At 34.9% G+C, this 72,089-nt stretch overlaps 1 pseudogene; it reads left to right on the top strand.

Moving 5' to 3' along the window:
• Window positions 1–38,305: 38,305 nt before the first annotated feature.
• LOC136306461 (large ribosomal subunit protein uL4-like) lies at window positions 38,306–42,563 on the top strand (annotated as a pseudogene).
• The last annotated feature ends 29,526 nt before the right edge of the window (window positions 42,564–72,089 follow it).

Genomic DNA, 72,089 nt, shown 5'->3' with positions numbered 1-72,089 from the left:
GGGCGATGCTCCGCCCATCTGGGTTGTTGCCCTGTTGAACCAGAGCCATTCTAGTGCCAGAGGCAGAGGCCACAGAGCCATCCTCAGTGCCTGGACCAACTTTGCTCCAATGGAGCCTTGGCTGCTGGAGAGGAAAAGAGAGACAGAGAGGAAGGAGAGGGGGAGGGGTGGAGAAGCAGATGGGCACTTCTCCTGTGTGCCCTGGCTGGGAATTGAACCTGGGACTCCTGCATGCCAGGCTGATGCTCTACCACTGAGCCAACCTCATGAATTTGAAGGTACTAATATAATGAAGCCCATAATAGAAAAAGCAATTAATATTCTTATTAATTAGCTACTGATACAATAAAATTCTAAAAGAAAACATAATTAAATTAAATGATGTTATTTTTAAGTATTTTAAAAATAATTATAAAATAACTTAAATATCAGAATAAACAAATGCTTTCTTACATTCAGCTCAAGATTCAACCCAATTAATTTCCATTTAGCAATTTTACAGTATCACTTTAAAAGTAGCTACAATTATTATTCTGTATCTTCAGCACCTGAAACACTGATGAGCACATCATCGATGGTACTCAACAAATTCTGTTGGAAAAAAAAAATGAATCAAGAACCTGAAAATCAAACAACTCCATTTCCCCCTCAAATCCTTGGTTTGATAGTGCTATCTTATACCACATATTTCTTTCTTTCTCAAAATAATTCCTCCTATTTACTATTAATTCATTTTCTGAAGAATCATTCTTACAGATCCTGTTTTAAATTTCCAGTCTAAAATAACAGTTTCTACCGTGTTTTTATTTCAGTCACTTCTCACATCTGAAGAATCTGATCAGCTCACCTTAGGTGGCTCATTGTCATTCAAGAGACCAAGATTGAGCAAGTCAATTTACTTTTCTCTACTTGATCTTTTCCACTGGTAAATTTGAAATATACTAGTTCAATCTATGTTGCTGTGTTTCTAGAATCCATAACCAGTAATTATTATAATTCACCAAAATAAAACAATAAAAACCATGAAAGTTTAAAATTATTTAAAAAAAAAAGAATTCAATATGTTAATTTAGAAGGTTTTACTACTGGGGTAGTAAACTCAGATATGCTTCTAAATCATAATAATTACTAATATACATGTATTTCTATATATTTTCTTCAGTTTATCGATTTTGATGCCCTTCTAGTTTTGTAAATACGCTTGCTTATTCTTCCACACCTTTTCTTTTCCTTTTTCATATTTTTCCTGAATAGAATTAAGTTTGTGAAGCTTAGAGATTCTCACCATGACTTTTTATTTAAAATCTTTCACATGTTTATCCTTAACTTTTCTCATACTCCCTGGTTAAAAAATGTGCTAACATCTTTAGAAAGACTTAATGAGTATAAACATACTGGTAAGTTTTGTCAGTATCTGGCAACCCTGTCATGACTGATAAGAAATGAATCATAGCTTACATCAACATGAGGGCAAAGCTCTGCCACAGAATAAAATTTATTTTGCTGTGCATATTGAGTTTCTGAATAACAAAACTAAATTACATCAGAAGATGTTTCAGAGGAGCAGTGTGTTTGGACTGGTGTGTGAGAGACATATCTACCACTTCAGAAAAGGCTTAATAAGTCATATGATGATAAAGAAATATTTTTAAAAGGAAACAATTTTTTTTTCTTTTTCATTTGGACTGAAATGGTATGTAGCTGAGCCACAGTGAAGTATAGTAGAAAGGACTGAGCATAAAAACTGCTTACCAATCTTTATAGTAAATTTCAACTCCTCAGTAGATTGTCACGTCAGTCACAGGGGAAAGCACGTGCACCCCCAGCCTGAAACCTGCAGGTGCCCTTCCCTTGCCCCGCCCCTTCTTCTTCCCCCAGGCACTTACCTTTACCTTTCACTCTTTCAAGCTCCAAGCACCGGATTTTTGCCTCTGTAACTTGTTTCTTAAAGCCCATTTCTTCTACCTCTGTGACTTTCTAAATAAACTTTCTCTTATTTAAAGAAAAGGGAGGGGAGTGTATAGAACGTCTTTGAGTTAACTGGGGCCTCATGCCCTTGAACTGTGGACACTTGTGTCTCATCTCGAGTGAACCTTCCTGCTCACTGCACTGCAGAGGAGTAACTCTCATCATCAGACCCTTTCTCAGTTTTGTGCCTCAACAACAGCAGGGTCTCTTTGGACTACATCTCTTTATTATTCTATGTTTTCTCATTAAGAGACTTTACCTCCAATGATTTTCCTGTTAAACTTTCAGTAATAGAATCTCTCACTTGCATGACAACCATTTCATTATAAAAAAAATATGGTCTCAATAGTGGCTAATAAGGCAAAGAAGTTGACTAAAGCCTAATTTTAATATCAACTAAAAGGACTGTGTGTGTGTATATATATATACATATCTGTGTATGTGTGTTTAGATTCCTTTATGTTTTATTTCACAAAGCTGAAAGAGAAAGAATGCAAATACAGCATACTAAAGACTTTAAAGTAACGATAGGGACTTTTAGCATGGCCTTCTGTCACATAGGGGCAACTTAAATACAGTATAAATAATGCTGTTAGTTTCAAGATATATTTGGTTTTTACTTCATGTCATCTTGCCCCCAAAAAGCCTTGTGAAGATCAGAAGCAAATAGCTCTAAAGGAGCTAGCTCACTAAACAACATTGCAGGTTACCATTTTACTCTCTGCCCACAAAGGTTCAAACATTTCAAATGTTAAGCAAAATAAATGTATTTGTTTATTCATTAGTCTGTGTTATTTGAGTGTGTGTGCATGCAGAGGGGTGTTTCCTTTTTTTCAATTTGCTTATGTTTAGTCACAAGTCAATTCCCAAGAAAAGACTTAATTTGGTTTGGTTTCAAATGTATTAATCTACTCATTCATTATGACCAATTTAGACTTCTATTGCTAAACAATGTCTTCAAAATTAAACTTTTTATTCCAAATATTTGTGTCTGTGATTTAGGGGGTTTGTTATAAAAAAACAGGACTTTCTTTTTTGAGAACTTAAATTATATAATTGAAACAGACTGGCAGTTAGCAGTATTGCAGCACATAAAACCATGAAAGCAGAATCCCATTGAATGTTAACATAACTATTAGTTTATAGAAGTAAATAAGTATAATTTAAAAGAAAACAATATTGAAAGTACTAGTTCAACTGGTTTTTGCAACTTTCTGTGAATCTATAATTATTTTAAAAAATACCAAGTAAAATTATTAGTTCCACTATTTGCATTATGATAATTTGTCATTTAATTCAATCTAATATTTAGTTATTTTATCTTGTTTTTTAATCTCTTGAAGTCTGAAATATAACCTTAGCAGTCATTAAATTGATACCATTTATTTTTGCTAATATTTGCTTTATTTCAAACAGAAATAATAAGTAATTATTATTTATTTAGAGCCTTGACTGGTTACATTGCTTCGATATACATTTTTTTCTTATATAATTATTTTAACAAATTTCTGATCCATTTCACTGATGATAAAACTGAGACTCAAGGTGAAAAAGTGTCATTTGCAAGGTTACATAATTGGTTAAATGAAGCAGCTAAGATTAAAATTTCTGTTTTTAAAATGTATCTCTTGAGTTGTTTTTTTTCTGCATAAATGTTGAAAAGATGCTAGTGATGGCCAAGGCTAAATATCTCATTATAATCTAGAAGAATATATCTCATTATAATCTAGGTTCCAAGAGGTCAAGTGGCTGGGCCCCAGGAGGATTGAGGCATAGCTTGAATATCAGCTAATTGCCTCCAAGTCATTAATTGTAAAATGACTGCACTTATGGCTTCAGCTGCTGTGTCCACGCTTTTTCCTTGTTCCTTTTATCTGAAAATAAACATAAATTAGTATAACGACAGTATAGCTCATTTTATTTTTCTTCTCAAGCTAGTGTTCATCAGTCAGTCTCATCTTTTATATAACTTGAATACTCTCCTTTTTGGTAGACAGCAAACCCTTTTTTGGGGTTTACGGACAGCATAAAGTCTCCTGAGATATCTGTGTGACGGAAAAATCCAAACAGTAAAGAACAAGAAACTGTTTTAAAAAATTAAGTCCAGAAAGGTTAAGAGAAGTACAAAGGATGAGGGTTGTGAATTTGGTAGCATTACAATGAGATTTTATCTTTAGGCCTATGATTCTATCAGGAAGTACAGCATTACATAACTGAAATGAGTCAAGTGTATAGCAGCTTCCCTGAATGTGGGGGATACATTCTAAGACCCCCAGTGGATACCTGAAACCATCAATAGTAATGAACCCTACATAACTATGTTTCTTTTTCTATACATTCATACCTATGATAAAATTTAATCCTTACCCATCTTTAAGCATTATCACACACTTACACTGTGGTCATAACTTTTGTAGTTTGATATGCAAGAATAAAATTAACATAATTACTTGTTTCTTCTTCACAATTTCACAGATAGATTCATTCTTACCATAGATCTCAGCAAAGTCTACCTACAATTTTTCTTTCCTTGTTAAATTGAGAACTTTCTTTGCACTTAAAAAGCACTTTGTGCCCTGGCCGGTTGGCTCAGCGGTAGAGCGTCGGCCTAGCGTGTGGAGGACCCGGGTTCGATTCCCGGCCAGGGCACACAGGAGAAGCACCCATTTGCTTCTCCACCCCTCCGCCGCGCTTTCCTCTCTGTCTCTCTCTTCCCCTCCCGCAGCCAAGGCTCCATTGGAGCAAAGATGGCCCGGGCGCTGGGGATGGCTCTGTGGCCTCTGCCTCAGGCGCTAGAGTGGCTCTGGTCGCAACATGGCGACGCCCAGGATGGGCAGAGCATCGCCCCCTGGTGGGCAGAGCTTCGCCCCTGGTGGGCGTGCCGGGTGGATCCCGGTCGGGCGCATGCGGGAGTCTGTCTGACTGTCTCTCCCTGTTTCCAGCTTCAGAAAAATGAAAAAAAAAAAAAGCACTTTGTGGCTTCTCTTAGGCAAATCTGAATTGACAGCATCACTACTCTGGCACTTTGGGTCCATTATTAAGTAAAATAAGGGTTACTTGAATACAAGCAGTGCAATAATGGGAGAGTTGACCAACTTGATAAGCAAGACCACTACTAAGTAACTAATGGACAGGTCGAGTATCCAGTGTGGATACACTGGACAAAAGGATGATACACATCCCAGGTTGGAGGGAGCAGGTTGGGGCAGGATTTCATCATATTACTCAGAAGAGCATACAGTGTAAAATTTATTGTCTCTGGGATTTTCCATTTAATATTTGCTGGCCTCAGTTGACCATGAGTAACTGAAATCACAGAAAATGAAACCAGGGATAATGGGGAACTACTGCACTAGCTTTTTTCCTACCATCAAGGGTGGATGATTATCCCAATTAGTATATCAAAATAAGGAAAACTATTACTCTATAGAAATAAAGATGTTAGACCAGAGTTGCAAGCCTCATAGGTCCAAATTTAAAGAGGATTTTAGTTGAATGCTTGAAAGGCATTTACAAAAAGAATATATATTTGCACTTAACTGTGCTCAATGAAACCAAACAAAGCAGTGAAAAGTTGAAGTAATATCTGCAACTTGAACAAGAAAATGAGCAGTAACTCAGCAGCATTTTTTTAAGTAAATACTAAGTCTACTCTGCATGCTACCCTGTAGCTCATTATCTCACTTTCACAACAAATTATTTTTATGGTAGAGTACTTTTCCAATTTCCCCGTAACCTGAGTTATTTTATTTTTTTTACCATTTATTTAAATAAATTTCATGCATATGAATATTTTCATTGAACAAATATGAATTAATAAGAGATTGATTAAAGAGAAATAAAAGTAAACAGTACAGTTTGTATATTAATTATCTATTACCACATAATATTATATAATGAATTACTCTAAAATCAATAGTTTAAAACAGTAACATTTAGGTAGCATGCAGGGCATTAGGTCAATCATTTAGAGTGGATTTAGTGGGGCAATTGTTCTGATCTCAGTTGGGCTTCCTTGGAATTCTAGTATAGGGGTCTGTTGGCTGCCTGTTAACTAGTTGTTAGCGAGATTTTTCAGGTGACAAAGCCAAGCTGAACATGTTCTCATGTTAGCAGAGGAGCATGTGCAAGCAAGTTTAAACATGCAAAGCCTCTGAGACCTAGGTCCAGAACTAGAGGCTGGCCACTTTCAACGCACTCGAGAAGCCAATGCAAGTTATAAGGTCAGGACAGATCCAAAGGAAGGAAAACAGACTATGCCTGTTTTGTGATATGTGGTGCAAGTCATGTGGCAAAGGTAAAGATTTTTACTGTAATGTATTATATTATATATATGAACATATATATGTATATAATATATTCCATGGTAATATTTCAGTAAAATTTGTTTTGTCTTAGTAAAATATTTTATGACTTTAATATTTTAATAGGTAAGAAAGTTTAATTTAGCTTAAAATTGTTCTACTGAACGTAAAATTTCTTAGAATAAAAGATGAAAGGAAACCTTTTTCATGGTAATTTTTATTCTAAAGTCATTTAATGGATATTTATTAAAATGCTTATATGCCCATTGTGCTAGGTTTTGGAGGAAAATAATTTCTAACACAATCATGGTGGTTTTTACAAGAATTATAATTTTATATGTCAAGTTAGTATACCACCTGCATATAACTTTTAATATAGTGAGCCCAATAACATCATTCAAAATTTTCAAAACACTAGTTAATATTTTTATAAAATAAAAAAATAGTATATTATAAATTAATATCCATTGTTAAAATTAAGAATATGTTACAAATAGAAGATCAAGATACGGTCATACTATTATGGTGAACATCATTAGATGAATGACACACAAAATTTTAAATTATGTTGATGGAAAAGATGTGGTTCCTTAATATGAATTTCCAGCATAATTATAGTTAAAAATATTTAAATTTAGATATCTGTTAAATTATATATTGATACATTTTATCCTCACACTATGTTTCAACCAATAACAAGTATATATTCTGGAACATCCATTACGTACTAACTTAGAATGTACAAATCATCTTTTCACATTTTCTTTTATAATCTGTTGTTACAGTCTGGCCACTATGAGTCTATTACAAGGTCTTTGAAAAGGAAAAGGTATGGAATTGAAATAAATAATAGACAGGGATTTAAAGATATATATATATTAATATAATATATAATATATATAAACACACACACACACACAGATGGGTTCAGGAGGACACCACGGCAAACAGTCTCTACTATTCCTTAGCCATAACGTCCATGCTCCCAGAAACACATCCACTTTTATTCACAGAAAAAAATGTGGTCTATCAGCAATTCAATTAAGTTTCCAAGGCAACTCAAAGACAACCCCCCACCATACCATCCAAATCTACTTTACACTAATAAGAAACTAGCTTCCAGCCTCCTCCGGAGAACATAAGTGAGACAAACGAGAATCAGGTGTAGCTCTTTGTTAAATCGGCAAATCAGGTGGGGTTTGGGCCTAGCACCTCTGTCTAGATTGCAAAGATACCCTGTTTATTTATTCGATCCGCAACAATCTGTGACACAAACCGCTAATATGATATAATCAAAACAGTAATTTTTAGACATGTTTTGTAGATAAACTTAATGTAGAGTAACTATTTGATTTGCCCTTGTTTTTCAACTAGTGCATTTTGGTATTAAGATGTAATCTAGACATCTGATAGCTAGTCTAATATTCTGTCTTAATAATAGTCTGGGTTAAGTTTTAGTCTAAAACAAATGGGATTCTTATTCACATCTGGTTGTCCACCATGCCACTGTGAAAATGTATTAGAATTCTTGTCATTAATAATAGGTCACTTATGTTTTCTCTGGCATTCATTTGAATTATGAATATATTTATGGTTCAGGTCCTAGCTGAAAATTTTCAAAAAACCTAACTTTCCTCAAAATGCAATGGATTTAGGAAATATACAATGATTTGCAAGAAGTAGTTCAAAGTTTTATTACTTCTGCAAATCACACAGTTCTTTGAGATTTCAACCTCATACTGCTTTGTCCTCATGAGTACCATGAAACAACCCTGAAAACCATTCTTGTTGAAAATTATATTGAGCTAGTAAACTGTAGTGCAGAATTCATGCATGAAGGTTTTAGAAACAGTTACTTGACTCTGCCATCTCAGCTAGGTCAAGGAAATAAAACCATACATAAAATGGATCACTGTGCAGAGGTGGGAGGACTCCATAACAGAGCTTTTTTGGCGGAAGCTGTGCTTTCCATGTCCAGAAAGGCAGAGTATGGAGATGTCTGCCCCTTGAATTAAGTCCAGTGGAGGGAAGAAAGACTGCAACTGGATCACCTGGAGAGCCTATGGTGTGTTTTTTGCATTTGGAGGACAGTCAGGACCTTAGAAAGTTAAAGCAGCTAATGGTGGGTCAAAAAGACAGACTAGGATTATCTTTTTAAAAAGTTAACTGGATCCTTACCATTGAAGAAGGCAAGGACCTTGATAACATTATACTAAGTGAAGTAAGTAAATCAGAAAAAACTAAGAACTATATGATTCCATACATAGGCGGGACATAAAAATGAGACTCAAAGACATGAAGAAGAGTGTGGTAGTTAAGGGGTGGGGGTGGGGGGCACAAAGAAAACCAGATAAAAGGTGCCGGAAGACAATTTGACTTTGGATGATGGGAATGCAACATAATCAAATGTCAAAATAACCTGGAGATGTTCTCTCTGAACATATGTACCCTGATTTATCAATGTCACCCCATTAAAATTAGTAATAAAAATAAAAAATAAAGAAGGCAAGGAATATGAGCTTTGTACCAGCGATATTTGGGAGCTATTTTAAATACTGCTCAATAATACAGACCGAGGCCCTGGCCGGTTGGCTCAGCGGTAGAGCGTGTCGGCCTAGCGCGCGGAGGACCCAGGTTCGATTCCCGGCCAGGGCACACAGGAGAAGCACCCATTTGCTTCTCCACCCCTCCGCCGCGCTTTCCTCTCTGTCTCTCTCTTCCCCTCCCGCAGCCAGGGCTCCATTGGAGCAAAGATGGCCCCGGCGCTGGGGATGGCTCTGTGGCCTCTGCCTCAGGCGCTAGAGTGGCTCTGGTCGCAACATGGCGAAGCCCAGGATGGGCAGAGCATCGCCCCCTGGTGGGCAGAGCATCGCCCCTGGTGGGCGTGCCGGGTGGATCCCGGTCGGGCGCATGCGGGAGTCTGTCTGACTGTCTCTCCCTGTTTCCAAGCTTCAGAAAAATGAAAAGAAAAAAAAAAAAGAAAAAAAAAAATACAGACCGAAAAGAAAAGAAAAGCTGAATATTGAGGGGCAGGTAGAGTTCCAAATGTATGTATATTTTTGTTACATTCCATATGACATGTTTTTTGACACACTAGTTAAATTACTTATACCAATTCAAATCATAGCATAGTTCCCTTTGCTTCCTACTTTAAGAAAAAAATCCAATTTTTTCAGCCGCCAAGTTTTATATATAGTATTTCAAATGGCAGCATAATAATAAATGTGATTCCTTTCCTGTTTCTGGAAATTTAAATTGACGTTTATTGTTTTAGCTTGCTGCTTTTTATTTATTTGTTTATTTTTGAACTGCTCTATATAATTTTAAAACTACCATATTTGTTCATTTAGCTATTGCCTACTTTTGAGTGTTTTGTTCCAAAAATTTATGTCATATTTTTAAATAAGAACTAGTTTATATGACTTAATGTTTTAAAATATATACTTTGCTTATGTTGCAAAGAATATTTTTTTGCTCCTTAAAAAATGTGTAGACTGACTGGCAGTGGTACAAGGGATAGAGCATTGGCCTGGGAAACTGAGGTCCTAGGTTCAAAATTCTGAGTTTGCCATCTAAAGCATGGATTTACCACCTTAAATGTGAGGTTGCTGGCTTGACTATGGGATCATCACATGATCTCATGGCTGCTGGCTGAATTCAAAGGTCATTGGCTTGAAGCTCAAGGTCATTGGCTTAAGCAAGAGGTCACTGGCTCAGCTGGAACCCCCCCCCCCCCAGTCAAGGCGACTATGAGAAGCAATCAATGAACAACTAAGGTGACACAACTACAAGTTGATGCTTCTCATCTCTATCCTTTCCTGTCTCTCTCTCTTTCTCTCTCACAAAAAAAAAAAAAAAAAAAAAAAAAAAGGAATGTGAGTGCTTCATGGTGGCACCAGATCTTGTAGCATTTTTTTTATTCTAAATACAATTAATTCTTTTTCTTTTAATGGTTTATATGCAGATATAATTGTTGTTGTACAGCTTGGTATTATATGTAGCCAGACAAAATGCTTCACTGTAGAGTCACATTTTAAATACAAAATATAGTAGATATAGTTCAGATACCATGTAGATTTAAAAAATGTAGAAAATGTATTAATTCAAACAATATATGTATAATTAGGAACAGAAGAAATGGTGTCATGCTTTCTTTATGACCATATGTTTTATTTTACTTGTATCTTTAATATTGTCTATAATTCATAAAAATTAATAAATATTCACATATCAATATACATATATTTAGTTATATATGTATATACTCTATTCTTAACATGCTATTTTTACATTAAAATTTTTTCTATCTAATTTTTTTCACACATTACAAACTGAATTATTTAAAAGAGATTGTGTATGGGAAGAATAAACAACAAATTTACAGCAGTATATGTTGAAATTCTTACTATCAAAACCGTTTTTATATAAATACATTCTTATCAAGCAGCAATTAACTGATAGAGCCCAAGAATGATAAACTATATTCCTTATGAATTTTTTAATTTTTGTGATGTTCTATAACAGATGGATTTTTATGTCATGGTACATTAGTATACTGTTAAACTTTAATTTCAATTAATAATTGTTATACTTGAAATATGCACAAGGGATATTTTAAGCATTTGCTTCCTTTTACTTAACTTTTATTGCTAGATTCATTCAGAATAAGAAAGTCATTAGATCCTTAAATATTCATTGCTGAATTTGCTTATGGCTTAATAAAGTTAATTAGACCTTTAAACAAACTAGTATAAAATTTTTATTTTGACCAATATAGTGTTAAATTGAAAATGTAGTTACAGATCTATATCTAGCAATAGATAGATAGATGATAGATAGATAGATGATAAATAGATAGATAGATGATAATAGATAAACACACAATATCCCTTAAACAAAAATGGTGTTATATTGTCTGACACGAGTAGAAAGTTCCATAGAAATAGTTGGAAACTCACTGGATACCGTTGACATGGGTTGTATGTACTGAGAAACCTTATTCCCTGAATATGTAATGTATTTTCATATCTTTGAGCTTTTGCTTTCAAGTAGAAAAGTATTTCACTTTTTTCCTTTATAAAACTGTTAACAACTCAAAACCCAGTTCTAAAACTCTTTAGATGTGAAAGTTTCATATAAAAACACAAAATCAGTAAATTACATATTCAAAGATACAAATCTCTTAAAATTCTAAAATTTATTTATAGAAAGTGAAGTATAGATAAAATATATTAAAATCAAGTTAGTTTAAAAATTACTTATGAAACAGTTTAGATAAAGTAGCATTTTTAAAATAAAATAATTACTTCAACTTCACTAATAAAATTTTCATATGTAGTGTCTTAGGTTGTTTTCCCAAAAGATAAGTCCATTATTGAAAACCAATAAAAGTATTAAAAATCATTTTTTTGTTTTATTTCAAAATTCAGTGTTTTGGCCCCACAACTTGATATTTGAACCCAATGTCCTAAGAATCTGTACTTCACAACACTTTTTTTGTAATTCTAATCCCTAGCCATATTTAGAAACAAGTTTTTCTGAACATTTTTAATGAATATGTAATGAATATATATATGTTATCCACTTATAGATTTCCAAAAAATACTTTTATACATTTTAGATTACTTGAAGAGATTTCATTATCTTAATCTTTCTAAACATTGATCTAAATTATTATATATTTCACTTTCTTTTTTTTAAGTATTCATTAAATATTTACATTTCTAGGACCTTAAGATACCAAACATGAAAAGTATCCCCACAATTGTCTCTGAAACTGCATATTCTGGAAAAAGTGTGTAGAAAGCAAAGACATAATATATATATACACACACACACACACACACACACACACACATACACACACCAATTTGTGATGAGTCAAATCATTAATTTAATGTAATTCAACAGATATTTCTTTAATTTCTTCTAAGTTTTCTGTCCATACTCAGCATCATGTGTAGATAGCAGACTTGGGCAAGTCACAATGCTTCTATTCCCAGCATTCCACAGAGTTATGGCAATTTTAATGACATGATGTTAAAGTTTTGATAAGAAAAAGTATAAAGTCATCTTTTTCAGTCAAAATAAAGGGCAGAAATAAAACTTAGAAGAGAGCTGTGGCTCTAAAGCTTGGCTGCATATAGAATAACTCACTGATTTTTCAATAATTTTAATGCTCAGGCTGAAACCTAAATCAATTAAATCAGAATCTTTTAGGCATCAGTGTGTGTATATACACACACACACATACACACACAAAAATTTAATTTCAAGTACTTCTAATGTACAGCAAAATGTGAAATGTACTGGTTATGGACAACATTCTCGAAGATAGCGTTTTTTAGACTGATTTTGTTAATATTGAGTGGTCGTCCGCCAAACAAAGGAAAAAGATGAAAGTGGATATAGGGGGAGAGGATCGGGATATTTTCCAGGAGGCAGAAAAAGCATTGCCCCTTATATGAATTTTAAAATGGAAAGATATCAATAAAGTTGTATGCAATAGAGATGAGTCTGTTGTGGAATGTAGAGAAAAAATATACAAGGTATAGTAAGTTGCACTTAAGTGTTTAAATTTGTCTCAAAATCGTAATTCTTGAATATTTGTGTGCTTAAGAATCTCTTTTTTTAATTATTATTATTTTTTTGTATTTTTCTGAAGCTGGAAACGGGGAGAGACAGTCAGACAGACTCCCGCATGCGCCCGACCGGGATCCACCCGGCATGCCCACCAGGGGCGACGCTCTGCCCAACAGGGGGCGATGCTCTGCCCCTCCGGGGCGTCGCTCTGCCGCGACCAGAGCCACTCTAGCGCCTGGGGCAGAGGCCAAGGAGCCATCCCCAGCGCCCGGGCCATCTTTGCTCCAATGGAGCCTTGGCTGCGGGAGAGGAAGAGAGAGACAGAGAGGAAGGAGGGGGGGGTGGAGAAGCAAATGGGCGCTTCTCCTATGTGCCCTGGCCGGGAACCGAACCCGGGTCCCCCGCACGCCAGGCCGACGCTCTACCGCTGAGCCAACCGGCCAGGGCCAAGAATCTCTTTTGAGAAGATTTTTAAGAATTCACATTTTTGGACAAGTGCCATATGATTTCACTGATATGTGAAATCTAATAAACAAAATAAACTAGCAAACTAGAAAATGACCCATAAATATGGAGAACAGACTGACAGCTGTCAGAAGGGTAAGAGTGGGGGGTTGGATGAAAAACAGAAAGGGATTAAGCAAAGAAAAAAAATAATAGACAAAGATAATAGTGTGGAAATGCAAGAGGGAAAACGGGTAGGGGAGGGGGACAAGTGTAGAGGGGAGATACAGATGGTGATGAAGGAAGACTTGACCTGGAGTAGTGAACACACATAAAAACACACAAAAGCAGATTTTTGGATTTCTGTCTCCTTAGATTGTGATTCTTTAGGTATAGAATGCAAACCAGGAGTGTTAACTTAAAATAAATATTCTTACATTATTTTGATGTATGTAGAGTGACAATAAATTTAGAGAAAAAAAAGAGAAAGGATATATTTTACATTTGTGATTTAGGAAAACTTAGGAGGAAAAAATGGATTTTAGAAATCAACACTAGTCTCAATGGGGAAGAGGTGACTGAAGCTTGGAATTGACTAGTGACAATGGAGATAAAGCATATTACATTTTTAGTTGTTATATAAAATCTCTAAGTTGTTTTTTTTTAATATTTCCAAAGTGAGAAGTAGGGAGGCAGTCAGACATACTCCCTCTTCCACTTGACCAGGATCCACCCACCATGCCCACCAGGGGGCAATGCTCTGCCCATCTGAGGTGTTGCTCCATTGCCCCAGAGTCATTCTAGCGCCTAAGGTGGAGGGCTTGAAACCATCCTCAGCACCTGGGCCAACTTTTCTTCAATGGAACCTTGGCTGCAGAAGAGAAGAGTGAGACAGAGAGAAAGGAGAGGGGGAAGGGGAAAGAAACAGATGGGCACTTCTCCTGTGTGCCCTGACCAGAAATTGAACTGGGACTTCCACTAAGTTTACTTATTTATTTATTTTTAAATTGTTGTTTTTTTATTTATTTTTTACAGAAACAGAGAGTGAGTCAGAGAGAGGGATAGACAGGTACAGACAGACAGGAATGAAGAGAGATGAGAAGCATCAATCATTAGTTTTTCATTGCGTGTTGCAACACCTTAGTTGTCCATTGATTGCTCTCTCATATGTGCCTTGACCGCGGGTCTTCAGCAGACCAAGTAACCCCTTGCTGGGGTCCAAGCTGTTGAGCTTTTTGCTCAAACCAGATGAGCCCGCGCTCAAGCTGGCGACCTCGGGGTCTCGAACCTGGGTCCTCCACATACCAGTCCAACGCTCTATCCACTGTGCCACTGCCTGGTCAGGCTAAATTTATTTTTTAATGATAAAAATTGACCTTTTAAATGAAAGCAATTTAAGTAGTAAAAACTATCTTTGTTGTCATATATTATTTGGTTTTGGTTTTCCTTTACTGTGAAGATGCTCAGTCCTTTATTTTTCTTTTAAGGTCAACTCTTAATTATCCAGGGGTTAATTGCCTTGTTAACAGATTACCAGGCTCTATGCTGCTTGTATGTCAATAGTCCTTAGAATTTCTGAATTTAGCTAGACAAGAAAAAAAAAGTTATAAATTGCACATTAACAAATGACATTTTTGCTCTTCTTATAACTTTACACAATAAAGATATCATTAAATATCTCTCTTGTTTTGTTTTAATTAGAACTAAAATTTTCACATACAACAGTTCTAAGAAATAAACTTTAATTAGATATCAATTTTATTCTGTTTATCCCTGCTTCCACCTTAGATCTTCATCAACCATTTCATGTTCTAAAACCTAGTGCTTACATACACAATAATATAATATATAATATTAACACTCAATTTTTTGTAGAGCTTAAATGATAATAAATATGTTATTAAATACTTCCTTGGTTAGATTTAATTTTCTTGTGTTGATCCTACATATCATAAGATTTTAATAAGGAAGAAGAGTAAAACTTAATAAAATGAAACTTTAAATTATTTATTCTATAACTGCAGTTTTTTCCTATAGCCAAATATAATTACCTATTTCTCCATGCCTAATTTAACTTTTGTTATATTTCTTTTTACTTTTAGGAATCTCTGCTGGAAGCAATTTATTTTGACTTTGCTTCTCCAATGCTGTCCACAAATTCTTGTACTACATTGACATAGTTATCCTTGTGATTTCTCCTTATCTAATCCTCTTAGAAAAGTTCAGACCTTATTCAAATCATCTACTAGGTCACTCTTTCATATTGTATTTTTATGGATATAGTTCATTTTTTTGCCCTTATTATTACATCTTAGGAACTGCCAGCTTCCAATTTTGCTATAGACTTTCTGTCAATGTGTTCTTCTGTACTAGTTGTCTGAGCTTGCTGATACATACATTTTTAAAGTCGATTTTCTTGGTTCTTTCATTGCCTTCCAATTCATGATTATTATCTCCTAAATTGCTTCCACTATTACATTTTCAGCATATAAAATATAGGTAATGAAAAACGTTGCTAGCATTTAGTCATCTATTTTGAAATTTAGTGTCTTTCGAAAAGTTTGAAAAACTAAGTGTTTTTTCCTTTTGTAATTTGTCAATTTATTTTAAAATGAAGTGATTGGTGGTTCAAAATATGTTAAAATAGTTTAAAGGTGATCCATTTACTTGATTGCATTTCTCTTTGAGTGTCTGCTTATTAATCAATTGTAGCATTTTTAAGTATTTAAATCCAATGATTATTAACTATGATTTATTTACAATGTATTAGATAACACTCTTGTACAAAAATGATATTCATCTCTGGCTATGAATAATGACAAATTAACAGATAGCAGAAGGTATTCATTTACTATATTTTGACAAGTAACCCAACTTTTTATTAAACTTTGGATTTCAGACCACAAAAGTCTTTCAGAAATCACTTATTGGAATACTACAACAACAAAAACATTTGTTCAATAAGAATTTTATATTTTTCTCATGTCTAAAATAGACCTGTACATTAACATACATTTATACATTTAGTGACCTTATTTTAACTGTATTTTTAAATACTGCATGTATTTGTCAAAGCATTATGATGGTATTAATAAGAATACTGAAGTATGTGTTTAATTATACTTTAAATTAAAAATAATATTTCCTAAGAAAAATATTAATTTGAGTAATTTTAATATAATTATTTAGGTATTATTTAGTTCAAACAAATTCTTGGAAACAGAGCTTAAAATGACAATGCTAAACTTAACATGAGTTCTGTGTTTCTGGAAAATTACAATAGTTAAGAAATCTCCTCACACCATTTGTCTTCCAGGAAAAAGTTGTTAAACAAAATCATTCCTCCTCAATGACAGTTAACACTCACTGATGCCCCTTTGTTTACTTCCCACACAATTGAGCACAGATCTGCAAATTCTGATTCTTTGCCTCATAAATGATTAGCTGAACTATTTGTACCCATTAACAACTCTGGACCAAATAACATAAGTTGACCAAACTTTATGTTTATGCTTCTTAAAGTAACCATTAGGATGATTTTTGTTACATTTATTGAAATTTTATTTTTTAGTTACAACTTACATTTCAGGTATATGGCACAGCAGTTAGAGAATCATATATTTCACAAAATGATCCCTTGATATTTTCAGTAACCACCTGGCCCCACACATAGTTATTGTAATATTATTCACTATGTTCTCTATGCTATAGTTTACATCCCCATTGTAACTATCAATCTGCGCGTCTCCATCCCTTCACTTTTTTTACCCTGCCCCCCAACCCTTCTCCCTTCTGGCAACCATCTTCTGCAACTGAGTCTGTTTGTATTTTGTTTGTTCATTTTGTTCTTTAGAATTCACATATAAGTGGATTCATATGGTATTTGTTTTTCTCTTTCTTACTTATTTCATTAGCAGAATACCCTCTAGTTAACACCCATGTTGTCGCAAATGTAAGATTTTATTCTTTTTTTGTGTGGCCTTTATTGCTACATTTGTTAATATAATACCTTTTAGTCATTTCAGAAGACTTTAAAGCTCAATAAATTCACCATGTCACTAAATACAGAGTCTCAGAGTCACAGACACATTTACAGAAACAAAGTCAATCAGTTTGACTTTCTTTATTGCTGCTTGAATCTTGAACACATAGGAAGCAGTAGTGTTGCAGGGTCAACTGAATTGTTTCTTGTTTCCAATTGCTTATGTCTGAGATATCTCTTCCAGTGTGATTTAAAGAATGACTAAAGCTTATGTTGAGAAAAGTCTGTGGTAGTGGTTTTCATTTGCTAAGCATGTTTCTTTGGATCCTTTGTTGTGTGAGGTATAGCATAGAGCATATGCTCTAAAGAATCTACTGAATTTGCTGCCTAGAAAGAATTAGATATTGCCTAACAGTTAAGGTAAATAAGCAGCTGTTTCTCACTCTATTTTGCTAATGCTGTTTCAGAATTGTAAATTGCTGATGGGAGATCAGAATGAGAAGGAAACAATATCATTTCACATTTCTATAAGAGTTCACTTTATGCTCATCATAAGAAGCAAGTGTTGTTGCAGTTGGTAGTGACTAGAAATAAAATATGACAATCCAGGAAAGCTCTGTAAACTGAGTAAAAAATAAAAGAATTAGAATAAGTCAGACTCATTGAATGTTCATGTGGAGCTACTGCAAAAGTTAATTGATGTCAACATTGGGTACATCACCTTTCCATCTAAAACTGAAGAATAAGATGGAAAATACATTGAATTTTTTAATATCTTAGAGAGTAATGAGTAGTCCAAAAAATTAAAAAGCAGGCCTGCAGAACCCAAATTTGAGTATTTAAAATGCAATATTGAATATTTTAATAAAAAAGAAAGGGAATAGCATGTGTTTGATTGGTACAGTTATTTTGTTATTATTTAATTCAGTCAAATATCTGGTTTTCTGTTATTTCAGTGCCTTAAATTAATTTATAAAATGTGTAAAAGTTTAGAAGTTAAGGTAAGAAACTTTTGGGAAATCAAGTAAGTTTTCCCATTACTGATCTACCTCAAATAATTCCTTTATCTCTGACTCATGCAATTTGTTTTTCTTTTATTCTGCATTTTTATAGACCCTTGAATTAACAAGAAAAAGAAAAACCACTCTCTTTCTTTACATGTCTAAACACAATGAATGAAATTCCATGTTCAAACAAATGTAAAGAGCTCACTGAAATATTTTCCTGTTTTATTAAAAACTAATTATACCTCACTGTGTAAGTTTAAGATGTACAGCATATGGTTTAATTTATATATGTTATATTGTGAAATGATTAGCACAGTAGGTTTAATGAACATCCACCATCTCATATAGATACAACAACAAAAAAAGAAAAGAAGATTTCTATTTGTAAAAAGAACTCATAGGAGCTATTCTCTAAACAGATTTCCTATATATCACACAATTGTTTTAACTAGAGTCATCATGTTGTCTATTATATCTCTACTACTTCTTTATTTTATAACTGGAAGTTTCTATTTTTTTAAATTAAATTTATTGTGGTGACATTGGTTAATAAAGTTGGACAGGTTTCCAGTGACAATTCTATGATATGCCATTTGTATATTGCATTGTGTACCAACCACCCAAAGTTGGATTTCCTCCCAACACCACATATTTGACCCCTTTATCCTTTACTACCCCTTCACCCACTTCCCTCTGGTAATCACTGTACTGTTGTCTGTTTCTATGAGATTGTGCTTGTTTTACTTGCTTTTCATATGTTGCTTTCAGTTAATATCCCACATGTGAATGAAATTATGTAGTTCTTGTTCCGACTTATTTTGTTTACATGATATTCTCAAGATACTTTTAAAACATCTTCCTCTATTCTCTCTCTCCCCACCCTTAAGTAAAATATTTTACCTTTGTTTTATATAATAATTAAAATTTATTTTATAAAAGAAATATCTTATGTATATTTATTTATATAGCATGGACTATTAATAAATGATAATAAAAACAGTGGCAAAACTCATTCCCTAAATTCATTCTGGTCCATTTTAGAAACACATTTTTAGAACTTGCCAAGTATTCAAAAGTATTGGTTTACTTTCACTCCTCTCGTTTGCTAAAGTTTTTAAATGATATTATTTTGGGTGATTATATTCTATTGTTTGTTACTCACCTTCATTCTTTGAAAGAATTTCAGTGGTATTAAGGTTTCTGTGCAGTGGTTGATGCATTCCCTTGGCAAAGTAATATAATGAAGTGTAAAGAGAATAGAAAATTATTTTTCTTTAGGTTGTATGGTAACCCAGGGACAGAACTCAATATAAATTCTCAATACTTTGACTCTTTTTTTTATGCTAGCCTGCATTCCTAATATTTCTATGTTTATGGTGGTTATTTTATTGTATTTCCTTGCCATTTGTCAAGTACCTCCCAATCTTTTAGTCTTTTTTATTCTTTACAATACCCTTCTGGTTTTACAGTAATGGGTAAGGAAATTGTATCTTAAATTGTCAGATTAATTGAATTTACCAGACTGAATTTCAACTCATTCATCTTTCTTTCTTTCTTTCTTTCTTTTTTTTTTTTTTTTTTTACAGAGACAGAGTCAGAGAGAGGGATAGACAGGGACAGACAGACAGGAACGGAGAGAGATGAGAAGCATCAATCATCAGTTTTTCGTTGTGACACCTTAGTTGTTCACTGATTGCTTTCTCATATGTGCCTTGACCGTGGGGCTACAGCAGACCAAGTAACTGTTTGCTCAAGCCAGTGACCCTGGGTCCAAGCTGGTGAGCTTTGCTCAAACCAGATGAGCCCGCACTAAAGCTGGTGACCTCAGGGTCTCGAACCTGGGTCCTCCGCATCCCAGTCCAATGCTCTATCCACTGCGCCACCGCCTGGTCAGGCTCAACTCATTCATTTTCTTAAGTTTCTTCACAATATAAGTCAAAATTTAACTTCTTGGCTTACCATTAAGGATTGCAAAATCATTAAGGAATGATATTATTGAGAGATTTTCAGATAGATTTCATTAACACAACAGTGGTTGTTTAACTTAATTGGAATAGATTTTTAGAGTGTAAAAAAACTTTTAAAGTATTTTTAAATTTTTCCTAATAGAGTGACATGAGTAGCATCAAGAAATATATATATGCCTAGAAACAGATTAGTGAAATCAGAAATTGTAAGAATGATTTTATCATTTTTCCAAGGTAAAATATGTAGTCTCTTGTTTATCAGGAGAGCACAATAAGTCTTAGTTTTTCAGTATGTGTAGTATATATTGGAGCATAAAATGCTGTACATACACACCTTCTTTATTTTCACACAAGACACAAACCTAAAGGCCACTTAATTGAGAGATGGTGAGATTAAAACTATTGGAGAGTTTCTTTGCTGATCTAAGAAGGATCAGGAATAAAAAGGGAAAATAGAAGTCAGGAAACAGCTGATAAATATTAGTTGGCAAAGAAAAAGGGATAGTTGGAAGACTTCAAGAGGAACTGTATCTGCTCTCTTTTAAAATACATTATTACTATTTTTCTTTTATTATTATTATTAAGTGAGAGATGAAGAGACAGAGGCAGACTCCTGCATTCTCCCCAACCAAAATTTGCCCTACAAGCCCCCTTCTAGCAATGCTCTGCCCATCTGGGATGGCTGCTCTGTTGTTCAGCAACTGAGCTATTTTAGCTCCTGAGGTGAGACCATGGAGCCATCCTCAGCACCTGGGTCCAACTTGCTCCAATTGAGGCATGGCTGCAGTAGGAGAAGAGAGAGAAGTGAGAGGGGAAAGGGTGGAGAAGCAGATGGTTGCTTCTCCTATGTGTCCTGACCGGAAATCAAATCCAGGACTTCCACATACCAGGCTGAGGCTCTACCACTGAACCCACCAGCCAGGGCTGTATTACTATTTTTTTTTTTAGTAAGGAACACATTCTTACACTCATGATGATAGAATAAACCATAGTTTATTTAGATACCTTTACATATGAACATTAAAACAAAATGAAACACATTTAACACCAACAACTGACTATTTATTTCTATTAATATCTACATCATTTTAGATAAATAAGGCAAATACTAAGAATTCAATTTGGCATATGGCAAGGCAGAATAGATTATAAAAATGCTTGCTTCATTTTTTTTTAGCTTAAAAATGTAGTCTTTATGAAAGATGAAACATACCCTACAAACATTGAATTACAAAGGTTTTATTCAGGTATTTCTATTTAATATGCAATACAAAATTTATTAGTTTCCTGCGTTTATGGGTTTGTACAATTCTACTAATTTGGGATAGATTCCATTGATCTTGCATATATCTTCTTTTTGTATTAGAGTCAGAGAAACAGGTTAAATAAATCAAATTTCTATCAATGTGATTAAAACAGATCAATTTATGGAAGTGGCCAGCAAGAAAGAATAAACTGATAAAAAAAATAATTGTAAGACTACAAAGAGTCTCTGTGGAAATTTAGAAAAGATGACTTGTTTTTATTTGGCTGTATTTTATTAGCCATTTTTAGGAGGAATAATGGTAACAAGAATAAACTTTGATTTTTTTGTGAGTGCTTTTAAAAGTGAATTAGTTCTCACTGAGGAACATTAGCTTTTGCACCTTTGTGGAAACTCCTTGCTCAGACCCCTCATTGCAAAGGATAATAGAAATTCAAATAAACACCATTTTTCAGCTTTTTTCTGTTTTCTGCTTCACATGTACCTACGTATATAAACATCAGCACTCTTAAAATCCTCAAAACAACTCTATTCACAGAAAAACATAAGTGGACAAAGCCAACTTACTATAGATTTTTATGAGAGTAACAGGAAAGTTTGCATCAAGCCTATTATAGAAAATGACTTTAAAAGTGCACTTTGGTTATTTTGGTCTCTAAATTTCCTTTTTAGCCAATGCCTTGCTGGCAGATTTTCTTTCTGAATTTACCTCACAGAGCTCATAGCTCACTCTCCTTTTTCTGATCCTCCTTGATTTTCCCAAACTAAACTGAAAAGAAAAAACAAACAAAACAATACCTCACAATTTTAGTATATAGTTTAATGTTGGGCTCTACTTCAACTTTGACCCTCAAACTTTTATCATGTTTTGGTTTATCAGGATGGTCAGATAAACATCAAGTCTTTTACTTAATAAAACCCACACTTATGTCTCTGAAAGCCAAATCTGGCCTTTCTGTTATTTGGATTTTTTAAAGTAAGGTTTATTGGAATTCAGTCATGGTCATTTATTTAAATATTGTTTATGACTGTTGTCACGCTCTAATGACAGAGTTGAGCCACTGCATTAGAGCCCTCGGGGACTGGCTGTAAGGCTGAAAACACTTACTACCTTACTCTTGACAAAAAAAAAAGGTATATCAATTCCTCCCTTACAAGAGAATTGACATTGTGGATAACAATTTTTTGTTTTTAAGCAGCATTTATATACTGTGTATTCCTGTCCTCATTAAACTCTCTCTCTCTCTCTTTGGGTCTAAGAAGAACTGATTAAGGACCTGAAGGTAGAGTTCCTTCCTATCTGACATAACTTGCATGTCAAAAAATCCACAACCCTATCTTCAAGTATTACTTTGTCTTAAATAACAATAAAATGTATTTAATTTAAAAAATAAGGCCTTATAATGGAGTTTTAACTCTAGTACTATAAGTACATATCAAATAATTTAGTTCATAAAGAGTTAAAGTGTTCATGTTTTAATTTTAAAAGACTATGGATGACAAGTAGCAGACTATAACAAGAGTAAAGTGATACCCCAAAGTGAGAAATCAGATACCAGGAAGAAATCTTTATTTCTATTTTAGGCAATTAAATAACATTCAAAATTTCTATGTGAAGGAGCATCTATTTATCAGAAAAAGGCATTTCATTTAATTAATTCAATACAATGTTCTATAGTTTTAGGGCATCTGGGAAGAATTTTCTTCTCCCCCCTATGGAAAATAAACTTTTAAAAAGCTAGAAAATACAGAATATGCTGAACACTAACTATTATTAACAACCCCTAAAATTTCATAACGAAGCAGTAATTGCCCTGATGATAAATTCTTTTTTTCAACCTTGCACTGATAAAGAAAAACTAGTAAATATTGAAATAATTGAAACACAGCAAGTTAGTGTCATTAATACAGTATGTTCACAACCTGACAGTTTCATGTAGTGACATAGTATCCAGAAAATAAAGACTTCATTAAGGAGGCAAAAGGCAATCTTCCTAAGATTGTTGAGCTGTGGTTTCACACAGTGAGTGGCAATTTACATATAGAGAACCCCTCCTACATTAAAATGTAAATATATACCAAATCGGTTAAGAGGAAAGCACATTCATGAACATAAACCCAAAATTAGAATCTGTACTGGAAACTTTTGTTTTAATGACAACTGGTTAATACCTGTCATGGCACATATTGCTAATTATTGTCTTTATAAATCTATGGTGTTTATATTAACTGTTACATAACAATATTTCCACACACTTAACACATCTGAACAACACTCATTTATTATATAATTTATCATTTTATAGTTCAGTAGTCTAACATGGCTTCGCTGGGTCCTCTTGTTCTAGACTCACAAGTTTGCATGCAAGCTGTCAGCCAGGCTGCAGTGTCCTGTGAGGCTCTACTGGGTATTGATCTACTTTGGAGCCAACTCAGGTTACTGGCAATTTTGCTTCTTTGAATTGTTCTAGGTTTTCTCTGCTGTGAACCAGAAAGTCTCTCAATATGGCGACCGTTCCGTGTACATGGGGTTTCCCGATAAGGCTCTTTCATTCACAAAGCCAGGAAAGGAAAAAGAGTCCAAAAGTTTAGTCACTACATACTTTTTTTTCTTTTCTTTTCTTTTCTTTTTTTTTTTTTTTTTGTATTTTTCTGAAGTGAGAAGCAGGCAGGAAGGCAGACAGACAGACTCCTGCCTGCACCTGACCTGGATCCACCCTGCATGCCCATCAGGGGGCGATGCTCGGTCCCTCTGGTGCATTGCTCTGCTGCAATTGGAGCCACTCTAGAATCTGAGGCGGAGGCCATGGAGCCATCCTCAGGTGCCCCAGCCAACTTTGCTCCCATGGAGCTTTAGCTGAGGGAGAGGACCAGGGAGACAGAGAAAAAGGAGGGGGCGAAGGGTGGTGAAGCAGATGGGCGCTTCTCCTGTGTGCCCTGGCTGGAAATCAAACCCCAGACTGTCACATACCAGGCAGAGGTTCTACCACTGAGCCAACTGGCCAGGGCCTAGTCACTACAATCTTAAACATGTAATTACATACATCCTGTCATCTTTGCCATATTCTCGTCTTTGGAAGTAAGCTATGGGTCATGTCCATATTGAAGAGAAGGCAACCACAAAAGAGCAAGAACATCAAGAAGTAGGGATTTGGGGAGGACACTCTATGTTATGTTAACCACTGTAGTTTTCTTATTTTAGGTAATTGTTTCTATCTTATGACTGTGATTTTAATAGGTTATGACAATTGAGATGTTTTCTATACTCCTTCATAAAGAAGTAGGACTGTGATTAAAGTTAAATAACTATAGTACCTGGTATTCCTGCTAACAGGGATAAGTTAAAAATGATCTCACTTATAACTCAAGTCAAACCAATTAGAATCATTCCCTAATTTTTTTTTCCATAGTTTATAACAAGATCTTTGTTTCCCTTGGTCTGTAAAATCCTTGTTTCTGTAATGAAAGAAATCCAAACAAAAGTAATTAAACTGGGACTTGTTGAGTTCCACTTATCTCAGATCAGTTTCAAGAGAGAAATTTCAAGGGAGATAAATACAATAATTACTGGATATGAATAATAATTATCATTGTGCCTGCCCCAAAATTAATTAAATAAAAGTCAAGTGATATTTTAAACATAGACACTGCCTGAGAAAAATTTTCTCAAATGATGATATGATGTATAATTTGTTTACAAAACATTTTCCAAAAACACTTAATCTTCAGAAATATTTGTTGGCCTTGAATTTTGCTTTTCTGTAGCTCACATTTATTAAAGACATTTCTCCTAATCTGAGAACAGGTTCCTCTTCATTTTCTAAGGCTTAGAGAAAACAAACAAGAATGGAAGCCTATCTTGATCATTTTTAATTTATCCCATGAAAATGCATCTGAGAAATGCTAGAAATATCACTTCAAGACTATTGATTATTTGTATCAGTTTTATTATAAGCCATAATTAGCATTTAAATGTCAAATAAAAACAGCACCAGTGATAGTCTAATAATATAACTTTTATGTAGTGAGTTGTAAGTGAAGTACAAATAAATATTTACAGATATCTTAGAGCATTTACTATTTTTATAACCTCATTATCTTTATTATAGGTAGCTGAACATACTAAGGTGGCCGCTTGATTTCTTTCCTTTTTTTTTTTTTTTTTTTTTGCATTTTTCTGAAGCTGGAAACAGGGAGAGACAGACAGACTCCCGCATGCACCCGACCGGGATCCACCCGGCTCTGCCCATCCTGGGCGTCGCCATGTTGCGACCAGAGCCACTCTAGCGCCTGAGGCAGAGGCCACAGAGCCAACCCCAGCGCCCGGGCCATCTTTGCTCCAATGGAGCCTTGGCTGCGGGAGGGGAAGAGAGAGACAGAGAGGAAGGCGTGGTGGAGGGGTGGAGAAGCAAATGGGCGCTTCTCCTGTGTGCCCTGGCCGGGAATCGAACCTGTGTCCTCCGCACGCTAGGCTGACGCTCTACCGCTGAGCCAACCGGCCAGGGCCCCGCCACTTGATTTCATGCTGACCTAAAATCATTCATTCTCATGGAGTATTTGAGGATGAGACTTATCGTGACAGAGCTGTTGCATGACTTGAATTTAATTGATTTATTTCCAATAAGGCTATAATGATTGTTACAGACACTGAACTCCTCTTCTGTTTTAATAACTGGTTAATTCTCCTTTACTGGCACATCTGGAAGATAAACAAAATTATAAATATATTTCTTGTGAAATTTGAACAAGCATGGGTTGAATAATTTTAAATTATTTTTTCTTTAAAATACCTTCAGATTTTCTTCCTGATTAAAGGTATGTAAGACTTGCCAGTCAAACTGAAATAGCCAAAGCTTTATTACAATTCATTGGTTGTCAGATTGGTAGGATCGATGAGTATCCAACATACCGTGCTGACATTCCTTTTCCTGTTTCAACAAGAGAAAAATGGATATTTATATGTCTCTTCCTTTATTAAATAAATTATTATTTGGTTGTAAATGACTTTGATATTGTGTTCTAACTTCTAGGGAACAAGGATTTTATTATTATTACCATTATTTTATAAAAAAGATCTGGATGTAAGTATTCAAAATTATTTATTAATATTTTTTGTTAGTTCAAGAAATACAACTGAGAAAAACTTATTCATTAAAGTTTAAAATTTGGGAAAATGTTTGATATTTGGTAAGAAATGTCTATTATATTACAGTTTTATTTTCACTGAGTATTACTCAAGTATAAATTGATATGAAGGACATTGGGACAAAAAAGATGACCATAATTAATAAAGAGGCAAGTAAGAGACTCTAGGCAGAATCAGAACAAGGATAGTTTTCTTGTGGAAGAGAGAGATTAAAACAACTTGAAATTATGTTTCTATTTTCAGTATATGTTTTTCCCTTGATAGAAAAATATAGATGTGCATATATATATATATATAAACACTCACCTGTACTTATGCATGTGTGTCTAGTTATATAAATATTATTCATTTCATATACATTTATTTCAGCTTCTAAAACTAATTTTTTTCCTTCTTCATTTATTTTGGGGGCATGTTTAAAGGAACTTGCACTTTTACTATTTAGACATTTTTAAAAAGCATGACATAAAACAAACTGTGGTAAATTTAGTGCTTAGTTTATACGAAATATATTGACACTTTCCATTATGTAATAGTGCCTGAAAAATATAAAGACATTGTACTTCTATCTTAGAGATAGTTTGAAATGTATAATTTTATCAGGAGGCTAATTTTGATTTGAAGAATGTATTTCTGAAACAAGTATATACATGTTGTGGGAATGAGAATTAAGATCAAAAGGACATTTAAATTCACAAAAATTAAACACAAAATTAAGGGCAAAATAGAACAAAAAAAATGTCATGTGATTAACCACACGATATATATTGCTAGCTATACATAAAGTAACCAAAATTAGAGAACAGTGATATTATATATCATTTTAAGTAAAAAAATCAAACTTTATTTTTTAACTTTAGTTTTCAATATTTTTGTAATTTTATATAATATAAAGAACTTTTAATAGAGATAAAAATATTCACAATTTTTCAGAAACCATCTTTAAGATATAAATGAAGGATAGAGGGGAAAAAGCAATTTGTTTAGAAAGTGGTGAAAAAAATTAATGAGCTATGAAAATCACTGTTGAAATTCTACCAGTTTTAAGAAAAAAAGAAAAAGCTTAAAGAATTCACCTTGTATATTTGTAAATTAGGTAATGAGTGTTCAGTATTAATATTATTTGCATGTGTCTGACATTTCTAGAGGAAGAGAATAAAGAAAACGCTCTATGTTGGCCTAGGAATGCCAACTCTCACTGTCAGTCATATTCAATTTGAAAAGATTAATATTATGACCCCTTAAATGAAGGACTGAGATATGTAATACATCAGCATGTTTTGCAAGAATTGGAAAGTATTTGTGAATAGTAGCAATCTCTATCATTAAGTCAATTCTGAAGTGCTGATTGATGGACATCCAATCTTACAAGAAACATATAAAGTAAGATGCCAATTAACTGATAATGAGAACATATTGCAATAGGTACTAAAGTGTCCCCATAATCCCAATTAATGTTTAATGAGAGGATGTTACATTAGCCTGATAAATCCTAATGAGTCTATCTCACAGTGAAGATACAACTGCCTCCAGTACTTATATGTTTATGCTCTTGGGCAAGAACTTCAGTGACTGATGAAGATCCTTTCCCAATATTTCTTGATAGACTCAAATACTCAGGTAGCAAAGACATCTGGCTAGAATAATAACTATTCTACATCTTTAGATAATTTTTATGTTTTTCTTCTTTGATCCACTATTTACTGAATATAAAATGAACTGTCATATTTTTATTATTTTCAGTTATGGAGGTAGATAATTTACTTTGTGATTATCAAAAAATTAGTTAAAATAGTTATTATTTGAAAATTCTATTAAAGAACTTATATTTTCAGTAATATTATATAATTTAGTTAGTTTATTATATTGTTTGAAACAACTATAAACAGTACTAACAGGAAAAGTAACAAAAATAAAACTAGCATTCAAACTTTCTAAAATAAAACTTCATAACTCTAGTTTTCAATAAATGATTGACAATAGTATCTTTTTCAATTTCCTTTTAGATTCTATCATCAAGCACATTTTCATCTCCAGTATTATTCATTTAGAACCTCAATACATTAGATTTCACATCAAATATAAAATTCAGAGCCAATAAAATATACTAAAAATATATCTCTTTCAAAGAAAAGGCAAATATTACATTTTTATTTCAATTTAGAAGAACGCAAAAGAAAATGAAATAGATTTTAAAGGATTGATGATATAAAGAATACATCAAGTACTTTCTAGTCTGTTGATTTTCATAATTCCCAGTTTTCTCCAAGCTATTATTCAAGTAATGTAACACCACTTTCAGAATAAAACATTTTATGTCTATTCATATTTATTATTTAATAAGATTTTTAAATTAATTTGATCAGTGGGAAAATAATATTTATTTCTAAATATACATATGCATTTACTTATGGACCTATATAGATATTTATGTGATTTATCTCTCTTTCTCTCTCTCTGTCTCATTGGAGCAAACTTACAGTTTTCACCAAAGTCTGTTTCTCTAGCTGGAGCTGTAACACTGGAGCTGCCTCACCAGACTTGACCAGAGTTGTCTCACTAAAAAGGAGCAGAGTTGCCACATCTTGGTGGAGGGAACTGGAGCTGTTGAGCTCCAAGGCTGGCTCACAGCTATGCTGTTCCATAGTCATACTGTATCACAGTAGAGCTGTTGACACTAAATAAAATCTCCTCCCTTTCCCAACCTAGAGACTCCTGTTGGTGTTGAATTAGTGACAACCACCTTTGGTTGATAGCTTGATCTGTGACACTTCAAAATCATGTGAAATACAAATCTGCAATGATTGTTACAAAGTTTTATGTCCTTATTTTAAGATAAAAGTATTTATTTTTAGTATATTTTCTGTTCGGTTATTTTTTAAAAGAAGTGATATTTATCCTTTTCCACAAATAACTCTCAGTTATTGAAAAGTTTCAAATGTATAACTTTTCCTTCAAACTAGTTCGGCTAGTGTATAATTAAAACATTGCATAATGGACTAGGTTTAAAATAAGTGTAATTTGTCTAGTTTCAAATTTTTTCTTTATCTTATTTTTCAAATTAAACCACAAACATCTTGCTTGCAGAGTATTTGACAACTGTCACCTGATAGTCACTTCCTATAGTATGATACAGTATACAGGCAGTCACTTTAGTTACAAACAAGATAGGTTCTGAAGGTTTGTTCTTAAGTTGAATTTGTATGTGATTTAGAACAGGTACATTTCTCTATTAAATGCAACTCAGACATTTTCAAATACAACCTTAAATAATTTTGCATGATGTAGAAGATGATGGACTTGTTGGAGAAGGTGGAACTTGTGTTAGAGAGTCAAGGTTAGATTCTATTCTGGAGTTAGTTTCTTAAAGTAGGCAACAAAGCAGATTTGTACAGATCTTTTCTTTTCCTCATTATATATGATCCTATTGCATCTCAGCTCTTCAGTAACTGTACAGTAAACTTTGATGAACCTCTCTGTATCAGGACCTTGCTCTTCTAACTTTGCCATTCTTGCTTCAATGAGACAAAAAGCATCAGCTAACTTTTTTGTAGAAAACTTTTCCAGGTTCTAGCAGAGTAGCTCAGTGGAAAGGGTGTCTGCCTGGCATGCAGATATCCTGGGTTCAATACCTGGTCAGAGCACACAGAGAAGTGACCATCTGCTTCTCTTTCCCTCCCTCTCCCCCTTCTCTTTCTCTTTCCTCTGACAGGCAATGGCTCCATTGTTTCAAGTGTCACCTCAGGCACTAAAGATAGCTCAGCTGATTCAAGCATTGAACCCAGACTGAAGTTGCTAGGTGGATCCCAGACAGGGCACATGCTTCTCTATCTCCCCTGTTTTCATTTAAAAAAACCCAAACTTTTCTGACTCTGGAGTTTATAAGTTCCTGTTTTCTTCCCTAAATGCTATCATCTGCTTCTCTCATTCCATAACATATTCATTGGTTAGTTATTTGCCATGGGAGTTGAGTAACTCTGTGATATTATCTTTACTGATGTCCAGTGGCAGTTGATTACTAATAGACTCTATAGTGCTTCATTCATAAGTACATGTTGTATATAAATCAAATGTCTGTAACTTGAAGGGACTTACTATAAACAGTCTTTTCCCTCCACCTTTTCCTTACTGAAACTCCCATTCAATAAAATTCAATATGCTGTGTTTTCATAATAGTTTTGTTTCTTTCACTCAGAAAAAAATACTTTCTTTTTTATGTTTTTAAAATATTGTCAACATAATTCTATAAATTCAAATTTATTCTATCTTTAATAATGAATACTCAGTTTGGAACTAAGGAGTGCTACATTCTTCAACATCTTAGATGACATAACAACTAAAAGAGAAAAGAATGTAAGACATAGAAATTAGCTATATTTTAGTCAGTTTTGATATGATAATACTAAGAAAATAATCACAAGATGAATAATATATAACTACATTACAGAGCTGTGCATATTTACAAGCAAAGAAGTTAATGTTTGTTCGACTTTCATTCACTTTTCTCCTTTTAAGGAAACACACTAAAATTCTAAAATAAAAATGTTTGGGGATCTTGATGTTCTGCATTGATTCTGTGTGAATCATTTTCCTTCTTTTTTTTTTTTTTGGTATTTTTCTGAAGCTGGAAATGGGGAGAGACAGTCAGACTCCCGCATGCGCCCGATCGGGATCCACGCAGCACGCCCCCTGGGGGGCGACGCTCTGCCCACCAGGGGGCAATGTTCTGCCCCTCTGGGGTGTCGCTCCACCAGGGGCGACGCTCTGCCACAACCAGAGCCACTCTAGCACCTGGGGCAGAGGCCAAGGAGCCATCCCCAGCGCCCGGGCCATCTTTGCTCCAATGGAGCCTTGGCTGCGGGAGGGGAAGAGAGAGACAGAGAGGAATGGGGGGGGGGTGGAGAAGCAAATGAGCGCTTCTCCTATGTGCCCTGGCTGGGAATTGAACCCGGGAATTGAACCCGGGTCCCCCCAGGCCAACGCTCTACTGCTGAGCCAACCGGCCAGGGCCTCATTTTCCTTCTTAAATAAGTATTTTGCTTTTTCCCAAGATAGATAAGAGAAATCCAAAAGAATTTTCTTTAATCAGGACTCCTGATTAAAAAGGAATATCAGAGATAAGACTTCATCAATGAAAGAAAAGTGAAAGATCTATAAATTTGCTCCTCGATGAAAGAAACATTGCAGACTTTTTTAAAGTAAAGTTTTGCAGAACTCGGGAAATTAACCTAAGACAAGTAACATTGATATTTATTCAAGGAAAAGTGCTGAACCTAGAGGAAAAAAACAACAAAATTTGTCACACAGTAATTTGATGTACTTTTCTATCCCTATATCCTCAGCTCCCTCACATCTCATAAACCCAATAGACTTGAAACCATAGTAGTTGTTTTAAAAAGAAAAGCAGCTTTCTAACTTCCAGAGGATGCAGAACAGTTTGGTAGTTTCTCAATCAGTCTCATTCACAGAACATCTTGGCTATTTGAAATATGATGCAGCTTCCATTAAAAGCTTAATAAACAGAGTGCTATTATTATTTGACCTCATTCTGAAATAACTCTTCTCAGGGAATTTGCAAAAAATGACTCTTCAAAGTGGCCCCTCAAAATTATTCATCATACACAAAATTTTCTCAGTAAGATAAACAGCTGAATTTGCAGCAAAGATGATAGAGACCAAAGCTGAAAGGATGACATACACAAAAATCTGAAGAAAAAAAAAAGATGTCAACCAAAAATTTTACATCTAGCAAAAATACCCTTTAAAATGGATACTTTAAGGTATGGGATGGTTGGGTGGCAGGAAATGACCATGGTCTGCTATATGGTTTCTTAATCTATCAGCTCCCCACTAGCTCTATGTCAAACTGGAACCCTTCAGCATGAGTGGGAGAGGCATAATACAGAACAATATGGTAGCATTGCCTTACTTGTCGTTTCCAAATCTTCTCACTGCCTGAACCTCCTTATGGAAGTACACAAGGAGAAAATGAGACATTTCACTCATTGTCATTCATTCTCTCTCTTTGTAGCCTTATGGATTTTTCTTCAAAGTAGAGTATAATTTCCCTTCATTTTATATCGTGATTACACATCTTTTTCTGTTTTGAGGATTCTCATAAAATCAGAGGGGACAATTTTAACATCCTGAATAAAATTTTTTTACAACATAAAATGCAAACCCCTACACACACAAGCACACTGAGGCTTTCTCTATAATTCACCATGACAAAGTAGATCTATCGGCATGGTACCCATCACAAGTTTAAAAATGGCCTAAGATTCTGAAAAAAAAAATTGGCAAAGCACAAATTGGAGAATCAATACTGATTTATTTAAGATGCGTTAATGGTCTTGTGAGGCAAAGACCACATTTAGACTCAACAATGGTCATATTAATATGGTGTTGAAACCAAATGAAGTAACTATGCATAAATAAAGCAAAATTATCACGTAAGAAAGAATGGCAGCACAAGAAATAAAAATGTTTAATTAAAAAGAAAAGAAACAGTGATAAAGCTCTAGGGATATTTAAAAGAATACAGACATTCATTCACTTTCTGTATGTATACTTCCCACTCTCTGCCCCTCAACTTCCATGAAGTAACAGTTATACCTAGGCCCTAACTTGGTATATATAAATCAATATACGTGATTAGCAACAACACAATAAAGCTAAAATAATTCCTGTTTTCTTTTTTATTTAAAAAAAACCACCAACTGACATGAACAATAACAACCAAAAAAAATCAATTGACCTACAAACCTGTACACCAGGAACTGCATTATGAATTCTGTGTAGTGTGTCTCATTTCAAATGAAGCCTGTCTGATTAGATGATTCATGACCCCCATTTACAAATTAGGAAGCTGTGCCTGGAATATGTGAAAGGTTATTTATGGTCTTTAATTTATTGCTCTGCAAAGTAAAAGACATTGTTTTAATTTTTATTCCAAGAAAAAGGTTATTAGAGAAAATACAATTATAACAATTCCTACAATTAAGGATATAAACAATACATAATTCAAGAATGATTCACAATGTATTCTGATTATGTAGTAAGAAATTTAAAGTAGAATCAAACAAGTTGAAAAGCTGACAAGTATGGAAGAGTTAGAAGCTGATTAGTTTTAGATCATTGTACTTAGAGGATGATTCATAAAGAAAAAGGAAAAGTTTCCTTAAATTACATAGGGGAAGGACAATGCAAAAATTAATCAAAACATATCAATTTATAAAACATTGACATGCAGTTATTGAACCCTTAACATACCACTCTAATTAAATTATCATAAAAATTAGTAGTATTCATTTCTTTTCAAAATAATTTTTCTAATTTATATGCTTAGAATAATAAATCAACTTTTGTTTATATATACCAAACTGTTAAGTATCTATAATAAAGTTTAGTCTCCAGGAAATAAGTTAAATTTTATAAATAGAAAGTTTTATTTATTCATACTGATACTTCAACATTAAATTTATAAAATTTTCATTTTCTCAAGTTTCCAAATAAAAAAGTTAAAAATAAAATGTTGGAAGCCTGACCTGTGGTGGCGCAGTGGATAAAGTGTCGACCTGGAATGCTGAGGTTGCCGGTTCGAAACCCCGGGCTTGCCTGGTCAAGGCACATATGAGAGTTGATGCTTCCAGCTCCTACCCCTGTTCTCTGTCTCTCCCTCTCTTTCTCTATTTCTTTCTCTCTCTCTTTCTCTCCTCTCTCTTTAATAAAAATAAATAAATAAAATATAAAAAAAAAACCTTAAAAATTCATAAAAAAATGTTGGAAAATGAATCTAAATATGAAAGATAGAAATTAAGATAGATAACAAGAAATTTGAATAAAAAACTCTTAAAATATTCTGTTTCAGTTTATTTAGAGGGCCAATAGATTATAGTGGATTAGAAAAGTTTAGTTTTTGAGTCAAATATTTTGAGTTTCAATTTAAATCACTAGTTGTTTAACCGTAGGAAAATTAACCCAACTATCAGTTTATGCATCAGTTAAATTACTACTAGAATTCTAATCTTATAAATTTGTAAGAAATAGAAAATTTAAAGTTTGTAATATGCATATTAAATTTCAAAGCGTTTAATAATACTAAGCACCACGTAAATGTTTACTACTGTTATTATTATGAAGTTTTTTTTCAGTTTTGTTTCTAACTAGGGTCAAATCAAGGAAGCATGCAGTGATAGTGACATTAAATGATTCTTTATGTGAAAGTTTTGTACTTTGTCAGATATGCATTAAATATTTTAGAATTTTATTAAATTATAAAAGCACATTTTAAAAAATAGTCTCTAAATCATGCATTCATTTATTCAACAACTTTTTTTGGAACATCTCTCATATACTAGGTATAACATTATTGGGAACAAAGTACTTATACAAATGTAATCTTTATCATAGTGGAGTTTATAATCTGGGATAGGGGAGATATTAAACAATTATAAAAAATGATGTCGACCTGTGGTGGTGCAGTGGATAAAGCGTCGACCTGGAAATCCTGAGGTCGCCAGTTCGAAACCCTGGGCTTGCCTGGTCAAGGCACATATGGGAGTTGATGCTTCCAGCTCCTCCCCCCCTTCTCTCTCTCTCTCTGTCTCTCCTCTCTCTTTCTCTCTGTCTGTCCCTCTCCTCTCTAAAATGAATAAACAAAAAAATTATGTCAATTTGCTGGTGTAATAAACGTACTGAAAGAAAAGTACATGATTCTATGTCAGTAAAGAAAGATTTGATTAAATCTAGGAGGTCAAGAAAATTCCTAGATATTTTTTAGTAAAAATACCATTTTAGATTCTTATACTTACAATAGTTTATGTTCAGCGTATCGCACAGCTGGAAAATATGAAATACAAATAAACTTTTTCTTAATAATACTTAAGGACATAGCAGTTTAATTTGGAAGGTAAAGTAAATCAAATTGTGATCTTAAGTATAAATTAATGCATACAGATAAACAGTGTTGTAGAAAAGATACCTGGACATGGCTATTAGATGACAAAATTCAATTCAATTACTTCTCTTTCCAGCAGGATTTTCTGTGAAGAACATTCAATATGTTCACTTCTCATACAACATAATTATTTTTTAAATTGAAGTAGTGCTTGAGTGCTCTGTGAAATAAACTTGAATGATTATGTCTTAACCAGATTTTTTTGAAGAGAACATTTTTAAATGTAATTTCATTAAAAGGAAGTAAAGATATTACAAAAGTAACAGCTGAAAAATGATATCTGCTTAATTATTTGCCTTCCTAATGTATAAATTTGTAGCTGGACTACAATGAGATAAATCATAAAATCAAAAAGCATGCTGAGTTACATATTTCATAAGACTGGTAAGCAGGGATATACTGTATTAGGTATTTCTGTACAGTGAAGATAAGAAAGCACTTATTATATCCCTGTAAGACAACTATTCCCCTTTTCTAAAGAAATAATTCAAGTTTGAAATTTGAATTTAAAACCTAAAGGAATATGGTGCATCATTTACTTTCTAAGATTCCTTTTTATGGAGACTTTAAAAATTGATAATTATTAACTTTTTAAATAACATTACTACATCTATGTCAAGGATATTAGCCCTGATAATGCTTATATCCTTCATAAATAGAAGCAACAAATATATATTAAAAGATTGTAAAGGTGTGTTGTGATAAGAAGATAGGTATAATTCTTCTCACTTTTCAAAGTCCCTAGCCCCTGCACAGTACCACTTAAAAGAGAGCACAACCCATGGCCTTTCCCATCTTTAGAGAAAAAGCAATGGCCTCACCTGACCAGAGAATTCAGTGAACACTCTAGCCTGAGTCTCCAAATAATGAGCTATGCAGGCACTGGATACTATCCTGATGCCCTGCCAGGTCAGGGAATCTAATGCATAGCCCCATGTACTACCAAATACAATACCCAGTCCTAACCATCTGTAGCAAGCTTGACTAGAACATGCAGACAACCACAGATTCCATCCTATAGCCTCATTTTGGTTGAAAACTAAGACAACAATACTATTCAACTGTTCTCAGCCAGTGCACACCACCTCATCTTTATCCTCCAAGGCAGACCAGTTCCCACACTCCAAAATAGCCCATAGTAGCCAGTCCCACCTGCCTAAGGACATTGCCAATAAACACACCCAGAAATCCAAACTTAGCAGCCTGATGAACTGTCTCTGCAAACAAATCTGTGAAATCTAGAAGAGAAACCAAATTGTTCACATAAACAGGTAACAACATAAGGATAAAAGTATAAAAAAATCAAGGAAATATGACACCTTCAAAGATGTCATATTCAAAGGAAACTAATAAAGCACCAGGAATTGACCCTAAATAAATGGAGATGTGAAATCTGACAGACAAAGAATTCAGAATAATCTTCTCCAGGAAGTTTTATAAACCGCAAGAAAACACACAGACAACTAACCAAAATTAGAAAAACCATGCATGAACAAAATAAGATGTTCAACAAGAATATAGTAACAAAAACAAACAAACAAAAAAGTTTTCTAGAGTTAAAAACTAAAATTAATAAAATAAAGCATTTAATAAAGAGTTTTAAAAGTAGATCAACCGTAGAAAAGAAAGACTCAGTGACCAAAGGATAAGACATTGGAAATTACCCAAAGGAACAAAAAAGAAAAGAATGAGAAAGAGTAATGAAAGTATATGGAAAATATAAGACACAATGAAAAGAAACAAAAAATTCTGAATTTTGAACATTCCAGAAGGAGAAGAGAAAGAAAAGGTCAGAGAGTATGCTTATTTAAAATAGTAATGGCTGAATTCTTTCCAAATCTGGTGAGAAACTGAACATTTAAATCTATGTGACCCAAAGGACCTTAAATATATTGAACTTGAATAGGGTTACACTGGGATATATCATTAATAAATTGTCTAAAGTCAGAGACAAATAGAAAATCTTAAAAGCAGTAAGAGAAAGAGACAAGTTATATACAAGAGAACCCTCATAAGACTATCAATGAATTTCTCAACATAAACTTTTTAGACTAAGAGAAAGGAATGATATATTGAAAATCGTAAAACAAAATACCTAGAGAAATCTTTCAGAAACAAAGAAAGGATAAAGACTTTCCTGAAGGAATAAAAGCTGAGGAAATTAATTACCACCAGCCTTACCTTACAAAAAATGTTAAAGAGAGTTCTGTGAATGGAAGTAAAAGAATGCTAATTAACATCATAAAAACATAAAATGTATTGTGAATCTAACTGGTAATTGTAAATATAGTCACAGCTAGATTCTGCAATATAGTAGTAAGGGTGCATACTCTATTTACAACTCTATTTTAAAAGTTAAAAAAACATAGTAAAAATAACTATAATAATCTGTTAGCTACACAATTAAAAAAATCTAAATTGTAACAGCAATAGCCTAAATGTGAAGGAGGATAGACCTACAAGTATAAAGTTTATGAATTCTGTTGATGTTGTTTTCAGGTCAAGGAGTTAAAAGTTTAAAAAGGTGGTCAAAAGATACAAAATTCCAGTACTACGACAATGAAGTACTAAGGATGTCCTCAGATTTTTTTATTTTTCTTTTTTTTATCATATCTATAAGAAGATGGATGTTAGTTGAATCTATTGTGGAATCATTTCACAGTATATATAAATCAAACCATCATGCTGTGCTGCTTAAACTTATACCATGATGTGTCAGTTATTAATAAAATTGGAGAAAATAAAGGTGAGAGAAGTTTAGGAAAGAAAATATCTGAAAACATTGATAAATTAATGGGCTGCTTGAAAGAAGATTGGTTTATATTCCATATTTAATGGTTTGAATAGTCTTTTTTTCTTAAATAAGAAAAAAAATATTTAGTCAAAATTTGCAGATGAAGGGTGATAACAAAAACTCCCTACCCTCTTGCCCAAATCTTACTGCAACTTTGTGGGAATATTTCTACTATTCCTCACTCAATACAAAGCAGGTAAAAACTCACAAAAACAAATTAAGCTAAATGGAGAAATACTCTTTCATTTTTTCTTCATGAAAACCACTTCTGGAGTGTTGGTGGAGGTAAAGGATGAAGTGTTTTCTTAGTAAATTGAAAGCTCAACAACTATTACTCCAGCAAGGACTAATTCTGACATTTCAGGTTTAAATGGATATAAGAAACTAAAATTGAATTACTAGGATAGTATATCTTTCTGATTTTATTCTGAAGTTGAAGAAGCTAGTATATGATGCCTGTATCCTACATCTGAGTTTGCAATCTACTAAGAGATAGATATATGTATCAGGCTGATGGAAATATATCGTCTTTTATATAGTTACACCCCAGTTTGAATAATATGGTTTCAGGCTGTTAGCCAAGCAGACCTCGGACATGTTACTGGGGAAAAATTTTGAGTTTCCAGGGTAAATACAATAATGGACTTGCCTCAAAGTTGTCCAAGGGGAAGAAAACAAAAAGAAATCAATTCTCTCTGCTTTAATGAGCTCTCATCAAGCTATTAGTATAAACCAATGGTTGTCCACCAACTGAGTGATTTGATAACCCTCCTCTATGGAGAAGAGCAAGAAGTATAAAGTTGACAAAGAATATTTAGATTGAATTAATCCTCTAGGAATTCAAGCTAATTTTTCTCTTTTTTGTGTTGTTGTTACAGTCCCTGATTGCTACTTTGACATCCACTCTTGCCTTTTTTATGCATAAAGTTGTTTCTACTAAATATTTTATCTTGTGATATTTTAGATTTACAGAAAAGTTTAGAAAGTTTTTGAATATTGTTCAGCTAGATTTCTCCATTTTTAATATCCTATAGAATGACACCTTTGTCAAAATTAATGAATTAACATTAGTAAGATGCAATTTGTTAAACAAACACTTTTTTTTTCATTTTTCACTGTTTTTCACTAATATCCTCTTGTTCCAGGATTTAATGCTATTTTAAAAGGTAGGTTTTATTACTATTTGGATATAATGGAACTGACATATGAGGAGGTAATTGTCACTGAAAAAACTGTTACTCATAGTTTCCACACTGCACCATGCAGTATTATATGGGGAAGCAGTGTTGGTCAGTTTGCATAGGGAATTGGGAGCTAGAAGAAAATATGGATAAGAGCCCTTATTTGGGTTTTAGAAGGAAGGGATGGGGAATCCAGTGTAAATAGGCTAAGTAGGTTTACTTTGATAATTTGGGCTCTGGGATATAGGGCCTGTTTCTATTTTTCTAGTACCCAACTCTGGTTGATAAGGACAACGAGTAGTGGTCCCATTGTGAGAGCCCTTTGAGAGCCTGATTTAAAAAGGTGGCTGGCCTGACCAGGCGGTGGTGCAGTGGATAGAGCATCAGACTGGGAAGAAGAGGACCCAGGTTAGAGACCCCAAGGTTGCCAGCTTGAGAGTGGGCTCATCTGGTTTGAGCAAAGCTCACCTGATTGAGCCCAAGGTCGCTGGCTTGAGCAAGGGGTCACTTGGTCTGCTATAGCACCCCCCCCCATCATGGCACATATGTGAAAGCAATCAATGAAAAGCAAAGGAGCTACAATGAAGAATTGATGCTTCTCATCTCTCTCCCTTCCTGTCTGTCTGTCCCTATCTGTCCCTCTGTCTCTCTGTCTCTGTCACACACACACACAAAAAAAAAGGTGGTTGTGTATGAGTGTCCAGTTAGTTGGAAAGGTATGCTCCCAGGTGAGCTGTCTGCTATCTCTAGGAATTAGCAAAACCTGGGACAGACCGTCCCTTGTGTCAGCAAGACTCCAAGATATCAATGTATCACATAAAGAGATATGTTTAATATATATACTGAGACCAAATTTCATTTAGCCCTCTGATTATTTTTCACATTACAATTAGAGTGATATGCAACATTGTCTAAAAGTCACTCTTTGATCTATAGTCTGTTCTTTTCCTTCAAGAGACTTATCTTGCACTTTCCCCACAGGATTTTTTTTTATTTATTCATTTTAGAGAGGAGGGAGGGAGAGAAAGAGAAAGAGAGAGAGAGAGAGAGAGAGAGAGAGAGAGAGAGAGAGAGAGAGAAAGGGGGAGGAACAGAAAGCATCAACTCCCATATATGCCTTGACCAGACAAGGGCAGGGTTTTGAACCGGTAACCTCAGTGTTCCCAGGTTGACACTTTATCCACTGCGCCACCAGAGGTCAGGCTCCCCACAGGTTTTTTTGTCTTGTTTTGTGGGGGATTTTTTGTTTATTTTTTTTTACTTCAATCAAACTGGCCATGTTTTACTTCCTTGAAAATAATTTTTTTTTCTAATTTGAAATTTTTTGTAAGTAAAGTGGTTTCTACTTCTTTGAACACATATACTCTTTTCCCCTTCTCTCTCTCTCTCTCTCTTTTTTCTCTCTCTGATGTATATGCACATTTATTTGTGCATTAGATTAGCTACATAGTCTGTCAGCTCAAGCTCAAATGTTCATTCTAAAAAGAAATTAAGCTAAATTAATTACAAATAAATTAAAACTCAGTTCTTATGGTTTGAAATAGATTGGAATTGAAAATTTCAAAAGGAGGTTTTATAGAGCATACTGTAACTTTTACAGTAGCTTTATATCATGTTATATAGAATGCCAAACATTCCTCATTTTATGTGATTTTTAATTATCCAGTTAAGGTTGCAACTTCTAGACTTTTCCGCTGTAAAAATAAAGTCTTTTTCATTTATAATTACTAAATAAAGTAATGATGGTACTCCAGCACCTTGTAATTAGCCTGTCTTCATCACCTTTTCAAATTTTAGTTTTTATCATATTGCCTGAATCAGTTATTTCAGAGAAATTATAAGGGTGATTTTAAACTATCATTGGTTTTACAATTATTACATGGCCTTTCTCCATTTAAAAGAAGAAGGTAGACTTCTTTTTTCTGCAGGGACCACTGGGTTGAGAAATGTGTGACTTTCTCTTCTCCAGGCCACGGTCCATGCTCATCCACTGACATCCGTGTACTCCAAAAAAAGAACCACCTGGCAAAAACGTCACTTGGCCTGCTATGTTCAAAGTCCCCATTCCATCAAATGTTGCAAGATCTTTTCACAACAACTTGTGCAAAAACAACAGACAGCCTTATGCTGTTTATGAATTGGCAGGTCATCAAAGCACTACTGAGTCGTGGGATGCTGGCAGATCTGTGGCTCAAATTCCAAGAGCTTGAGATGATGGAACTTATCATGCTGGCCAAGGTGCTTTTAGAAATGTGTGCTGTGGTGGCTGCAAGTTTGCACCAACCAAAACCTGGGATTGTTGGTACTGCAGAGTGAAGACAACATAGCAGGGATAGGACATTGGCTCTGCCCTGGCTGCCTCAACATTACCAGCACTAGTCATGTCTAAAGGTCATCATACTGAGGAAGTTCCTGAACTTCTTTTGATAGCTGGAGACTAAGTTTAAGTCTATAAGAAGACCAAGGAAGCTGTTTTGCTTTTTAAGAATCCTAAGGCCTATAGTTATATCAAAATAGTCTATGCCTATAAGCGAATGAGAGCTGGCAAGGGAAAACAGAAACTGTTGTTGTATCCAGAGCAATGGACCTTTCATCACCTATGATGAAGACAATGATATTATCAAAGCCTTTAGAAGAAATATCCCTGGAATTACTCTGTGTAATGTAAGCGAACTGAATATTTTGATACTTGTTCCTGGAGGCATGTGGGCTGTTTCTGCATTTGGACTAAAAATGTTTTCTGCATGTCAGATGATCTGTATGAAACTTGGCATAAAGCTGCCTCCCTCAAGAGTACTACAACCTTCGTATGCATAAGATGCTCAATGTAGACCTGAGCAAAATCTTGAAAATCCCAAAGACTCAAAGATCCCTACGAGCAACATACAAGAAGATTCATTGCAGAGTCCTGAAAAAGAATCCACTGAAAAACTCAAGAATTATGTTTAAGCTAAACCCATATTAAAAGATAATGAGGCTGTGGCCAATTTGTTTAGTGGATAGAGCATTGCCTGGTGTGCAGAAGTCCCAAGTTCAATCCCCGGTCTGGGCACACAGGAGAAGCAATCATCTGCTCTCTCTCCCTCTCTCTCCCCCTTCTCTCTCTCTTCATCTCTTGCAGCCAGTGGTTTGATGGGTTCCAGCACCTAGGTGCTGAGTCCAACTCAGTTAGTCTAAGCGTCAGCTTCTGATAAGTATTGCTGTGGGGTTCCTGGTTAGGGCACAGGCAAGAGTCTGGTGCACTACCCCCCCCCACTCCTAATCACCAAATAAATAAATAAATAAATAAATAAATAAATAAATAAATAAGAACTTGTTATTATAGTGATCTCCAGTGTGTGGTAAATTACTTTTTTCACTTTCACAAACACTAACAAACAAAAAACAAAACAGAACAAAATAATAATAAAATAAAAGAACCAAAACATCATAGGTTTTTATTTACCTATTATGTTAATTTAATTATATTCAGTGTTATGATACATATATTATCATATTGTCTTAAATTTTCTAAGGAAATATATCTTTCTTTCAGGATTGTAATGACTCAAAGAATTATAATACAATTTGTGAGGAAAACAGCTGTGTTAGGCTTGCTCGCAGGTTTACGGGCTGCAAGCCCTTTGTGCAATTAGTGCATGAGCACATGACAACACTATTGTAAGGATATAAGTGCTTACCCAAAGGGCAATGAGATCAGATCATCCCGCCACCAAGAGGTACGTTTTGTTTCCTGATCTCTTCTCCTCCACTGTGAAAAGCAAGTCCTTTGTTTTTTTTTCTTTTCCTTTCGTCTATTGACTTGCCTGTCTTTGCGAGCTTCCAATAAATTGGTTTAGTCACTGTTTTCTGGCTCCACAGTTGCTTTACCATCAGCCCCAAATTCAATGCGAATCTGCATGGCGACAACCACCAGCCTTATACTGTTTGTTTGGAGCATAGTGATTTAGGCAATGTTAGAATTTATTTGTAACCATATGTTTTTAATGTCTTGGTGATATTTGCAATAACATGTCCTCATTTTATGTCATTTAATTTCTGAATGCATTTTCCCATAATAAGCTTTTTAATAAGATATATTTTTTTGGCTACCTTTAAAAATGATTCAATTTTTTATGCCCATAGACCCACAGCTAGAAGGAACAACTTTAATGCACTAATTTTAATGACCTGTATTCTGTGAGGAAATTCTTATTTTTTACTCAAGGTGCCATTTTGCAAGGTTTTTTTTTTTTTAATGTATTTTTTATTTATTTATTCATTTTAGAGAGGAGAGAGAGAGAGAGAGAGGAGAGAGAGAGAGAGAGAAGGGGGGAGGAGCTGGAAGCATCAACTCCCATATGTGCCTTGACCAGGCAAGCCCAGGGTTTCGAACCGGCGACCTCAGCATTTCCAGGTTGACGCTCCATCCACTGCGCCACCACAGGTCAGGCACAAGGTTTTTTTTTTAATTTAATCTTTAAGAACACTAAGAACAATTTTTAATTTTATGTACTAAATCAGCATTAATTTATATTTTATAGCTTTACAATTCGAGTACAAAATACACTTAAGTTTCTAAGCTGCATTTCCTAAATGATTTATTTTTTAAAAGGTTATTTATATACGTATGATCTCTTCCAGGAAACACAAAAGCTTTTCCCCTGAGTGTTGTAGAAGCAGAAAAGATGGCAGCATACAATTTTCACAAATGAACTTTTAATAAGAATACACTGCCAAATCACAATGATTTATATGCAACTGTAAAATATAAATACTTAATGTGGTTTTTAAGGTGCAGACTTGTATTGAATCAACCACCTCCATAAGTCACAGGTGTTGATTTTCTTAAAGCATTATTGATTTGTCAAAGATAAAGGTATCTTGGGTCTTTCATTTTAGTCATTATGAAACACTAAGTAGCTAGAGGCTTTTGAAATAATGGTTCAGGTTAAGAGGAGCTATTTTTAAAAGATTATTTTTGAACTTTTCTTCCAGCGCATCTATTTACAATCACTAGGACCATTTGGAATATAATTGAAAATATATGTCTTCTGTTTAGCCTGCTTTTATTAAATTGGTTCTTGTGTATTTTGATGATGTTTGGCTAAGGTGTGTCACTTGGGACACTAACCATAATGTGGACATATCAATGTCACCATAAAACATATTTTCTGTAGGCTCAGGTACAAAGGATTTAGCACAGCATATATCCGGCTGAGGCTGCATTATCACTGCATTATGGTGTAGGGTTGTCATTCTATTTCTTTCTCATTCATCTCTGATTTCATTCTCTCTTCCACCTTTACTGCTTCATTGACTGCTTTAATATTATTAAAACATCACGGAAAATATGTGAAAAAAATTTAAATAACAACAACCAATATAGAAGATTTGCATTTAATACTGGTATGGTGTGATCTGGTTAATGCTTTTCCATCTTATGATTCATCCTATTTACACTCTGCATCAGATAGTATGCTATGGGTTAAATTGATCTCCTCTCAAAATTTTTTATATTTGAAGTTTTAGTCCACAGTTCCTCAGAATGTGAGACTAATTAGAAATAGGGTTGATACAGATGTAATTAGCTAAGATGAGATCATAGTTGAGTCCCTACTCCAATATGGCTGTGGTGTCTTTATAAAAAGAGGAAAATCTGGATACACAGACACAAGGCTAATGCCAATTACTTATAAGCCAAGAACACCTGGAACAGATCCTTCTATCACAGCACTCAGAGGGAACAAACCTGCCAACGCACCTTACTTTCAGACTTCTAGATGCCAGAATGCTGAGACAACAAATTTTAGTTGTTTAAGCATATACTTTGTGGTACCTTGTTATAACAGCCCAAGCAAACTAATACAGAGTTATTGCTACATTTTTATCAAGATGGCTAAATAGATGAGTCAAAATGCTATAATGATTTTAAAGAAATATACTGAAACAATATGTTATTTTCTATTCAACCTAGTAGAAAACATAATACACTTGTTTGCAACATGGTGACTCCAATTGAGAGTGACACTTGCTTGTATAACTTACCTGTTTTTATTTCATTATAGACTATAGCTATAAATGTCTTTATATCATGGAGTCTAATTGTACTTTGAATTATCTGAAGCTAAACTGGATGACATTTTTCCAGGCTGTGTGAAAGTACGTGTATTGTGTCCAAGAAACTCTCTCTATGGTGTTTAGAAACATTATCTGCAGATAAAAGATAGGAGTGCTAACTCAATGCATCATCTCAGCAAGCTTTCTTTTCACTGTGCTCATGGCTTTCTAAACAGCTTGAAGCAGAGTGGATATTTATCTTCCTTACATGATTGACCAATGTAATTAAATAAAAGTAATGACATTTTCTTTGTATTAGGTAGAATGTTAAATCAATATTACACTGACACTTCACTTGATTCTATAACTGATAAAAAAAAAAAAACACCTAGTTTTATGAAACCAATTTTTGGAGTTTTGCTTTTACTTAAACTCTGTGATGCATATTTTTACCCCAATTACTTAAATTTTACTTTTTTTAATACCCTGGTAAAGTCATTGGAAATATCCCATAGTTATTTTTTGAAACAATCTTATAGGTAATGTTATCAGACCAGTTCAGGGCATCTCATCACATACAGCCAATCAAAAGAGACAAACTAGACTGACGGAGTGTACAGGAGTGTCTTTAATTCAGAAATACAGGTACCTTGGAAGGCGGGGAAATCTTGTCCACAAAGTTGCCTTAACACTATTCTGTTCAGGGAAAAAGAAAAAAAAGTAAAAAGTCCATGCAGTTAGTCAATGTGCAGGAGGTGGGGGTTCAGCTTCAGAAACATCTCTTCTGTAAGTTCTTCTCTTGTAGCACAGTTCTAATAAGCATGGTCCTATCTGATGTCCTTGGTAAATCTTCAAGACAGCCCAGGTCAGGTGTCTCCCAGGAACAGCTGGGACCTGGAGCCTCTGGGGCCATCTGTCTCTGGGAATTATCTGTGAAACAAAACTTCCTGTTTTCTTAGGATACAAAGTAAAAATTTAATATTGGTGAACAAAGTTTTAATTAATTTCTAGGCCTTAACTTTTCACAGTAAATCCTGTGGCTAGGCTTTTACAAACAACTATTATGATTTAAACTCCCCTAATTGTCAGGTCCCTCCCCAGTGTAAGTTTTCCCTGACATTCCTGCAAAGGTAAACCTTTTGCTACATTTCAAAGGCCAGGAAGCCATTAAGAGAGACAACCAGCAAATTAACTATTTGTTAACCCTTACATGTCTCCTATTCATTACAACTAAAAGGCTACTTATTACTGAAGCCAAATTTATCACTTTTGGGCTCCCCTATTGGTACTAACTTACTACTCAAATTCAAGGCTAATATTTAATTATGAATTTTTATATTTTTTACCAAAAAGTGATGTCTAAGTTAAAGCAATTACATTTACACACCTTTAGACTCTAAAGTCGAGAACAGTTATTTAAAAACTTATAAATATATGCACATTTGCTAAGTTTTAATTTGAAATGAAAATTATTTCTGTCCTTTTGTTAATCTTAATACAGTTTCAAAATTATACAGGGTAACTTCCAATTATTTATATGGTTTTTTTTTCACCTGATTTTCTCTCAGAAGGCTGTTGTCAACAATCTAAGATGCAAGCCTCAAAATTGTGTCTAAGTTCTCCTCTTCTGTTGTCACATAGGAAATACTGGATATCAAAGAAAACATCTTTCTTGCTTTCTGGTGAAATGATTTATTGCCTGTTTAATTTTTTCTCTGTAAGGTAAAGATAAGACAGAATTCTATAAGTTCTATATTACTATTCATTAAAATTAAAATAAATATTTATTAATTCTATTTCCTAACAATGACATTTTTGTATTTTTTCTCTCTTATGCCTTCCATTTCTCAAGATCCTTACTATTTTTGAGCAGATGATGAGTATAATTAAAGCCAAGTTTATCAATATTATGTTTTAGTCATAGTTTGGTCAGGAAAACAGATATACTAGGTTTTTTAAAAAAGAAGAGGTCTTGTGATAAGGTTCTAAGGATATGGTTCTCTTATAACTCTGCTAAAGTATCTGAAGGATTTGCTTTCCACTATTTCTGAGATTGCCAAAAGAAGTTTACAAAATGTTAATATAGTTTAGTACTTTTTTAAGCACAATAAACTTGTGCTGTTCAGCAACCATTTAACATGTAAATGAACTTGATTCTTTAACTGTTGCATTTTTCTGGATATTTCTTTCTGTGTCCCATGGCATTCAACTGCCACACAATTAAACTTACACAAGTTATTGAATAGTTACATGCAAAAAGTTCCTTAACTGTATTAATCATCCTTTTTGTTGATCTGATATAAGACTTTGTGTCACAAGTGAAAACACAAGAGAAGTAATGCTTTCCTCAAAGTAAAAGGTGCCCATATTTAGTCTGCTCTTGTTACATTATAGATCATTTCTGGTCTGTTCATGCTTTTTTAATTAGTTAAGTTACTTCTGCTATCACTGCAAATGAACAGAAAATTTTAAAAAATGTTGTTATACTAGATAGATACCTAGGAGAAGAAAAAAGCCATTACTAGGTAACCTTTTGTTATGCTGAAGTAAATTATGAAGTTTTGGTGTTCTTCGTACATGAGATCATTTCATCAGCAAACAGACAATTTTCCTATTTCTTTTCCAATTTGGATATTTTTTATTTCTCTTTCTTTCCTATTTGCTAGGACTAAGACTTCCAGTACTGTTTTTAATAGTAGTGATAGTGGGAAACCTTATCTTGTTCCTGACTTTAGGTTAGCTTGAAGTTTGGCAATTTTTATATTTTCAAAAACCAACTGATGGTTTTGTTGACTTTTTCTATTTTTTTAAAAATCTCCATTAGATTTATTTCTGCTCTAATATTTATTTTCTTCTCTCTGCTAACACTTGGTTTACTTTTTTCTTCTTTTTTTGTTTCTTTCAGATATAAATTCAAATCATTTACTTGAGTTTTTCCTTCTTTTCTTAATGAAAGCATTTAATGCTATAAACTTTTCTCCCAGAATTGCTTTTGCAGCCTCTCATAAGTTTTGGTATGTTTTATCTCAAGGTATTTTCTGATTTTCTGTTTTATTTCTTATTTAACCTATTGATTGTTCAGGAGTATATTGTTTAAGTTTTATGTATTTGTGAATTTCCAGAAAATTTTCCATTATTAATTTCTTGTTTTATACCATTGTGGTTAGAAAAGATATTAGATGTGATTTCAATCTTCTTAAATTTGTTAAGGCTTACTTTGTGTCCAACAGTTGATCTCTCCTGGAGAATATCTTATGTGCTCTTGAGAAGAACATGCATTCTGTTGCTGTTGATTTGAATATTTCATATATTTATGTTATGTAGGTATATTTAGCTTATACTGTTATACATGTCCAGTGTGTCATTAGTAATTTTCTGACAGGATAACCTTTACTATGTTGAAAGAGTGTTCCATACTACTAGTGTATTGCTGCCTCTTTCTGCCTTCGGTTCTATTAAGATTTGTTCTAAATATTTAGGTGCTCTAATATGGGTGCTAATATATCTGCAATTGTTATATCCTCTTGTTGAATCAACCTCATAATCCCTACATAGTGATCTTTTTTTCTTATTGGGACAGATTTTGACTGAAAATATATTTTATCTGATATAAGTATAGTTACTCCTGGTCTCATTAATGGTAATATCTTCATGGTACATGTACCTTTGCATTAGAGTCTGTGAATTTAAAAAACAATTGCCCTTTTAGTCTTTACAGACTGGTTTAAACTGGTAAAGACCTCCTAACTCTTCCCTAGGCTAACAAGATTACCTCTACCTCTAAAATACAGTTGTGCTGGTTTGAGACAGTTATGAAGCCATCACTGGGTCTGCAGTGGGTCCATGACTGAAGCACATGTTACTAAGGGCATCGACAGGCATGGATCCTTTATGTTCCCTGGGTGGCTAGGATTGCCCTCAATACCTTGTCCAGTGGTAGGCCTTTTTTGTTGTGGTGGTTTGTTTGTTTCTTTCTGTCATTTCTAGTTGGGTCCTTAGCTAGTAGGCCTATTATTAGTTGTAAGGCAGGTGTGGCTCCCACCAGGTACCAAGAAAAGCTGTTGCCTGGTTACTGGATGGATTCCTGCGTGGGCAGTACAGGCTAGACCATGGCTGAAAGGAGCTGAAACCAAACCAAAATGTTGTTTTATTTTCTGCAATCAAGACTGAAGTCTGCAGATCTGGCTCTGAAGGCATAGTTGGCAGAGCCTCTGCCAGATGCCTGAATGGGCTAGATTAGTCCCTGGTCATGCTGTTGGGGCTCAAGCTAATTATAGGGCCTTGCCCTTTCAGAATTTCCTGAGGCACAGAAATGTGTGTCTCTTGCCTGGTCCCTATGCCTCCAGGACTGCTCACAGACTGAGGCTCGGAGCGGCTGGAACAAAGTACAGGGCTCTTTCAGGCTCTCCAGGACTATAGACGGGAGTGTCCCTCAGTGGTTTCCTGGGTCAGCAGTATCACTCATAGACCTGGGAGAGCTGGAATCAAATATAAGGACCTTGTAGGATCTCTATTACAACAGAGAAGAGTGTCTCCTCTTGGGACCTTTTGCTGGCAAGTCTAGAAGACTACAGCTGTGATAGGGTTAAGGGTGACACAACACCTTTTAAGGGCTTTAGGAGCACAGCAGGAAGTCTCTGTACCAGTGGGACTGTCTATAGACTTCAGTTGACAGGGACTGGAACACTGAAACACTGGACCCTCAGAACTGCTGAAACACTGTGCTTGTGAGAAAGCTAGAGTCACTAAAGGGCTCCTTCAGGATTTCTCTAGACACAAATACATGAGTTTTACCTGCTTGGTCCCTGTGCCAGCAAGACTGTTTGTGGACTGTGGCTGAATGGGAGCCCAGTTACAGGATTCTTTCAGAATATACATACTGATTGTGTTTGGCAAACTTACTTTCAGTAGCTCCATCACAAAGAAAGGCTGGAGTCATATATGGACTGCTTCAGCGTCTACACCCAAGACCAAGCTCTGAGTGTCTATTACCTGCTGCACAGGTGAACTTGAGTCTTCTCAGCTCTTTTGGAGTATAATGCTCATGATTGACCCAAAGCCAACTGAAGATATATAGTTGGACTCTTAGAGATACATAGCTGTTTTTGTAGCCCAACCCACACTCAGTGAGTCATTGCCTAGGTGGCAGCATACCTTCTCAAATGGCTGTTTTCTTTGACTGCATCAAAGTTCTCCATCTCCTACCTGGGCCCCAAATACTCAAGAAGGCACTTTTTTCTGTGAATAGAGGCCAGATTATTGCTACTGGTTGAGGGATGAGGAGCAGCACATGTTCCAGGGATGTCTTATCGGGCCGTGTTGCTGACATCACTCACCAAGTTTTTAATCCTTTATGAGACTTGAAATTGAAACTTAAGGAGATCCAAGGTTGGAAGATATTAAACAAATACCTTTATAAGTAATTATTTTATTACAGTTCTGTTACATGTCTCAAATTGAAATGATAGACTGTTGTAGCAGTATATAACTAGGCTACTTATCTTAACCTATGAGATCAGTTATTAAATAATTGGTATAAACAGACAGAATTTCACTAAAATAACTCTCAATGTTATTTTAGAGTTTTTCTATTGCTTTTTTTTTCTGTATAAAGAAAAGATACAAGCATGTTTTCATGTTTCTGATATATGCAATATTTATGGTATTAATCATTCTATTGAAATTTTCATTGAAAAAATATAGAATCTTTTTAGATGCTATCCAAATATAAATAAAACACTGTGAAGTTAAAAAAAAAGATGGCTTAATATTGAGCTTCTATATTCTGATAAACCTCCATTTCATCATACATTTAGGTATTTACTATAAAATAATTGAAAATGTAGATGTGTTCAAATGTTTGAAGATGAGAGAGAGAGAAAAAAAAAACACTGATGTATATTCTCAAATAATTCTCTACTTTGGCCTTGTTTTGAACATGTAGAATACATAAGAATGAAATAATAATGTAACTTTTATCTTTCACAGTGTATTTTAAAACTCTTTCTGTGTATCTATACTATTGATTAAAATCTAAGCTATTTACCAAGACTTTTATTCACACTTCAGTACAAATCTTCAGATAACTTCAATCTCCAAAACCATAGCTTAAAAATAAATGTGATGAATCTAGTGTATAGTTACATCTTTGAACTTCATTAAACTTAAAGAATTTTGTTTAACCATTGAATATATCCAACTTGGGTTGCTTCTTATACAGAAGCCTGCAAAGGAGAGATAATACCTTTCTTCTGTTCATCAGTAGTGCTTTACTTCTACATCCAAGCTCACTCCTAGTACTTCAGCCTCATTTTCTGATTTATTCAGGGTTGCAGTTGAAGTACTGGTTACTGGGAGGAAAAGTAAAATTCCACAAATGGTTTACTTAATAGTTATGCACTTGTGCTTTTTTGTTTGTTTGTTTGTTTGTTTACAGAAAATGAAGATACGTAGAGCTAAAATTCCTTTGTGGGCTTTCAAAACTCTCCATCACTACAGATCATTCCTTGGTAGATTTCTAACCTTTCTGTCCTCCATTGGGGTGCTTAGTGCTCTGTTCTCACTTCTTGCTTATGATAGCAAACCCCTCAAAGATGTTTTCTTTTAGAGTTTCACCAGGTTACTGTATTGGAGAGAAAAATCCCTTCAAAACTGCTCCAGGCCAGTTCTCTTTGTTGCTTATTTTTAAAGGGAATACACTCTGACATCCTTTGTCCAGATAAACTCTGAAAATAAAAACTGTCTTTTACAGAGCCATCCCGTCTCAGTGAATTAAATGGTCAGCCAACATCTTTCCTATCTTTCAGGCTTTTCTAAGCATAATATAGAACCAGCCATTGTACTCTTCCGCCAAGATGTCAAGGGAAATAATCCAACTCTCTGAATGGGCTCCTGAAACTGCTCTTATTCAGTTGAAAAAAATGTGGAAGCATCATTCTTTATTACAGCTGCTGTGAAAAAGGTCATACACACATTATATTAACAATGTGCTCCTACGACCTGTTCTACTTATTTGCCTCTTCTACTCTCCCACTTACACGCTTAAAGAAGAAGAGAGCCTCAATGTTGCAAAACTAATTTTTAGGCCCCTCTTTTGCTCAACCTTTCTCCAGTGGTTTAGAAACCTCTGTGTCCTGTTGTCTAGAGAAAACTGGAAATGAGTCAGTGGTAATCCCATCTGGTATCCTAGTATAATGTATTAAAAATTATAAGCGACATGGTAGAGTACCACAGACAATGCCAAGTTTTTAAATCATTTATACAAATTTTCTAAATTAGCTTATTATTAATTTTCTGCTGAGAAACCACTTTCCTAAACAATGTACATAATTTTGATATGCTATTATCAACTTTTTTATACTCAGTTGAATGAATGGAAGCTTTATTTCTCATTTCAGGGCATAGAGAATTGTGTTGAGCATTTGTTTTGAAATATAATGCACTGTATAATTGCATATGAAACACATCATTCTTTGCAGAATTAGTTTATCTTTTCAAGAGTTTTCTTAGGTAGCTATTAATTGTATATATTTCATACTGTTTTAGATTTATACATTTTTATTTGATATAACTTAGTTCTAACTGTGTTAGAAAATTAATTCTAAATATTATTTGGGGGAAAATGTAGGGGCCAAGTGTTTTACCCAATAAACTAAAATGTTGGGTCACTAATCATATTCTACTTCATTATGTCTTTTTATTCCGAAAGAGTTATTTGCATTTAAGTCATACAAGAAAGTCAACTCATATTTAAAGTGAGAAGTTGGATATATTTAATGTTTATTTAAGTTTTTTTTTATTTTCATTCTATCTTTCTACCTTAATTTTTTGTGCTCTAGAGGCTAAAAATGAACAAAACAACATATCTTAAACTCGTTTGAAGCTAAAGTTCTTCATGTAGGGACTCTCACCTGAGACTTAAAGAAGAAATAGAGAGATATGATCAAATAAACCAGTATGGGGAGTTGGTGTTTTTTGCTCTTCCTTTTCTGAAATAACTTTGATGGATATTCTAAAATCTGAGTCTTTATTTCATAGCAACTACTGCGGGGTGGCTGCAGCACAGTTGTTCTAACAATGCTGTTAGGGTTTCTTCTGGCTCTGTCTTGCTGTGTATAATCCAAGTCTTGTTCTCTGGTCTATGTCTTTTAATAAATACTTGTCATTTTAAACCAGCAAGAACAAATTCTATTTTCTGCAGTTAAGAACTCAGGCAGCAATAAAGACATTAGAATCCAAAGCAATATGAATGAGGATTTGGTGGTTTTCTAACCTAAATGGGTTTAAATGCAGTGAAGCTCTGATTGGAATTAGAGAAGGGACACAATGTCGAAATACTTGTTTAAAGTTGTGTTTGATGTCATGGGGAAAGATGGGTAGGAGGAAGGCAAATATTTTGCACATAAAGTGGATACTAATATAGTACAACTTGTAAGAAATTTAAGATTATGAAATGGGCTGATTCCTCCTGATGGGGAAAGAACATACATTGAAAATCTAAAGTTTTAAATGACTAGTTTAAGTCTTTGCCAGAGAATCAATAAGCTTCTATGATTCCACTATATATCTTGTAGCTACAGATTTAATGTAATAGAAATTTAGATTTAAAATTTACAACTTTACAAAGCCAAAGATGAAATTTTGGTGAAAACAGTGTGGGGCAAATCAAAACTACAGCGAGATTTCACTTCACACATGTTAGAATGGCTATTGTCAACAAGACAATAATAACAAGTGTTGGAGAAGTTGTGGAGGAAAAAGACCCTCACTCACTGATGGTAGGAATGCAAACTGGTTCAATCACTATGGAAAACAGTATGAAGGCTTCTCAAAATATAAGAATAAAGTTACCATATGACCCACCAACCTCTCTTCTGGGTATCTCTCCAAAATTTGAAAACATCATTTTACAAAGATATAGGCACCTCTATGTTCTTTGCAGCATTATTCATGTTGACCAAGACATGGAAACAACCAGTGTGTCTTTTGATAGATGACTAGAAAAAGAACATGTTGTACATACATCCTGTGGACTAATAATCAGCCATAAGAAAAGATGAAATACTGCCATTTGAAATAACATGAATGAACCTTGAGAATATCCTGCCAAACAAAATAAGTCAGTTAGAAAATCCATATGATTTCACTCATATGTGGGATATAAAACTGAAACTCATAGACAGAGAAAGCAGCATGATGATTACTATAGGAAAAGGGCGTGGAGAATAAAGGGGGACAAATATATGGTGAAAGAAAGAGACTTGATTTTGAATGGTGGGTACATAGTGCAATATACAAACGATATATCATAGAATGAAATACATACTTAAAACCTATATGATCTTATTAAACAATGTCACCCTAAACATTTAAATAGATAGATAGATAGATAGATGATAGATAGATAGATAGATAGATAGATAGATAGATAGATAGATAGATGAATAAAAATTCAAAAAAGAGAGAGGAACTTGGGAGATTTTGGATAACTTCAAGTAATTCAAGGAAATTAAAATACCACTAAAACTTTTTCATCAGTAAAAGCAGTAAGTTAATCCAACTCTTGAAATATCAAGGCTTTCAATTTTTTTAACAAAGCTATATACCTCAAGTGTTTCCATGTAAATTAATGCCCTTTCTGGTCCAGATCAATTTCTAGGGTCACATTATCACATGCTTCAGTGTATCAGAAACCTGAAAGATAGTGCAATAAAATGTTCCACCATTCTTATTGATAACAATAAGAATCTGAGAAATGTGTATGAGAATATATACTTCCTATGTTAGATACATAAAGGAAGATGATTTTATATTGGCTCAATACATTGATATGAGCTAAACAGAGATTTTTTTTAATCAAAGTGCAAGTTCAAGCAGTTACAGATGGTTATAATTTTTCCAAACAAAATTTTTTATTAGTGGTCTTTAATCTAGATTCAACGTAAAGTTGAGATGCCAGAAATTCTTTGATTTGATATAAAAGAATCAATCAAAATACCTTTGGAAATAGCATAAAAAATTAAAGGACATTACTCATGACCTCCTCAAATACAATCTTTTTTTTTTATAAATAAATTTTTATTTTAATGGGGTGACATCAATAAATCAGGGTACATATATTCAAAGAAAACATTTCCAGGTTATCTTGTCATTTAGTTCTGTTGCATACCCATCACCCAAAGAGAGATCGTCCTCCGTCACCTTCTATCCAGTTTTCTTTGTTACCCCCCTCCCCTCCCGCTCTCCCTCCTCCCCTCACCCCACCCCACCCCCCGTAACCACCCCATGCCTGTCCGTGTCTCTTAGTCTCGTTTTTATCTCCCACCAATGTATGGAATCCTGCAGTTCTTGTTTTTTTCTGATTCACTTATTTCACTCCGCATAATGTTATCAAGATTCCACCATTCTGCTGTAAGTGATCCGATGTCATCATTTCTTCTAGCTGAATAGTATACCATGGTGTATATGTGCCCCATCTTCTTTATACAGTATTCTATTTTTTTTTACAGTGACTAAAAGCCTTTAAGCAAACTCTTGGCCAATACAGCAAGAATCCATAAAAAAGTAGTGTCTTTAACATGTTCACCAAGTCCAAGTTGGCCCCATCACCATGCCAAATCCCTGAAAAATGCAACCCAACCACAGTTCAGTCTGTTAGGAGTTGTCACAGGGAGCAGGAGTTCAGGAAAAGTCTACATCCAGGAAAAGTCCTCATGGCACTGGAATTGTTGTCACCATTCTATACTTTGTAGCTCATGTCCAAGTCCCAATGACCTCTGCTTCTAGCTGGTAATGATTCAGGTAGACTGGAAAAGCCATTTACAGCATGCTTGGATATGTAGCTTCTGTTCTCCTCTGCCTGGAGAGATGAGACCAGGTTGCTTTTCCCTGGAGCTCTGCGACTGTGGCATGGTAAAGAGAACCTTGGGATACACTAAGCTGGGTGGCAAAGGTGGATTCATAATAGAAGTTGGCAAAAGGGGGAAAGAGAGCTCTAAATTAGGAGTAGGTCCCAGCCTGAAATATGAGTGGGGCATTGAGGTAGGAAGGATAAAGGAAACACTATATATTAAGCAAAGCAGCAGAAAATAGGACTATCAACACCCACAACAGAGATCTTTGAGGGAAGAATAAAAAACCTGACTATTTAGGCAAAACATAGTTAAGTGGCCCTTGTGCAAATGAGATCAGTTTACCTAATTCTTGGAAGAAATACCCTAGGCTCATCCACAGTGTTGTAGATGGGGCTGACGTCCCTGGGTACCTTCAGCCTTCAGTGGCTAACCCCAGCATTCTGGGCAAGGTTAGGTCATAGTGGCTGGAGCAGGGCTGGAAGAGACTGAACCCTCCCTTAGAGGAGTGAGGGGGAAGCCTACCTTCCAGTGTCCCTGTTTCCTCACAGCAGAGGCATGTAAGCCTGGCAGGCTTTAGCTCAATGACCTTCCTTTCCACTATTGAAGCAGGACCCAGATGGCATCCTATGAGACCCCTTTGGGGCATTGGAGCCTTTAAGGGTGTATCCTAAAAGCTGGTAGTTCTCTTGATCTCTATTGGGCTTTTTCTGCCTCTAGGTATCTTAAAAGCCATGCTCAGAAGATCTCGCTGAGGGGTTTGAGGATCCCCAACTGCCTATATAAGTCTTTTCCATATATCTGGAGCTATTTGGAAAAAGACAAAACAGTGTTATTAGCTGGATCTAATAAAGAAGGTAGTAGTTTGCAGGAAAAAAAGATTTGGTGTCTCCTGTTCATCAGCATTCAAAAGAAATGTAATTTTTTTTTTAAAGTAAGAAGCATGATATGGTATACCCATAGGAGTTCCAGGATATGACTACCCCCTTTAAAATTTTTTTTAATTGACCTTAAAATGTTTGCTGAGTACACTTTAATAATACCTTAACTTTAAAAATTGTAAGCATGACAAAATACAGTAAATGCTTTTGCTCCATATGAAGGAGCATTTTTAGTTTAGCCAGTTTAGGAAATCCAATAATAGAACAATGCATACAGACAATGAGCTATAACATGCTTAGCAGCCTCTCCTGTTCTGACAGAGGTTACTATAGATCCGGAATATGTAACCACTGTAATGTGGACATACGACTGTTTGCCAAATGAAGGTATATGAGTAACATCCATCTGCCAAAGTTGTCCTGGTAGGGGTCTTTGAGTGTTAACTCCAAATGAAGGGGCAGTATAGGACCCCTTGGACAGGATTTCCCAATCTGCCATGCTGCTTCCCGGGAAAGTTCAAACTGTTTACACCGGGCTGTAGCGCTCTGGTGGTGAATAGTATGAGAATGACTTGCTCGGTCTGTCATGGTTGCTCCATATAATTTTCTTTTGGGTAGCTTGATCAACAAGGGCATTCCTAGGCCCTGGCCAGTTGGCTCAGTGGTAGAGCATTGGCCTGGTGTGCAGGATTCCTGGGTTCGATTCCCACTCAGAGCACACAGAAGAAGCACCCATCTACCTCTCCACCCCTCCCCCTCTCCTTCCTCTCTGTCTCTCTCTTCCCCTCCCGCAGCCAAGGCTCCACCAGAGCAAAGCCACCCTGGGCACTAAAGATGGCCCCATGGCCTCTGCCTCAGGCACTAGAATGGCTCTGGTTGCAACAGAGCAACACCCCAGATGGGCAGAGCATTTCCCCCCACCCCGGTAGGCATGCCAGGCGGATCCCGGTCAGGCGCATGCAGGAGTCTGTCTGACTGCCTCCCCATTTCCATCTTCAGAAAAATACAAAAAATAAATAAATAAAAGAAAAAATACAACAAAAAAGAAAAGAGAGAGAGAGAGAAAAAAAAGGGCATTCCCTTGTGCTAAAGCTCCAGGGAGCATGGAGTGAGATTGAGTATATCCTATGAAACATGGAGCTCTATGTTGACGTATAAGTCTTTGAAGAAGGAGGAACTGCTGAATTAGTTCATCAGCATTTGTCCCTAAGACAGCAGTCTTTATAGTGGAAACACCATAAGTAAATATTTGCTGTCTGTCTATAGATTAAGGGGGGAATATGGCAAATGCTGAAAAGCCATGATATTTGTGCCCCTCCCCTCCCCCAAACCCCTCCTTCTCCTCCCCCCACCCTGTAATCCCAACACTGTTGTCCATGTCTCTGAGTCTCATCTTTATGTCCCACCTATGTATGGAATCATATAGTTCTTAGTTTTTTTCTGATTTACTTCTTTCACTCAGCATAATGTTATCAAGGCCCATCCATGTTGTTGTAAAAGATCCTATGTCATCATTTCTTATGGCTGAGTAGTATTCCATAGTATATATATACCAAACCTTTTTAATCCACTTGTCCTCTGATCGACAATTGGGCTGTTTCCAGATCTTTGCTATTGTGAACAATGCTGCCATAAACATGGGGGTGCATTTCTTCTTTTTAAACAGTGCTATGGTGTTCTTGGGGTATATTCCTAACAGTGGTATAGCTGGGTCAAAAGGCAGTTCGATTTTTAATTTCTTGAGGAATCTCCATACTGTTTTCCACAGTGGCTGCACCAGTCTGCATTCCCACCAGCAGTGCAGGAGGGTTCCCTTTTCCCCACATCCTCACCAGCACTTATTCTGTGTTGTTTTATTGATGAGCGCCATTCTGACTGGTGTGAGGTGATATCTCATTGTGGTTTTAATTTGCATTTCTCTAATCATTAGTGATGTTGAACATTTTTTCATATGCCTGTTGGTCATCTGTGTGTCCTCTTTGGAGAAGTGTCTATTCCTTTCTCTTGCCCATTTTTGGATTGGATTGTTTGTCTTCCTGGTATTAAGTTTTACAAGTTCTTTATAAATTTTGGTTATTAACCCCTTATCAGACGCAATGTCAAATATATTTTCCCATTGTGTAGTTTGTCTTTTTATTCTGTTCCTATTGTCTTTAGCTGTGCAGAAGCTTTTTAATTTGATAAAGTCCCATTTGTTGTTTATCCTGTCTTTTATTGTATTTCACTTGCCTGTGGAGACAAATCAGCAAATATATTGCTGAGAGAGATGTCAGAGAGCTTACTGCTTATGTTTTCTTCTAAGATGCTTATGGTTTCATGGCTTACATTTAAGTCTTTTATCCATTTTGAGTTGATTTTTGTGAGTGGTGTAAGTTGGTGGTCTAGTTTCATGTTTTTTGCAGGTAGCTGTCCAATTTTCCCAACACCATTTGTTGAAGAGGCTGTCTTTACTCCATTGTATTTCCTTACCTCCTTTGTCAAATATCAGTGGTCCATAAAGCTGTGGGTTTATTTCTGGGTTCTCTGCTCTGTTCCATTGATCTATGTGCCTGTTCTTATGCCAGTACCATGCTGTTTTGAGTACAATGGCCTTATAATATAACTTGATATCTGGAAGTGTGATATCTCCCGCTTTATTCTTCCTTTTCAAGATCGCTGAGGCTATTCGTGTTCTCTTTTGGTTCCATATAAATTTTTGGAATATGTGTTCTATATCTTTGAAGTAAGTCATTGGTATTTTAATTGGTATTGCATTGAATTTATAAATTGCTTTGGGTAATATAGACATTTTAATGATGTTTATTCTTCCTAACCATGAGCACGGTTATGCCTCCACTTATTCGTATCTTCCCTGATTTCTTTAATCAATGTTTTATAATTTTCCGTGCACAAGTCTTTAATCTCCTTGGTTAAATTTATTCCTAGGTACTTTATTTTTTTTGGTAGCAATGGTAAAGGGGATTGATTCCTTGATTTCTCTTTCGGACAGTTCATTATTAGTGTATAAAAATTCCTCTGATTTCTGACTATTGATTTTATATCCTGCCATCTTGCCGAATTTATTTATCAGGTCTAGTAGTTTTTTGACTGAGACTTTAGGGTTTTCTATATACAATATCATATCATCTGCAAATAATGATAGTTTTACTTCTTCTTTTCCAATTCAGATGCCTTTTATTTCTTTTTCTTGTCTGATTGCTGTGGATAGGACTTCCAGAACTATGTTGAATAAGAGTGGTGAAAGGGGACACCCCTGCCTTGTTCCTGATCTTAAGGGGATTGCTTTTAATTTTTGCCCATTGAGTATGATGTTGGCTGTGGGTTTGTCATAGATGGCCTTTATCATGTTGAGGTATGTTCCCTGTATTCCCACTTTGCTGAGAGTTTTGATCATGAATGGGTGCTGGACTTTATCAAATGCTTTTTCTACATCTATTGAAATTATCATGTGGTTTTTCTCCTCTCTTTTGTTTATGTGATGAATCACATTGATTGTTTTGCGAATATTGTACCAGCCTTGCCTCCCAAGAATAAATCCTACTTGATCATGGTGTATGATTTTTTTCATATATAGCTGGATCTGGTTTGCTAATATTTTGTTGAGGATTTTTGCATCTAAGTTCATCAGGGATATTGGCCTATAATTTTCTTTTTTTGTGTTGTCTTTGCCTGGTTTTGGAATCAGAATTATGCTCGCCTCATAAAAGGAGTTCGGAAGTCTTCCTTCCTCTTGAATTTTTTGAAATAGGATGAGAAGGATAGGAGTTAGTTCTTCTTTGAATATTTGGTAGAATTCACTTGTGAAGCCATCAGGCCCAGGACTTTTTTTTTGGGGGGGGGGAGTTTTCTGATAGCTGTTTCTATCTCATTTGTTGTAATTGGTCTGTTTAGGTTTTCTGATTCTTCCAGTTTGATTTTTGGAAGAGTCAAGGAATTTGTCCATTTCATCTACGTTGTCTAGTTTTTTGGTGTGCAGTTCTTCATGGTATTTTCTTACAATATTTTGTATTTCTGTTGTGTCAGTTGTTATTTCTCCACTCTCGTTTCTAATTTTATTTATTTGAGTCCTCTCTCTTTTTTTCTTGATGAGTCTCGTTAAAGGTTCTTCAATCTTGTTTACCTTTTCAAAGAACCAGCTCCTGGTTTCATTGATCCTCTGTATTGTTTCTTTAGCCTCTATGTCATTTATTTCTGCTCTGATCTTTATTATTTCCTTCCTTCTACTAGCTCTGGGCTTTACTTGCTGTTCTTTTTCTAGTTCTTTTAGATGCAGGGTTAAGTTGTTTATTTGAGCTTTTTCTAGCTTCTTGAGGTATGCCTGTAATGCTACAAACTTCCCTCTCAGGATTGCTTTTGCTGTGTCCCATAAATTTTGAGTTGATGTATGCTCATTATCGTTCATTTCTAGGAATTTTTTAATTTCTTCTTTGATCTCAATGTTAACCCATTTGTTATGTAATAATGTGCTATTTAGTTTCCAAGTGTTTGAATGTTTTTCAATTTTTCTGTTGTGGTTGATTTCTAGTTTAATGCCATTGTGATCAGAGAAAGTGCTCGATATGATTTCAATCTTCTTAAATTTGTTGAGCCCGCTTTTGTTCCCTAACATGTGGTCTATTCTAGAGAATGTACCATGAGCACTTGAAAAGAATGTATATTCTGCTGTTTTAGGGTGAAAGGTTCTGAAGATATCTATTAAATCGAGTTGATCTAATATGTCCTTTAAATCTGCTGTTTCTTTGTTAATTTTCTTTCTTGAGGATCTATCTAATGATGTTAATAGGGTATTGAAATCCTATTATAGTATTGCTATTGATCTTGCCCTTTAAGTCCATCAAAGTCTGCTTTATATATTTAGGTGCTCCTATATTAGGTGCGTAGATATTTATAATGGTTATATCATCCTTTTGGATTGCTCCCTTTATCATTATGTAGTGACCTTCTTTATCTCTAACTATGGTCTTTGTTTTAAAGTCCATTTTGTCTGATATAAGTATTGCTACCCCAGCTTATTTTTCATTTCCATTTGCATGAAATATTTTTTTCCATCCTTTTATCTTCAGTCTATGTGCATCTTTTGATTTAAGGTGTGTCTCTTGTAGACAGCATATGTATGGGCCCTGTTTTCTTATCCACGCAGCTACCCTATGTCTCTTGATCGGATCATTTAATCCATTAACATTTAAGGTTATTACTGATATGTAATTGTTTATTGCCATTTTTTTTTCTTTAAAACTGTATTCCTCTTTTGCTATATTCTTTTTTTCCTTTGATCTGTTCATGACAGGTCCCTTAGCATTTCTTGCAGCCTTGGTTTGGTTGCAGTGAATTCTTTGAATTTTTTGTTTTTGTTTTTGTCTGTAAAGCTTTTTTGTTTCTCCTTCAATTTTAAATGATAACCTTGCTGGATAAAGTAGTCTTGGTTGTAGGTTCTTGTTCTGCATTATTTTGAATATTTTTTGCCATTCCCTTCTGGCCTCAAGTGTTTCTGTTGAGAAGTCAGAAGTCATGCTTATGGGGGCTCCTTTGTAGATGATAGTCTTTTTTTCTCTAGCAACTTTTAATATTTTCTCTTTATCATTTAGCTTTGGTATTTTAATTATGATGTGTCTTGGTATTGGTTTCTTTGGGTTTCTCCTTAATGGAGTTCTCTGTTCTTCCTGAACATGTGAAATGTTTTCCTGCCTTAATTGGGGGAAGTTTTCTGCTATAATATGTTTGAACAAAGTCTCTATTCCTTGTTCTTTCTCTTCTTCTTCAGGAACTCCTATAATGCAGATGTTATTTCTCTTCATGTTGTCACAGAGCTCTCTTAGAGTTTCCTCAGACTTTTTGAGTCTCTTTTTTTTTTTCTGCTCTGCTTCCGTGCCTTTATTTATGGTGTCCTCTAACTCACTGATTCGATTCTCTGTTTCATCCATCCTGCTTTTAATTCCTTCCATTGTATTCTTTATTTCAGATATTGTATTTGTCATTTCTGTTTGATTCTTTTTTATTATTTCAATGTCCTTTTTTATATTTGTTATCTCTTTATTTAGGTTTTCATAATGGCCACTATGGTTGTTCTAATATCTTTGAGCATCCTAACAATTGTTATTTTAAACTCTGAATCTGGTAATTTGGTTATATCTGATTCACTTAGGTCCTTTTCTGGGGATTTCTCTTGGTTTATTTGTGTTGTATTTCTCTGCCTCCACATTTTCTTTTCACGGGAATGGCTATGATCACGTGCTCGGGTGCACAAGCGTTGGTGGTCTTGGCCTTTGCCCCACCCCCATGTGTGACATTATGCTCGGTCCTGAGGGCACTGGCGAGCACCTTTGCTCAGCTGCGGGTCTCTGCCTGTTTCCGGGCTTTCACCCTGCCCTTGCAGGAGGAGCCCACTCGAGGAACGGCTGCTAGCCTTGGCTCTACCAGGCAGGACTGTGTGCCCAAGCTCAGCTCAGTGGCAGAACTCCGCCTCTTCTGGGCTTTTGGCTCCACCCCCATGGGAGGAGCCAGCTACCAAGTCAGACCACAGGCCTGGGTTGCACAGACGGGGCAGGCTGTGCTTCTCTGCCCTTGCTTAGGGGCTGGTCTCCACCCTTTCCTGGGTTCCCGCCCTTCTCCCACAGGCTGGATTACAGGCTGCCAGCAGCTGAGCTTGACCGCTTTTGCATGCCCCCTTCTCCCCAGCCAGGCAAGATTGGGCTCACACCTGAGCCCAGTGGTGGCCAGCTGGCTTTCGCCCCTACAATCAGAACCGCACTTTTGTCTCCCGCTGCTGCCCGCCCTCCAGTGCGCCCTCAGCCGCGTGGGTGGGGGCGTTGCAGCTCGGACCCTAAGATTCACTACTGCAGACCCAAAAGCTCCCTCTTTCTATGCGACTCTGCTCTGATGCCATGGGGGAGCTTGTTTGGCTGCTCTCCTGCTTCCCTTTGCTGGTATTGCTGTTTCCGGGGGAAATATTCACTTCAGCTTTGGGGAGTGACTCGTCCCAGGGGTTAGGGTGGCTATCTCCCAAAATGTTTCTTTCTGTGCCTCCTAGATTACACTCTCTTCCTGTTACTCTGGTCCTCTCCTCTCTCCCCCTGTCCCCAAGAGCCCCGGGTGAGTGGTTGTGAGAGAGATGTTCTGCGCGGTCCCTTTAAGAAGGATCCTGGGTCTGAGAAATCAGACTCTTTCTCACAAACAGTATCCTGACTTGTTCCCAGCTAAATACTGTCCTTACGCCTCTTCTGGGCTCTGGGGCTGCAGGCTGGGGCTTTGTTCCTGGGGCTCAGGACCCTTTCCCCTCTGCTAAACTCACTTCCCGCCACGCGAGTCTCTCCCTGCTGCTGTTCGCTCCAGGGAGCTGGGCAGCCCTCTCCGCCTTTCCACGTTTCTGCTTTTCCTACCAGTCTCGATGTGGCTTCTTCAGTGTTCCTTGGTTGAAGAGTCCTCTTACTTTAGTCCAAAGTTGGTTTTTCCAGATGATAGTTCATAAAATTAGTTTGTAATTCACTTTGGTTCTGGGAGGTAGATGTTGATACGTCCGCCTACTCCAGCGCCATCTTGTCCTCCTCAACTACAATCTTAATGCATACAGGAAGAAGATATAAAATATGTTTCTTTTACTGAAATTTTGAAAAACACTTTTTTAATATTCTTTATTAATTTTTCAAGTACAGTTGACATGCAGTATTATTCTGTAATAGTTTCAGATGTACAGCAAAGTGGTAAATTATGGAAAACACTTTTGAAGACAGATTGAACATAAACTGATAGAGCATTTTTCTTTCTCTTTCTTTCTCCTTCCTTCCTTCCTTCCTTCCTTCCTTCCTTCCTTCTTTCCTTCCTTCTTTCCTTCCTTCCTTCCTTCCTTCCTTCCTTCCTTCCTTCCTTCCTTCCATCCTTCCTTCCTTCCTTCCTTCCTTTTTTCTTTCTTTCTTTCTCTTTCTTTCTTTCTTTCTTTCTTTCTTTCTTTCTTTCTTTCTTTCATTCTTTCCTTCTTTTTTTTTCTTTCTTTTGTCCTCTGCTGAAGGTAGAAGATGCTGCCTTTGATATGAAATTCCTGGTTTATCAGTGTTATTGGCCTCTTGGATTGACAAAAAAATTAGGTTAACAACATGTCAACTACAAATTACAGCTGTTATTAATAGTAAATTAACTGTAAGAATAGTGTCAGCAGCAGGGATATTTTTTGCAGTGACTAATTGTGGGTTTAATAAATCCCAAGTGTTGAAAAACCTATTTATTCTTATTTTCATCTATATAACACTCACATACACACAAAGCTATTGATCAGGGGAATAATGAGAGTAACAATAAGAAAGTCAATGTCCCTTGCTAATTCTAAGACTCGATCCTTATACACCAACCATGGTTCTATTGACATTCATATTATATTGTATAAGAAGTATCAGTAAGCCCTGGCCAAAGAGCTCATTTGGTTAGTGTCGTCCTGAAGCTCTAAGGTTGCCCCAGTCAGAGCATATGCAGGAACAGATCGATGCTTCTCTGTCGCTCGCGCTCTTTCTCTCTCTCTCTCTCTCTCACGCGTGCGCGCACACACACACACACACACACACACACACACACTTTCTCTCTCCCCATTCTTGCTTTGCTAAAATCATTAAAAAAATAAAAAATAGAAGAGGTCTCAGTGAGATAAAGTGAAACTCCTGAAGGCACTCCTTAGCACAAAGCATCCCAGATTCAGGGAAGGAAGGACCTCTTCCACTGTTGTGTGACCTAAGGACTGATAAGCAGATGCCAGTGTGGAAGTTGGCTGGGGCTTAGTGCAACATTTGTCCAAGTTTAAAAGTCCTTGCAGGTTATCTTTCCAGCCTTCTATTTGTTCTGACAGGGTGGTAGTATGGTCCCGATAACTCCATCATGATTGAAACGTACAGTAGGTCATCATCAATTTTTAATCTATCTGTTATCCTATCTTATTTCTCTCCAAAAAACTTGGTATTCTTGTCCTTTGCTCTTCCTTATAAATCCCAGAATCTACCGTCAGTGTTTGAAAAAATCCCCTTGATATTTTTATTAAATTTAAATATTAATATAAGAGAGAACTGGGGTTTTATGAGATTGAATCAATTGTCTGTAAAATGCTGTTTCTTTCCTTGTATTTTTTTCTTAGTGCCTTACATTTTAGTTTTCTAATTTTATCCATAAAGGTCTTGTTCATCTTCTCTGAGAATTTTTAGTTTCTTAATATCTGTTCCTATTGTAAATGTTCACTTCTTAACAACATTTTCTCTAAATCTGCTTCTGGTGTATAAGACAGCATTTTGTTTTTGAATGGTAATTTTAGTTTCAGAAATATACTCAATTTTCTTGTTTATTCAAATGTATCTTACTGAGTACACATGATGTATTTGTTTCTTCTATTCCAACTCTTGTCTTTTACACATATGCCTGTGTGTGTGTGTGCGCACGCATGTGTGTGAAGAGGTGATATCAGGCGGCATTCATTTATCTCATTACATTATAGAAAATGCATTTTTCACCTTTAAATATTATGTTCCTTGAGTTTCTGGTAGACAACAGTTATGCTACAAATTACTTACTTTAATTTTTTTCCTATGGTGGCTGTAAAATGTTTCAAATTAACTGCTGCATCCAATGAAATGATCATACAGTTTTATCATTTAATATGTTAATATGATTACTTTTCTTATTTTCTAATATTAACCCTTACATTTCTTACTTGATTATAATGTATTTTAAATATGTTGGAGGATTTTCAAATTTATGATTGCATCATATTCATTAAATTTAGCTTGTATTTCAACTGTCTTGGCTAGGATTGGTTTCAAGATTATACCAGCATTTTAAATGAGATAGAAGAATTCCTTTTAAAATGTTTCTTTTCTTAAAGATAATCTGTATTACACACACACACTCACACATACACACACACATACACATATATACTTCTGAAAAGTTGAGAATAATTGACAGCTAAAAGTAAAGGGCTTTGCATGTGTGTATTATTTTCTATTATTGAAAAGTTTACAAATTATTTTAATTCTAATCATGAATTCTATTTTTTTCAGCTTATATTGGTAACCTGCATATTTCTAGAATTATTATTCAAATTTTCTATTTGATTGTCATAAATTTTTTATTTTAATTTTAAAATTTTGTTTTTAATATTTATTTATTGATTGATTTTAAAGAGAGAGAGAAAGAAACACCAAACCACTTTTCCACTCATCTTGCATCCACCGGTTAATTTTTATATGTGCCCTGACCAGGGATAACATGGCAATCTTTGCATATCTAGACAATGCTCTAACCGACTGAGCTGTTCAGCCAGGGCTTAAAATGTATTACATTTTAAATGCTTTATGTATCTGTAGTCATTCCCAATATTTTTGTATTTTGCATTCCCATAATTCTTTTTTATACTTTTTTAAATCAATTTTGTCAAAGGTTTATTATTGTTGGTTCTCTCTACATTTGTTTAAAAAATGTTTTGGGCTTATCTTTAATATTTCTTTCCTTTCTTGTGGATTGATCTGTAATTATTTTTCTAACTTTTTAGGAATTTTTATTTATTGATTTTAAAGAGTATGAGGAAGGGAGAGAGAAAAAGAGAGACATTAATTTATTATCCTGACTATTTATTTATTCACTGGTTGATCATGTCATATGCCCTAACTGGGGAAGGCACCCAAAACATTGGTGTAGGGAATGACATGCTAACCAACTGAACTACTAGGCAGGGCAGTTTTTCTCAAGTTTTAAGTTGGATCCTCAATACTATCACTCTAATTGTGTCTGGGTTGTGATAGATTTCAACTGACAATACCAGACTGGACCTGACCACCTCCCTTATACAAGATATCCCCTCATCTTGCCGGCTGCAGACACCATTTTCTGGTTTCAGCCTATCTGTGAGCAGATGCATTAATAAATATTTTTTTAAAAAAAACTTCTCCAGTCTGCTTCCTCTTGGTACCTGACCTAACAGTTTCACTGAGTTGAAATTTGATTCAAGAGTTAGTGCTATTTTGCCAATAGCACTAATTTGCCAATAGCATAAAAGAAAATCTTTTAATCTCAGCATCCTCATAATTCTTTTTCCTATACTCTTCCAAGTTCAGCTTTGGATTTTAGTTGCTCAATCATTTAATTTATATAGAATTTTCTTGGTAGAATATGCAAATTGATTTTTCAATCCATTTGGCAAGCATACTGCCAAAGTTCTAAGTCTTAATTTACAATTTAACCTCTCCAATTATGTTTCTGCCATTACAACTCAATCAACAAGCTCTAATGGATACTGTTGTCCTCAACAGAACCTTGAAACACTATTTCCATTTCTCTGAACACTATTTCCATTTCCATTACTCTAATGCTTTCCATGATACCCTCTTCTCCTGGTTTAACTTCTTCTCTTTCAGCCTTTTTGCTACTTTTTTCTCTCTATATCTATGTGTAATTGCTATTCAGTAGTTGATCCTTTCCCACCCTTTGCTCTGCATATTTTCTATTCAGTTTACCTACTCAAGTGACTTAATATATCTATGTTAATAATTCCTAAATGTGTACCCTGAGATTTGTCTTCTGAGTTGCAGACTCAAAGAGCTAATATATCCCTTGGCATTGTCATTTAGATGCTTACTGTATCACTGCTCCTTCCAGGTGACTTACAATTTCTTTCATTTTCTTAAATAACCCTTGTATCCATTCTTTATTCTTGAATTTTACTGAATTTGTGTAGTTCAGTTTTGTTATTATGTTTTCTTTCTCAAAATCTTTACCTTTGGTCCAGATATTCTTATATCAGTCAGACATTTCAGAAAAAACAAATATTCAATTATTAAATAATTCACTTTAATCTGTGAATAAAATTCTTCCAAATTTCATCAAAGATGCTTCAGTAACATATGGAAGGAAATATCCCAAATTATTTGCTTTGTGATTTCAGGGTAAGATTTATGCCCATTTTTAAAGTATATTATGCTAGAACTGTTAGAAAATTCTAAGCCATGGTTTTTGTGTTGGTGGAGAGTAACTACTAGAATGCCATGAGAAATGTTTATCCCTATCAAAACTATAACATTCTATATGGAGGGGATAACATTAGAATTCAGCATTGGAATATTAAAAATAATATTCTCGTTTTAAAGCTGAACACATTGCTAAAGGCTTAGAATTTCATTCAAATGTGCACAACTAATCACAGACCTTTTACAAAAGTATCATTTGCACTAATCCATTTGATTTGTCCAAATCAGCCCAATTGTGTATAAGATATTAAATGCACTACAAAACCCAACATGTTTGTCATGCTCCATAATCATAGCACCTGTTAAACAGCCTACTGCAGCTGTACTTTTAGCAGCTTACAAGCCATTAGTCAAGTTATAACAGTACCTTCCTTTTATAATCTAATTTTTTTATTTTTGCATGAGGCTTTCTGGATCATAAAATGAAAATTTTTTTCATAGTCCTTCACTGATTAAGATGAGGCAAGTGATTTTGAAATTATTAGCATGCTCAGATACAAATTGCAAATGCTATATTAAAATGCAGTAGTAAAACATCATATTAACTTTTAATCCAACATAAAATTGTTTTTCCCCCTTAGGACTAGATGTTCCTAGGTTCATCATGATCTTTTTGGAATAATATTTTGAAGAAAAGTTAAAAATGAAACAGTGGAGTAGAGAAATACAAAGACCTATATTAAAAGGTTTTTTTTTTTCCAGGGTTCAGAAAGTTGCCAAATGGAAGAAACATCTGGCATCTATTTTATTCCCTCATTAATTTTTTAAGCATTTGCAGGTTGTCTAATCATCAAAATCCTCCTGTGTATGAAGGCATATACACACAAAATTACCTTTAGCTTAACAAAAAATATAAAACAAACGAGGCAATTTATTCACTTATTCAAGATTCAATAGGCCCTGGTTAGGTGGCTCAGTGAGTAAAGCAGTGGTTCTCAAACTTTTTGAAGTGGGAGCACATTTAAAATCCTACAAATAAATGTAGGTGCACTATATACAAATTTCTGAAAAACATGTTATAATAATTAAGTCAAATATTAAAGAAAAAAAATAAAGTCCAAGCATGCTTTTATGGTAATTAAACAAAATAAATATGACAAAATTAAATTTATTCTGACATTAGAAAACATTTTTATGTTACCTTTTTTGAGTTATGATTTTTAAAATTTGTAAAAAAATGGGTTAAAAATTTTTAAAAAAGACAAAAAAGTTATCTTTTTATATATATAGATCCATTCTTAGTAAGATTTAGTAAATTAGGCAGGTTCTGGTGTGAATGTGTTCAGTTTTTCCATTCTGTGTTTATGAGAAACATGAGCCTGATGTGTCTTTGCAATTTCTACAATATTTGGGCATATATTTGAAAAGCAAACTCCCATTTCCTTGTCAATACATTAAAGAATTCCTCTCTTTTTACTCTTAATTGTATTGAGTGCAGAAACCACCATACATATTATTTTAACTTTACACCAAACAAAGGATAGAAGAAACTTGCCTCCAGTCTTTCCAGGGAACATGGGGAGGGGGTAGTGTAAGCAACCCAGCATCACAGCTTAATAGTCTTTTGCAACCTAATCAGGCAAGGGAGGTGGGGGGTTGGGCAGACTCTCAGCTTGAAGCCAATTCCCCACACTCTGTCCCCCAAAAATCTAAACTCCAAAAACCCTGTTGGTTTTTTCTTCCCCAATAGGCTCATATTTCTCTGGAATACCATAGGGTGCACTTGGAAATCTTCTAGGGTGCATCAGTGCACCCTGGCACAAACTTTGAGAACCACTGGAGTAAAGCATTGTCTTGACCACTGAGATCTCAGGTTCGAATCCCAATTGATTGTAGAGAAACAATCAATGAGTGCACAACTGAATGGAACTACTAAATGGAATAGCAAATTGATAGTTCTCTGCCTTCCCCACTTCCCCCTGCTCCTTTCCCAAATCAATGGAAATAGTTTAAAAAAGAAAATATTCAATAAGCATCCAGAAGCTTTAAGTTTTCTTCTAAGGGCCAGCAATGAAACAATGAGGAAATATAACTTATCTAACTTTGTCCCTGCTCTCATGGAGCACCAAAAATACCCCAAACAAACAAAAAACTAAACAAAACAAAACAAAAAACAAAACAGTAACAATACTATATAAGATGAAGCAAAAATAGCTTTACAGTTTTTTTGTATGGAAAAGAATAAAATAACAAATAAATAATAATGCAAGAATAAACTATATGTTTTTCTTACTCATAACTATAAATCTACTTTGCCACACCTTGTATATACATACACATACATACACACACATATATGTGTCTAAATGAACAAGGGAGTAAACTGATAAATGAGTCTGCAGAATTTCTCAGGGACCAGCTCATCTAGTACTTTGTAATCATTGTTACATTGGTTTCTGTCATGGAGACATACTGGCCTTCTTTCAATTTCCCAAGTGTTTCCTTGGCAACCCTTACCACAGCATTTCTGCACCTGTGGTTCTTCTTCCTCAGAATAACCCTATATGTTTTCTCTATTCCACATACTCTACTTTAATGCCCATAATATTTTGCCGTTTTTATGCCCATTGCTCTTAATCAGAATTGTGGTCGGTTCTTTCTCTCTGTGAAAGAAGTCTACATTCTCTAGTCCTTGCCCACTTTCCTAAGGCCAGTTTCCAATAACAATGAGCCTGCCTGTTGGTATGGTAGTGTACATGGGTAACATTCATTTTGAATCCAGAGGCTAAAA

The sequence above is a fragment of the Saccopteryx bilineata genome, chromosome 5 (genome assembly GCF_036850765.1).
Source record: "Saccopteryx bilineata isolate mSacBil1 chromosome 5, mSacBil1_pri_phased_curated, whole genome shotgun sequence".
Lineage (NCBI taxonomy): Eukaryota > Metazoa > Chordata > Mammalia > Chiroptera > Emballonuridae > Saccopteryx > Saccopteryx bilineata.
Note: the sequence above shows the minus strand (reverse complement) of the source record. Positions and strands in the feature narration are given on the sequence as shown.